Source organism: Silene latifolia, chromosome 7 (genome assembly GCF_048544455.1).
Source record: "Silene latifolia isolate original U9 population chromosome 7, ASM4854445v1, whole genome shotgun sequence".
NCBI classification, from domain to species: Eukaryota; Viridiplantae; Streptophyta; class Magnoliopsida; order Caryophyllales; family Caryophyllaceae; genus Silene; species Silene latifolia.
The window spans coordinates 93,789,865-93,858,328 of record NC_133532.1 but is presented as its reverse complement, the minus strand read 5'-3'; the positions used below and the strand labels follow the sequence as shown (position 1 = coordinate 93,858,328).

The window sequence follows — 68,464 nt, the reverse complement described above, 5'->3', positions numbered from 1 at the left end:
GACATCCTTACCAAAAAGAAGTCGATCCAGGAAGCTTGAAACTATCGCCTTCACTAAGGTGAGTAGTGAAATCCTTCAAGGGAGTTCACCTCCGAAACTTAAAGACCCGGGAGGCTTCTCAATACCGTGTACCATTGGCGACACCACGATCAACAAGACTTTGTGTGATCTAGGAGCAAGCGTGAGTGTTATGCCGTATTCGGTTAGTAAAAGGCTAGGGATGGGAGAGCTTAAATGTACCAACATCACACTCCAAATGGCCGATAGATCGACGAAGACACCGTTAGGGATATGGGAAGATGTTCCCGTGAGAATCGGCAAATTCTTCATCCCGGTGGACTTTGTCATTGTTGACATGGAAGAAGACTCCAATATTCCGATCATCCTTGGTAGACCTTTCTTTCACACCGCGGGTGCGGTGATATATGTGAAGCACGGAGAGCTTACTCTAGAAGTGGGAGACGAGACCATAACTTTCAATCTTGACAAGACCATGAGAGCTCCCCATTTGCATGAACCATGCTTTATGGTTGATCGTTATAGCCGGAAGGATGATACGAAGAAGTCGGAATTCCAATGGAAAAATAAAGTTGATAATGCTCCATCAAAAGAGCAAGGAAATAGCAACAAAGAGAGCTTGAAAAGCTCACCCATGACAAGTAAAGAGGATGGCCTCATTGGCCAAAACAAGAAAGAAGGAGAGTTGTCTCTATCAACTCAAGTTATTTTTAATGATCAAGTAGACGAAGTTTGCGGTGTTTGGGATGATGAGTTCGAAGGGATATGCAATCCCTACATTGGTAATGCTATGAACCAAGACCATCACGGAGAACAACAAGTGCAAAAATCTATTGAGGACCTTTATCATGACAATGAACAAGCTTTCGACTACTTCTTCAAGGTGTTGAGTAACATCAACAACACCTTGAACATGCCCCCTTGACATCTCATATTGGATGAGAGTTTGGTGGAGTCCTCCCTAAACCACCATTTGTAAATATTCTAACTCCCTAACTTGCATTTCAATTTTTACATTGCATTTTTGTCATTTTTGGACTTATATTTTTGTGCCTTGATCAAGATATTCATCATTTTTGAGAGAAGTGAGGGAGGGACTTATGATTTTATTGATGGGTAGTGCTTTGACTTAGTGTGGGGATAGCAATTGCCTAGGCTATTCATGCCTTTGTAGTGCCCCTACAATGAAGAACACGAGAATTGAAGAATGAAAATGTTACGGGTTATGCAGTACCCACGGATGGACCTGAATCCGTGTGGTCAAGGAAGAATCCGAGCGGCCAAAAGGTGAATCCGCTCGTCGTCAAGGAATCTGAGCGTCCAAGATACAATCCGCTCGTCTGGCAGAGTTGTAGAATTCAAAAAATTGGTCTGACACAGAATCCGAGCGTCCCAATTAAGAATCCGCTCGTCTGATTCTGGACGCTCGTCTTACAGAGAAGACGCTCGTCTTTCTGCTGTTGAATTTTAAAGCTTCTCCTTGTAACAGAATCCGAGCGTCCGTCCAGGAAGACGCTCGTCTCAAATTGAAAAATCCGCTCGTCTTTGCTGAAAGACACTCGTCCTGTGGCGTCATTTTCTGAGGCAAAACACGAAGAATCCAAGCGTCCCAGCCCTTGGTCCGCTCGTCCCCTGCTGCTGTTTCAAAAATAACAGGTCTTTTAAACCCTTTTTCCCTCATTCATTTTCATTTCTTCTACATTCAAACACTAACCACTACCCAAAACCCCCAAAAACCATCATCCTCTACATCAACAAAACCAAATTTCCTCAACCAAATTCAACAAAATCAAATCCAAACTTCCTCACAACAAGAATTAATCACTCCTTTTACAACAACAATTGATTTAAACACCAAAATCATCAACTTTTGAGTCGATTTTTAAGATACAAACCAACATTCTTTCATCTTAAATCGATTTGGGCATAACTAAAAATTGGAGATTTCAATCTTTCTTTGGTGTAATCAATAATGGCAAGAACTAAAGGAGGTAACAAGGCACCCCCAAAGAAGACACTTTCAAAAAGGCAACAATCTCTTTAAGCAAAACAATTGTCAAAGGCATTGGTAGTCCATGAGGCAAGGTTAGAGGTTCAACAAGGTCCCCCTATGGAAGCTACAACATTAACAACTCTGGTCATTGAGCAATTATCCAATTATCCGGAGGTAATTTTCACTTCCGACTCTCATAGGGATAAATTTGTTCTCTTTGATAAGAAGACCATTATGCCTACAAAATTTATTTGTGAAGATGTTTTGACAAAGTTGGGTGTTCTTGAGCAAACCAAAACCTTCTTTGAGGCTATGGTATTGGGTAAATTGTTTACCATGAAAGAATTGACATACCCCTCCCTCACCTTAGAATTTTTGAGTTCCTTGAAAGTCACAAGGGTGGAGACTAGAACCCACGTCGAGTTTCGTCTTGCAAATGTTGATACACGCATCACTTAAGGCGAATTGAGTAAGATTTTAGGCCTTGGCGATACCCCGAAATATACAAAGATCCCCGACAAGTATGACCCCGCTCCTCTTTGGGAGGCAATTTCCGGAAAGAAATTTTTGCGCTTTCATGATTGGCGTGCTCTATTAGTCCACCATCCGGGCATTAGAGTGTGGCATAAGGTCATTGGGAATACTTTGATAGCAAGAAATGGCACTAATCATCTTACCAAGCTCGATTGTGTTCTTCTTGAGTCGGCCTTGAACATAGGAAGGGAATATACTAAGCCATATAATGCTCTAAGACTTTTGGTTGAACGATGGCTTAATGTCGATTGTGGTAAATAGGGCACTGCTTTCATTGTGAATGGAGGACTAATTACCCATTTGGCCAAGCACTTTAACCCAAACTTCAACAAAGACAACGCTTATGTGGCGGTTAAAGGAGGTCATCTCATTGACATGGACACCATGATTCACAAGTTTAAGTGGGTCAAGCATGATTCTCTTGACACCAAATATGGGTGGTTAACCAATGAAGCTAGATCCATCACCTTGCCTTCAAAGATTTGCCGATTGAGTGTTCACCGACCAAACTACCTTCTTCCACTCTCCGAGGAGACCGAGTACATTATTCAACAACAAAGAGGCGAGATTGACGAGCCCTCCTCCTCCATTGTCACACCACCCTACCCATTTGAGTATCACGAGTTCAAAACCAAGGATGTCGAGTTAGGAAATGATTACATGACTCTACTCATGAGGGAAATACACAAGCAAGCTTACAATGATAGAGTGGATGCTTACAAGGCCCAATATCCGCCCCTCCTACATCTAGCTAGGCAAGGACTTCTTGATCCATCATGTCCTTTGCCTAGTTGGGCGGATAGGAAAGTTTTCTTTCCTAGCACCTCTAGTGGTGGAAGACCGGGTGGAGAGGAGAATGTTGATGGTGAGGGTGTTGATGAAGAAGGTGAAGAATAAGAGGTTCAACAAAGTGTTCAAGAAGAAGAAGCTCAAGAACAGGAAGAAGAAAGTGAGGAAGAGCAAGGAAGTGAAAGTGGGAGTGGAGATGATTCCACATCTATGGAGATAGATGATGATAATGATGATATGATGGAGGATTAGCAAACCTTGGAGGCTCCTACATTCTTTCACCTCTCTTATGGTTTGTCTACTTCTTTTGTTTTCTTTATTTTAATTTGATCATTTGTTTGTGGAGTCCTAGCAACATGGAGGACTAACACATTGGCTTCATTAAGGTGTTCTTTTCATTGTTCCCAACCTGTAAAATCCAAAATGACAATTTTTAGTGTCATGCATTGCATTCGATGTGCATGAACTACCCCGAAATTCAAAACGTTAGAAATAATGTCTATTTTGGTTTGGGGAAGTCCATGCATATGCATCGGGAGCTAATTTAAATTATGCTCTCCGCCATAACAAAAACACATGCATCATGTAGTGTAGCTTAGTATAGTTTGCATTTAGTTTAGAAATCATGCATCATGCTTGCATAATTTCCTATCGTATTGGCCATTGAGGACAATGCCCATACTAGTGTGGGGATGGGAAATTCTAACTTGACTTTTATTCAAAAATCCAAAAAAATCAAAAATTTCGAAAAATCCAAAAAAATTGAAAAATTGAAAAAAATCAAAAACATGTTCATTTCCTTTTTAGTGTAATCATGTATATATTGTTGTATATATTGTCTTTGTTCATCCTTATTCACATTGATTGACTACGCCACATCCGAGACATGAGGATATTGAAGACCGCATGGTATGATCTTTCCAATCTCCTTTTTCCTCTTTATGTTAATGACTATGTGGCTTTATTTTGATTGATGCGGTAAAAACAATGTGAATTTAGGATTGCATTTAGATTATTTGGCATAATAGTTGGTAGAAGCATATGCATTAGGATGTATATATATGTTAGTTGCATCATGGCATGTAGTTTTCATGTTAGCAAAATTTTGTGAAACCGTCTACTTGGGATGCTTGACAAGTGTATATAGGCCCTAGTAGATGCTTTTTCTTCTTAAGACTTTGCTTGTTAGAATACTTGTAAAACACCCTAGGATGTGTCATGCTAGTATCCTTTGACCCATAGATTAAGGCCTAGTCAAGAGTACCTTTTGGTGTGATAACTCCTTGGCTACCGTTTATTCCAAGGTGACCCTTGAAACCATGCAACCATCATTCATCCATGTTCTACCATACATTTTGTCATCAAAGGGAATGGGTACAAAAACAAATTGTTCAAATTTGAGTTCAAGAAATGAAAAGAAAAGAAAAGAAAAAGTTTGCAAAATGCATCAAAAGAAAAGAGGAGTAACAAAAATGAAAACTCCTATGCTTCAAATATAAGGCACCCTCGTTACTAATTGGGGTGACTTTGAAAATATTCAAAAGAAAATGCAAAAAGTTGAAAAATTGTCAAGTATTGAAATGCTAAAAATCAAAAGAAATGGCAACAAATTGTTCTCAAATGTCAAATACCACAAGAAATTGGGGGGAAAAACAAACAACAAAAGCAAACTCCCAAATGAAACTCAAATTCTATCGATCCCTTTATCCATCGTATCCACTTTTGTGCATGGTAGAGAGGGGACGACCCTTCTTCTTGTCTAGGCAAGAAGGGGAATTCCGCGATCCTCCAGTGTTTCTAACGCTATAGGGAGCCTATTCTTGACAAAAGCATTTAACGATTGAGGACAAAGGTACCCTAGCTTGACACAACTTGGAGGTGATTTATTGGTATCCTTCTAGGCTTAGTAGTTTGAAGAAATTGCATCTATGAAGGAGTGTGTACCCTTGAATTGCTTCCCCTTTAGATAATTTACGCCACTTAGATGAGGAAAGTGGCTATTCCTTTGTAGATGCATCCATTACTTGATTTTATGTGCTTTAATGCTTGGATGTGTCGCCATTTTGGCAAGACCCACCTTGCCTTGCAAGAAGGCATCCTACCTCATGGTTGTCTTGTTGTGAGTTGAAGGGACGGAGTGAGACCCGCTAATTGTCTCATGTCGGCTATATTAGTAGGATAGTTTAAATAAGGGTCCTAGTTTTGTCACCTCTTTACTCACGACGAGCAAAGGTTCGGTTTGGGGATATTTGATGTGACCATTATTTGAGCATATTTAGTCCCCGAATTAGCCTCGTTCCTATGCTTTTTAGTGCATATTTGGGTCATTTACTATCTTTAGTCCTTTGTTTTGCATATTTTTTGAGGTTTTGTTTCCTTGGTAGGAGAGGAGTGCAAACCTTGCATTTTCATGGCAAAATAGAGCTGAATTGATCGAATCTAATGACCAAGCATCAAATAGAAGACAAGACTAGAAGGCCTTTGTACATATTATAGTAGATGGGCAATGATGAAGAAATCCTTGCATCCCTGACTAAGTCCCGGAGGATTATCGGAAGAAGAGAGGAAGAAAAGAAGAAAAGAAAGGCTGGGACGACATCCGCTCGTCCAACCATAAAGACGCCCGCCCAAGACTGCAAAGATCCGAGCGTCTTTGCCATAGGGACGCCCGTCCTACCACGCACCAATCCGCTCGTCCAAGCACCAATCCGCCCGTCCAGCCACCCCATAATCCGCTCGTCCCGACCCTTGGACGCTCGGATTGTCTTACATGCCCATACGTCCTCTTCTTGCTCCATGAAAGATGCGCATATTTTTGTAAGACCGGCAAAAAGGAGACCCGCATCTTTTTCTGAGAGGAGCGATTCCTAAAGGACTTAATCGTCATTTAAGCCCTTAGTAAACCCTAATTTGTGTACCTAATCCCCACTATAAATACCCCATTAGTCTAATTAGATGAATTATGTTCTTCTTATCAATCTTTAGTGTAGTTTATATCATTCTAATCTCTTCTTAATCTTGTAATCAACTTCTAATCAAATATTAATACAAATCTCATTTCCGTAATTGCTCTTTTGTTCATCTTTTATTTTGGGTAATTGAAGATTATTTGGGTTATTATTGGGAGATTGACAACCTTCCAATCATTCATCAAGTACTTCTATTATTCTTTGCTTTATTTTGGAATCATTATTAGGTATAATTCTCTTAATCCCTTTTTAATTATTGTTAATCATCTTCATTTATTCATCATGTTTTGCTTTGTTAATATGATTAACAACCTTGTTAACATGCTAAACTTGATAATGAGTGAGTAGTTTCCTTAACTAGGGTTAATGGGTAATTAGGGGAAACCAACATGGGGGATGATTCATGCTTAATTTAATATGTTTTCATAATTTATTTGCTTGCTTGTTGTGATCTCAACTTATGCACATGTTATGTTTGATGAAATGCAAGCCTATGAATCCTTGCATTTTTTACCCATCACTTACCTTTTCAATGAGACTTGTAAGACATAAACCAACTCGAGTCTCATTAGACCATGCATATAGTTGAGTAGGGATGATTAAGTCGACTTGTAGATGTTGTACAATCTAATCGATTCGGCAACGGGACCCAAACATTACTAGGATTGTAAGATATAAACCAACTCAATCCATCACAACAATAATTGCTTGCTTATAATTTGAGAATATGTTTGTATGATTGTTTTAGCCGGAATTCGCCTGAAAGGATCCGGCCTGAAGATTTAGTAGTGTAGGTATCTAGTTCTAATATTGATGGAAAGATGTGAAATTATAGATGGAATAATTTATAAGAGAATAATAATGTTTATGTTGCTGGATCAATAGACCGATAATAACGAAAGTAAGAACACAGTGGAATAAGAATAACAAACTTGATTGTATAAGATTTTTTGTGTATTGTTTGGTGTCCCTTACAAATATTTCTCCCATCTATTTATAGTCTCTTTGTTCTAACGTTTACATTTGATCTTTACACTCCTCCTAGCCGTTAGAAACCACTTCCTAGTTATTAGGGCACATTCCCTATTAATCCGGTTGACCCATTCTTGTTTAATAACTTCCCCTTCTTCCTTTTTGCACGTTGCAGTATGTGGAGATGTTCACGTTCTTGTAGTTGGATTTGGTCTTCCGTAGAAATAGGGCTTGTGCATAATTGTCTTGTTGATTAGCTGATTGATTAGCCTGTAAGAGATTTCTTCCAGCCCTTTTGAGTAGCTTTCCTGTCAAATAACAACTGTAATTGTCCGGCCTCTGGTTGCCCCAATCAGCCTAATTAAGTCAGGCTAGACTGAAGTCAGACCAGGCTAAATGGGGCCTAACAATTGCCCCTTGACATTTTACCCGTGCTGGATCAGGGCAGGGGTGAGATGTCAATTTACCGGGCTCAAAAAATAAAAAAGAATCACAGTTGCTCAATGACTCTTAGACTTCTAGTGACCGTTAAACACTGCAATGGCTTGCTACGTGATGTCATGCTGACAGTTTTGCGTTTTCTAGGGTTTTTGCACCGTTATTCTTCCCCTATAAATACGGTAATGATGATGAGTTTATTCTTTACCAAAATTCTTCTACTTCTCTTGCTATATTCTCTCTAAAATTCTTTCCTATTTCCCAGGAATTTTAGTCTGCTACTTGTAATTCTTCAATTAATTTTATTAATCTACCACAAAAATTAATAAAACAATAAAGGATATGGGAGCAAAAAACGTCCTGCTTCACAGAAGGCTGCGGCTGAACCTGAACCAACAGACACCCTTGAGGAGGAGGTGGTTTAGATTGACCCTCTTGCTCGTGCTATAGTGTTTAAGTACCAGGATTCTGTTTTCTCTGCTCTGCGATCTCTTGAATCTTCTTTCCCTGAAGAAAATCTATTGAAAACGAACTATGACGGGGTTTTAAGGGAAAAAAAATTGATCCCTGATTCACTGAAGTTTGGATCCTCGAATCTTGTCGATCGAGCTAACTGGGTGTCACCTGGTTGGTTCTGCATCTATGAGTGGGCGTTCAAGGCTGGTTGTAAGTTGCCTTTTACTCCTTTAATGATTGATACTATTCGTGCCATGGAAGTATCACCTTTCCAAATTATGCCAATGGTTTGGAAACTTGTCCATTCTATTGAAAATTTATGTGTTAAACATAATCTTGTGATTACTGTTAATGACATCAAGGCAGTGTATCATCTGAAAAATCCCTCTACTGGTCGTTTTAATTTGAGAATTAAGTCAAAAATGTCTCCATTAATTACTAACCTGGATTCTGGAGATGATAAAGGTTGGGCGAAGACTTATCTGTTTATCCGGACTGACACTCTAGGGTCGGGTCTGGATTATCTGAGATATCCCCCTCTGGAGAGTGGTAGGTTTCTTGTATTCCCAATTTGCATTTTACATTGTACGAATTTGGAATATTTAAGTTTTACTTGTGTATTTTGTGGATGTTTGCAGCTCCTGACTGGAACTTTGATCCTCTTGATGAGGAATCCGTTTCAAGGATACAGGCCTTTCTTGCTCTTCCTGAGGAAGAGAGGACTTGGCCTGGTAGTCTGGGCAGGGATTTGTTGCCCCGGTATATAAAGCCTAAGCTGAGTGTAGTCAGAGTACCTAAAGGCAAGCCTAGCTCCACTACTCTTTCCTGTATGTCTTCTTTATGTTTTTGTGCTGACTGCCATCTTTCTGCTATTTCTTTCCTGATACTTATTTATATAGATCTTCTGCTAGATTGGCTAGCTTCAGTGCTGCCGACTTGAAGGCTGGGGTTGCTAGGCTTGCTGAGCAGTCCAAGAGTCAAGAGGCTACTGATAGTGGGAGCGACAAGACTCTTGATATTTTGGTTTCTGATGTTCAGCCTCACAAGGAGCCGCCCAAGCTTGTGTCCCCAGAGGTTGTTCAGCCTTCCAAGAGGAGAAGAGAAGCTGTCATTCCTGAGGAAGAGGGGAAAGAGAAAGAGCCTATTCAGGCCCAGCCAATCGGGAGCGTCGGGGAAGTTCCTACTCGGTTGGATGATATGGATCTTTGCTCGGGCACGGATAAATGATTTTTCTGCCAATATGGGCGGCCAGCTCTTGTCTGACAATGCCCTTGAGTCTTCTACTAAAGTCGTGTCTCTCTTGTCTTCTCTTGTGACAAAGGCTGCCGCTCTTGCTTCTCAAGCTAAGGAGGTTAGTTGCAAAGGGTTTTTTTTATTATTATGTATTCTTGTATTACCTTTTTTCCCTTGGGTTTGGTTAATTGGTTTCCTTTCATTATTCTATAGGGCTTGGATGCTGGGTTGGTTACTGCTTGTCAGCTTAAGGACGCCCGGGCTAGAATTACTGGCTTGGAAGACAAATTGGATAAGGTTAACCATGATTTACACACGTCCAGGGGTAATGAGGTAGTACGTCAGTCTCAGCTGGGGTCGGTCAGGGAGGCATCTAGGGCTGCTTTGGTTTGCGAGGTGGCTGCAAAAAATGCTGAGAAAGTAGCCAAGCAAGAACTCGAAGCTGTAAGGGAAGAGCTTGAAGCCGTCAAGAGAGAATTGGCTGCCGAGAAGCAGGCAATGCAGGATCAGCTGAGGAAAAATGAAGATCTTGGTGCTGAGAAGGAGCTGGTGGAGGCGCGGCTTGCTGATGGTGCTCAGTACTTCTTTGGGAAAGGTCGTGTTGATGCTATGAGGGATCCAGAATCTGACCGGGCTAAGTGGGATCCGGATAGGTATGAGGCAGCTCTGGACACCTAGTATCCTGATTTGGCCAATATAGGTCATGAAGAAGAAGTGGATTCTCCTCCTTCCAAGGAGAAATCTGCTGATCAGGAGATGGTGGAAGGTTGTGGGTCGGTTTCTGATTCAAAACCTGTTTAGACTTGTGTTTTTGTTTTTTGTTTTGGCCCATCCAGGGGGGATGTTCCTGGAATGGATACTTGTTACTTTTTAGGTGTGTGGTTTGTAGGGCTGGTATTTTTGGGATGAACATCTTGTCTCGGTTTTCAAATAATTGATCTTTGATGGTTTCTCTTTATGTTTTGATAAGGCATATTTGTAGTGTTAGATGTGTACTGGATCTGGCCAGTTATTCGACTGGATCGGGCCAGGTTTCCTTTCGCTGGATCTGGCCAGTTCTTTGTGTCATGGGTGGGGTTATTGCCTGTCTGGAGGGCTTATGTCCCATGCCTGTCTGGAGGGCTTATGACCCATTTATGACATACAATCCAGGAAAAGTTTTTCTAAGTTTGTATATTTAAATTGAGCTCAATATTTTAAGGCCTATTTTTGCAACTGAAAGTTGGATATTTTTTGTACATGAGTAGTTTGTTTATTAGTGGAGTGGCCCTCAATCTTAAAAATTTGTTTTAAGTAAGGTACATTATTTTAAACAAATATTGAAGATTCTACTTAGTAAAGAGAAAGACGAGAATATTAGCAAGTATTTAGGCACATAATGAAATGAATCATATAAGACATTTATTCATATAATGGCAAGTATCATACATTTAGTGCATATCAGGTCAGGCAGAAAGTGGTAAGGTAAAGATTATACCTGGGCTGGGGGATATATTTTATATGTGAGATAATTTTAAATGTGCAACATTCCAAGCTCCGGGGATCATTTCGCCATCCAGGGTTTGTAGCCTGTAAGCGCCCTGACCGACTATTGAGTCAATCAGGTTGGGACCTTCCTAGGTTGGGGCCAATTTGCCTGCGTTTTTCTCCTTTTTGAAAAACTTTTCTGAGGACGAGGTCTCCTATCCTGAATACTCTGGCTTTAACAGTCTTGTTGTAGCTTTTGGCCACTATTTGCTGATAGGCTGCCATTCTAATGCTAGCTGCATCTCTCAGTTCTTCTGTTAAGTCCAGGCTATCCTCCATTAGAGGTGTATTGCTTGTTGTTGTATTCAGGCTGCACCTGGCTGATGGGATGTCGACCTCTGCTGGGATTACTGCTTCACACCCATAGACCAAGGAGTAGGGGGTTTGGCCTGTGGATGTTTTAGGCGTGGTCCGGTCAGCCCAAAGGACCAAGGGAAGTTCTTCAGCCCATCTACCTTTCCTTTTTTCTAGCTTCTTCTTCAGGCAACTGATTATTACTTTGTTGCTGGATTCTTCCTGGCCGTTGGCTTTAGGATAACCTGGTGTGGAGGTCACCAGGTTGATGTTCCATTGAGCACAAAAAGCTGTTGTTCTTTTTCCCACGAATTGCGTGCCGTTGCCACATACTATTTCAGAGGGTATGCCATATCTGCATATGATGTTACGTTTGATGAATGATATGACATCCTTTTCTTTGACTTGTCTGTATGAATCAGCTTCTATCCATTTGGAGAAGTAGTCAGTCATTGCTAACATGAAAACTTTTTGCCCGGGTGCTTGAGGTAGTTTTCCTACTATATCCATGCCTCATTTCATAAATGGCCAGGAAGCGGATATGGAATGTAGCTCCTCAGATGGTTGGTGGATATATGGTCCATGAATTTGGCAGGCTTCACATTTAGAGCTGAATTCCAAGCAATCGGCCCTCAGGGTAGGCCAGAAGTAGCCTGTTCTGAGTACTTTGCTTGCCAGGCTCCTTCCGCCTTTATGATTTCCACAGTATCCTCCATGGATTTCTGATAGTATCTGTTCAGCTTCTTGTGGTTCCAGGCATCTGAGGTATGGTCCAGCCTGCGATTTCTTGAAAAGCACATTGTTAATTATAGTATATGAAGCAGCTTTGATCTTAAGTGCTCTAGCATCTTGTTTATTCAGGGGAAGGATTCCCTGTTGGAACCAATCATAGTAAGGTTTTGTCCATGAATAGGCAATATATATTGGGAAGCTTTCATCTTGTTTATTTATTGCAGGTTCTAATTGTTCCGGGTGTAATTCCAGAGCAAGTATCGTTACCGCCCGTGGCTTGTAGAATAATGTCTTGGGTTGAACCCTTCTTGCTTCTATCGTCCCTCTCGGCCTCTCCTGCAACAATGAACGAACTGAGGGCTTGGCTTTATGCCAAGCGTACTCACTCCGACGCCCAAGTCAGTAAACTTAAAGGATTAAGCTGTGTTGCTTGGCTAGATATGTATTGTAGAGAGATAAGGGAGATATTACCAGATGAATAGTATCTTTTGGTTAAGTTGTGGGATCCTTTCCTCAAAGAAGGTTGAGGAGTATTTATAGGCTTTCACCTTTTGTCACGTAGTGGCCAAGTGGCCAAGTGGCTTATCAGGTGGAAAGACCGTTCTACCCTCGGCCGATGGACCTATGGCAGGCCGGCAGAGGGTCTTGGATGTGAGTACGCGGATATGTGCCCCGGCTGGCGGGTTGTCAGGCCGTGACCCAGGTGACAGGCCGATGGGCTGCATCGGCTAGACTGTCTAAGTCGTTGACTTGTTGTGGATATCTCTGACCTTGTTCAATATGTTGACTTGGTCAGCGGTGCAGAATATGCCCCATCAATTTGCCCCCAGCGTAGTCTATGCCGTGGTATGGGCTCCGATGTATGCTGAGCCTATATTCTGCACTAAGTAGATTTCGCAGATTTTCTGTATCGGTGTTTTCTTGTGTATCGGCGTGGCTCTTGTTAGGCCGTACCATATACCATATCCCCCCTCCACATGGATGCGTAAAGGGTGTCCGATGTGGAAAAGAACATGACGCTGGCCGAGACCAGGGCTGAGAGTGCCGGTTGACTTTGATTGCCCCCGGCCGGTGCTTCCTGGCTTGGTTGATCGGTAGCCGGCGGAGACTAGATGCCTAGGAATTTGTTTGAGATGAACAGTCGTAGAGATGTGAATAGGCGTGTTGAAGACGCTTGGTCACTGTTGCATCGATTGACATTCAACTGTTGCAACGATTGACATCCCGCGGTTGCATGCTTGACACGTGTGTGTTCGCTGATTGGTTGACGCTTCATGGGCTGTGCCCTGATTGGTCCTTCTCCATGGGCTTTTCTCTATAAATAGGGCAGTTATTCCGTGATTTTGGCCTCCATTTTATTTTCGAAAATTTTCTCTAAAATCTTCATCTCTCCAAACTTTCAAGGGTTTTCTTCTTCTTAATCTTCGGAGTATTTGATCCGGCGAGTGTTTTTCTTTAAGGTAAACAAGCAAACTTTTTATTTATTTTTCTTGCTAGTGGTCTGTTGTGAATCATGTCCTCTGATGCCGGGATCGGTACTTCTGCGCCGGGGGGTTCCCCGTCGCGTCTTGATGAGGAGGAGGGACTGGAGGCCATCCCGCTAAGGTTTGGGGGCCCTAGGTCTCCTTCTCCCGTAGCTGATATGCCCCTCCTGGAGGAGTTGGAAGATGAGGACGATGATGAGGGGGCTCCCGGTGATGGTGGGAGGATTACTACTCCGGATCGTGGTGAGGGGGCTCCCGTTGGTGGTGGGAGGATGACTATTCCAGACCATGGTGAGGCCTGCACGACTGGCCTCGACCGTGTTTGGACAAATAAATTCGCAAGCAGCTCCGGAGAAACTCTTTTCGGAGATCACTTCTTCCTTGGTGAGGGGTATAAAATTGTTTTCCCTCGGGAGGGTCAGGCGGTCTGCTGTCCTCCCCCGGGTCATATCGGCGTGTACATCAGGCATTTGGAGTACGGGCTCCGGTTTCCTTTGAACGAACACGTCGTGGCCATCATCAGAGCTATGAATCTTGCCGTGGCCCAACTGCATCCGTTGGCCATGAGGACGATTATCGGCTTTGTGTGGCTCTGTCTCTTTAAAGGGGAGGTCCCTACGGTCAACTTATTCCGCCGACTTCATAGTCTTCGGCCGTCATTCGCCGGAAGGGTGGGGTGGTACAGCGTGCAGACGGAGCCGGGATATGTCTCCGTAAACAAGCTTACTTCCTGCAAAGACTGGCAAGAGCGATGGGTGTACGTCCAAGTGCCGGAGGACTACCCGTTGCCTCGGTCTTTTCAGGGCCCCGTTCACTTACGGTGTGAGACCCGGGAAGAGTATAACAAATACGTCTCTCGGGGTAGCAAGGTTAAGATGGACGCTTCTTTTGTCCCTCTTACTGCGGATGAGAAGCGGGCAATGCAGCTATTTGATGCTGAGGAGGGATGGCTGCCCCCGACTCAGATTATTCTTCAGGACGAGCTGCTATGCCGCGTCGGCCTCATACCGGCCCTCAACTGGGGTGAGTGGGGTCGGTGTGAGGCCCACCTTTGCTCGTTATGTTCCTTTTTCTGAGCTTTGTTTTTACTTCTTTTATGTAACTCTTGTTCGGTTTCTTGCAGATCGGTTTGGTCGGGATCTGTCTGAGAAGGACCTGAAGAGGCTGGGGCTTGATAAGGACGGGAAGGTTCTTATCCGTCATCCTACGGCTGAAACGAAGGATCGCCGACTATCCCCTAACGAACTCATGGACAAACAGACGAGGGCGTTGGATCAGGAGACGGCTCGGCACGGGTTCTTGGCGGCGTGCGTCAAGAGATCAAAGAGGGCAGCGTCCAAGTCGGAGGTCAGATCAATGGCAACTCCCTCTTCGACCCCGGTGGTAAAAGGTTCATGTGGAGGTGATCAACATTTCGAGGGGAGGTGATCGTTGCTAAGGTCCCTTCTCCGAAGAAGAGGAAAGACCCACCGTCTCGCTTCCACCGTTCGGGGAGGAGCTGCTTCCACCAAAGACTCCAACTAAGAGGGTTCGAACGGTACGGATTTAACTTGTGGTTCGGATTTAGCCGGCTCGTTGGGCATTCCCGACGACAAAGCTTTCGACGTGTCAACGCAAGGTGACATGGATGCTCGTGTAAATTTTTGTAGATCCACCACAAGCATTTGCCGCTTTCACCGAACGGCAAGTAGGGAAGCGCGACGAGAAGGCGATCGAGAAGGCCGGTGGCCGAACGTCGTCGTGGACTCCTCTCCCCAGAAGGTTACTCCCACCGAGCTCGTGGCGGAGGGCGAGAAAATATATAAGAGGCTGGGGAGATGGAGTCGTCTGGCCGCGTCCCTCATCATGGAGCAAGAAAAGGCCACGGCCCAATCTGGGCCGCTGATTGCAAGGCTCAAGCTTGATCTCTCCGCTGCAAGGGGGGAAGCCGGGAAGGCTCAGCTGGATCTTCGTGCTGCTGTGAGGCGTGCGGAGGAGCCTGAGAAGCTGCTGAGGGCCGAGAGGGCTAAAGTTGAGGATGCTGATGGCGCCACGGCCAAGATGATGGAGGAGCGGGATAGGTATAAAGGCGCCTACGACGCTGTGGTTGCCAAGAGGGACGAGTGGGAGGATCGGTTCCACAAGCAGGCGGAGGTGCTCAGCGACACGCAGGCTATCCTTGCTCAAAAAGAGAAGGATATTGAAATGCTCCAAGATGATCTCCTCCCTAAAATGTGCGTCCAGTTCCGGGACCAGGCTGAGGAGGCGGCCAGGGAGGCAATCAGAAGGGTTGTCCCCGACGGCTCCTTCCCGTGGGGAAAATTCGACCAGCACCTTGATGAGATGGCCGATGCTGCAGAAGCAGCGGCTGCAGCGAAGGCGGAGGCAGCGAAGGCGGCTCAGACAGCTGAGGCCAAGGAGTTGCTTGGAGATGGTCAGCCTTCCTCAACGCCGGCCATCGAAGATGTTGTTGCTACTGATGGAGGGCAACAACAGGCATAGGGAGACGGGCGGTCGTCACCGGACTCACCCGGCGTCTCGGATAGCTTCAGCTGTTCGGGGGCCAATTATTGAGCCTTCTCTCCCTGCCATCCTTTTGGCGCTTCAAATCCCAAGTCTGTAATCTTTTGCTTTTCTTTTTTGTTTCTTCGCTTTTTGTAACGCTTTGGTAGGTAGAGTTTAGGCTACCCCCACGGGGACGGCCGTCGTTTGTACTCTCCTTGCGATCATCCTTAATAAAGTTATTTTGTCGGCCTTTGGCTTGGCCGGGGCTTCGATCACAGTTTCCTCGTTTGTCCTTTCGCGTTACTGATTGAGTGCGTTCGTTTTTACACTCGGCATGACCGAGGTAGTTTGAATGCATGTCTCAACCGTGTTCAACGTCTTTAGCGTTCGTAACTGTGTAGGCATATTGACCGCTAGATTGGCGTCTCAATTGCGCAGAGTATACGTTTCTCTTTTAGCGTATCGGCCGTCGTGTTCCCCGTCGCTCTCGGCTTTGACCGAGGTAATCGGGGTTGCGGCTTCGATAGCGTTCGTAACTGTGTAGGCATATTGACCGCTAGATTGGCGTCTCAATTGCGCTGAGTATACGTTTTTTTTTTTTTTTTTTTTTTTAGCGTATCGGCCGTCGTGTTCCCCGTCGCTCTCGGCTTTGACCGAGGTAATCGGGGTTGCGGCTTCGATAGCGCCAGAATCGTAGGCATATTGACCGCTAGATTGGCGTCTCAATTGCGCGGAGTATACGTTTTTCTTTTAGCGTATCGGCCGTCGTGTTCCCGTCGCTCTCGGCTTTGACCGAGGTAATCGGGGTTGCGGCTTCGATAGCGTTCAGAATCGTAGGCATATTGACCGCTAGATTGGCGTCTCAATTGCGCTGAGTATACGTTGTTTTTTTTTTTTTTTTTTAGCGTATCGGCCGTCGTGTTCCCCGTCGCTCTCGGCTTTGACCGAGGTAATCGGGGTTGCGGCTTCGATAGCGTCAGAATCGTGTAGGCATATTGACCGCTAGATTGGCGTCTCAATTGCGCTGAGTATACGTTTTTCTTTTAGCGTATCGGCCGTCGTGTTCCCCGTCGCTCTCGGCTTTGACCGAGGTAATCGGGGTTGCGGCTTCGATAGCGATTCTTCCCTTTGAGTTTTCGCCTGGTGGCAAATTTTGGAGGGGACAGGACACTTTGATGGAGAAACCGGGCGTTTCATTTATATGTTATGATTGTGCGTTTGGGGTGCCACAATGGGTTTGGATACCTCCGCCGCTATACAAAGTATTTTCTCAAGTTGTCGGTGTTCCAATGGCTCATCAAAGGCACGCCTCCCATGTCTGTCGGCCCGGTATGTACCCGGCCTCATCTCTCGACCACTCAGGGACCTTCCCAGTTGGCCGTCAGTTTGCCATGAATATTTCCTTTGTTGGTGGCAGCCGACTTCCTTAGGACTAGGTCTCCTATTTTTAAGTCCCTTTTGTGGACTCTTCGGTTGTAGGCTCTCTTCATCCGGGTTCGATATACGGCCAAGTTCAGGCGTGCCGTGTCTCGGCTCTCTTCGACCAGGTCTAGGGAAGCCCTTAGGCCCTCCTCGTTTTCAACTGGGTCAAAAGTGGTCGTTCTAAATGTCGGCACCGTCGCTTCGACCGGCAGGACCGCTTCGGAGCCGTAGACTAGGTGGAAGGGGGTGTATCCCGTTGCTTCTTTCTCCGTGGTTCGAAGGGACCATAGGACGCCGGGTAGTTCATCGGCCCACCTTCCCTTAAGGTCTTCAACTGTCTTCTTCAAGCCGTTGAGGATGGTTTTGTTGGCCGCCTCCGCGCCGCCGTTACTCGCGGGTGTGGTGGGACGGAGGAATACGCAAACTTGATGCCAAGCTCCTCTAACCAGTTCATTATCAGGTCGCTCCAAAACTCTCGGCCGTGGTCAAATACCATAACTTGGGGCAATCCGAAGCGGGTTATAACGTTTTCCCAGATTACCTTTCGGATTGCTTTGTGGTCTTCATTGCATCGCTACGGCCTCAACCCATTTGGTGAAGTAGTCAACGGCGACGATTAAGAACTTCCTTCCTCCCGGAGGTCTGTTGGGAATGGCCCTAGCATGTCCATCCCCCATTGCGCGAAGGGAAGGGGACTAAGCACCGGTTGTAGGTCTCTGGAGGGAGCGTGAATCACCGGGCGTGCATCCGACGTTCGTGCACTTCTTGGTCTTCGTTCTGGAATCTTGAAGCATGGTGGGGGCAGTAGCCAGCTCGGAGAGCTTTGTGGGCTAGTTTTCTTGCCCCCATGTGATGTCCACAGATGCCTTCGTGAATTTCACAAGATCGATGCTCGATTCTGCGTCGGCGGACCGACACACTTCAAGAGTGGTCTTATTACGGATCTTCTGTACGGTTCCCCTTCGAATACCAGGTACTGGGCGGCGATCCTTTTATTTTGGCCGAGGGATTGCGGCCCTCCGGCACTCGCCCGTAAGCTTGTATCTCATTATCGGAGTCATCCACGTTGTCTCGGTCTCTATGTTACCCACCATGCCGACGGTCTCAGTGATGCTTTTCGCATTCTCGATATCTACCAAAGACGGTTCGGTGACATTCTTGATGGTTGAGTGGCCGGCTTAGAGAGAGCGTCGGCCGGTTGTTCTCGGATATGGGGACGACCTTTGGATTTGGAAGGATTTCAATTTTGCTACGTCGGCTTTTACCCTCTCCAGGTACCTTACCATTCCGTCGTCCCGAGCCTCATACTCCCCTCTGATTTGGTTGGTAACCAACAAAGTGAGTCTGTCTTCAACACAATGTGTTCGCTCCGGCACTCTAGCTAGCTCGACTCGGTTATCACCGCCTCGTATTCGGACTCATTGTTCGAGGCCGAGAAGGTGAATTTCATGGCGTACTCAAACTCGTCCCCGTTTGGGCTGATGATAAGGATGCCGGCTCCCGAGCTGTTCGTCGTGGAGGAGCCGTCGGTGTAGACCTCCCATATGCCTGGGTTTGGCTCTTCCCGATACGTGCATTCGGGAAATCGCAAGCGCTTGCCCCTTTATCGAAGGCCTTGGTTTTGTCTTGAATGCCGAAACCGAGAGAGTTCCACCGCCCATTTGATGAGCTCCGGATTGCTCGAATTTTTCCAAAGCTTTCTCCGGGCCTGATCGGTTAGGACCGTCACGGGGTGTGCATCGAAATAGGGTTTTAACTTCCTTGTGGCAACGACAACGGCGAAGGCTGCTTTCTCAATTAGTGGGTAATTTCTCTCGGCGCAACAACGGTGTATGGTGACGAAGTAGATTGGGTGTTCTTTGTTTGTCTTCTTCCCCGATGATCACGGGCGACCGTGGCCGAGGTAACTGCTATGTATAGGTATAGCGTCTCCCCCAGTATCGGCCTGGACAAAGTTGGGAGAGTCTGAAGGTGAGCTTTTAGTTGTTTGAAAGCCGTGCTCTGTTCCTCCCCCCAGCTGAAGTCCTTATTTCCTTTCAACACCTTGAAGAATGGGGTGCTTTTGTCGGCTGACCGAGAGATGAAACGAGCGAGAGCCGCCATTCTCCCGGTCAGCATCATAACCTCTTTTCGATTCCTTGGTTCCGGCAGGTCTAGGATTGCTCGGACCTTGTCTGGATTGGCATCTATGCCCCTGGCACTGACAAGTACGCCTAGGAATTTACCTGCCCGGACACCGAAGTTGCATTTCATTGGGTTGAGCTTCATCTTGTATTTCCTTAGTGAACAAAATGTTTCGTGTAAATCGGCAAGATGCTCGCTGTCGGACTTGCTTTTTACAATAGCATCGTCGACGTAAGCCTCAATGTTTCGCCCTTTTTGGTTTTGGAACACTTTGTCCACCAGCCTCGTGTACGTTGCTCCGGCGTTCTTCAAACCAAACGGCATCATTTTGTACATGTATGTGCCGTTGGCGGTGATAAATGCGCATTTAGGCATGTCTTCTTCGGCCATGAACACTTGGTGATACCCCGAGAAGGCGTCCAGCAGGCTCAGCATGGTGTAGCCCGCCGTGGCGTCGATCAAACTATCTATTCGAGGCAAGGGATAGCAATCTTTGGGGCATGCTTTATTAAGGTTGGTAAAGTCTACACACATTCTCCATGCCCCCGATGACTTCTTCACCATTACGACATTGGCTAACCATTCAGGATAAGTACAAGGCATGATGAAGCCCGCCGCTAGTAATTTGTCTACTTCGGCTTTGATGGCGTCGTCCTTCTCGGCGGAGGAGTTCCTCATTCTCTGCTTGACTGGGCGAGCGGTGGTGAGTACGTTCAGCTTGTGAACAATCACCTCCCGGCTCACGCCTGGCATCTCGGCCGCTGAGTATGCGAAAACATCTTTATTCTTCCTCAGCAGATCCAGGAGGTCGGCTCTGAATTTTGGTTCCAGGTTGACACCGATGGTCACGGTGCGGCCCGGGTCAATCTCTACCTCCTCGGTCTCTGCTCCTTCGACCATGCCGATGGTCCGACCGTTTCCGGATCTGGGGGTGTACTGTACCCGGAAGGATTTTAGTTCTGAAGCGACGGCTCTCACCCTCACTAGATACCTTATCGTCCCGTAGTCCTGGGCTTCGCACTCGCCTTTGATCTGGTTGGTTGCTAAGAGTGAGTCCGTCGTCACCATGATATGCTCTGCTCCGGCGGCTTTAGCTAGCTCAACTCCGGTTATTACCGCCTCGTATTTGGATTCATTGTTTGAGGCCAATGAGGTAAGCTTTAAGGCGTGCTCAAACACGTCTCCGTTTGGGCTGATAATAACGATGTCGGCCTTCGAGCTATTCGTCGTGGAGGGGCCATTAGCGTAAACCTCCCATAAATCGGGATCCTCCTCGTTCTTCGAGGTGAGCTTCTGCGCCTCCCCCCGGTCCGAGACATATATCAGTGTCAGGGCCCTGATGGATATCACAGCGTCGATTTCGCTCAAAGTGACCCGGCCTACGAGAACGTTGTGGGCAGACATGCCGTCGATGACTATGAATTCAGACATAACACTCTTGGCCGCATTCCCCTCGCCGAACCTCACCGGCAATCTAACCGACCCTAGGGGTACCAGGCCGTCCCCAGAAAAGCTGTACAACGGGTCGGTGCAGGGGCTCAAATCTTCGATCCTCAGTCCGAGGCCGAGAAAACATTCTCTGTACATAACATTTGTGTAGGCGCCTGTGTCAATCAGGCACCTCTTCACCAAGTGGTTGGCTATGTCCAGGCGGACTGTAAGTGGGTCGCTATGAAAAGCGACGACTCCATCGTAGTCCTCTTGTCCGATGGTCATGTCTGGGGTGCTGGGAGCGGGGGTTGCTGTGTTGGGCACAAAGTTGATGGCCGGATAAGGCTCATCCTGGGGCCGTTTGTGCTCATGAGCGGACCCACTGCTCTCGTTGTCCCTGATGACGACATTGACTACTCCTAGCCGCACAGCGGCGGGCTTGCTGTTCGATCCGCCGGCATCTGGTTTTTGGCCTCTGGCAACATATTTGCCGAGGCTCCCCTTTCGGATTAGTTCTTCAATGGCATCCTTCAGGTGTCGGCAATCGTTGGTCAGGTGTCCGGTGTGGCCGTGGTACTTGCAGTACTGGCTCGTGTCACCGTCACTCCTCGGCCTGGGGGGTCTTTCCCATTTCTGGCCCTCGTTCTTGCTCAAAGCGAAAACTTCGGCGGCCGATACGACCAGGGGGGTGTGATCTTCGTACCGTTTTTTGTAGTACGTTCCCGAGCTCCCCCGGGTATCCGCCGGGCTTTGTTTCCAGGCAAGCTTGTCTGGCCGCGACCTATCATTCTTACGGCGTCTTCCATCGGACCGCGAGCCGTTGTTGTCGCGGCGTCCTTCGTCCTGACTGTCCTGCTTGTGACTCTTCTTTTCTGAGTGCTCGGCTTCGCGGGGATCTTCCCAGGTCTTGTGGTAGTCTTCCACCTTGATGGCTTGGTCGGCCAACTTTCTGGCGGCGTCCAGGCCCAGACCTCCGCTCTTGATGAGCTCGTTTTTTAAGGCTCCCCTTGGGAGGCCCTTCATTAGCGCGAAGGCCGCCAGCTCGGGATTAATTTCTCGAATCTGCTGGACCTTTCCATCAAACCTCTTCACATAGCTCCGGAGAGACTCGCCCCCCTCCTGTCTGATAGTCAGGAGGTCAGATGTCTCTACGGCCCTTCTCTTATTGCAGGAGTACTGGGCTAGGAAAGCGCCTTTCAGGTCGGCGTAATAGTACACCGAGCCGTCGGGAAGCCCTTTGTACCAGCTCTGAGCCATCCCATGCAAAGTTGTTGGGAAAATTCGGCACCAGACCTCATCGGGCTGCTCCCATACCGACATGTAAGACTCGAAAGCCTCAGCGTGGTCGGCTGGATCGCTATCTCCCTTGTATGACAGAGGTGGCAACTTGAGCTTATTCGGCACCGGGACTTCTAGGACGTAGGCGTTGAGGGGCTGCCTAACCACGTGTCGAACGACACGCGGCGATCGGCTCCTTGCGTCCCTAACCTGGCTCCTTCCCCCGTGACGGGAGGGGCTCCTTCTTCGACTCGGACTTCTTCTCCAACTCTGCTGAGTCGGACTCCTCTGGCTCCTTCGGGGTGAGCCTCGTTCGTGTGGCGGGGACGCTGTCCTCCCACGAGTGCGGGAAGGACTTAGGTCTACCGCGCCCACTTTGGGCTCCCCCGGCGTCTTGACTGGGTCGGCTTCTCCTAGTGCTCCGTTCAAATTTCTCGGAGTCACGTTTTGGGCCCTGTTCTCCCGGACGATTTCCGCCGCTCTTGTCGGCGTGACAGTGTGAGCGGGCGACATCGATTAGGTCCGGGGAGCATTTTCAGCTTTGCTACGTCAACCACATGTCCCATGATGGTGACCTGGTTGGCTGGCACCGGCGTGTCGGGTATTATCGGCATCCCGAACTCTGGTTGGATTACCCCGCCGGTGGAGGGTTGCTCGACTCCAGATTTGTGGACGGCATCATCTTGGTAGAATTCGGTTTCGTCCGTCACGAATACCTCATGTTGCTTCGACATCTTCTTAGCTTTTTGGGTGGGTTTTTTGTGTGTATATTTTATTTGGGAATGAATGTGACTAGCTTCTAGTGTCTTTCCCCACAGACGGCGCCAATTGTTCCGGGTGTAATTCCAGAGCAAGTATCGTTACCACCCGTGGCTTGTAGAATAATGTCTTGGGTTGAACCCTTCTTGCTTCTATCGTCCCTCTCGGCCTCTCCTGCAACAATGAACGAACTGAGGGCTTGGCTTTATGCCAAGCGTACTCACTCCGACGCCCAAGTCAGTAAACTTAAAGGATTAAGCTGTGTTGCTTGGCTAGATATGTATTGTAGAGAGATAAGGGAGATATTACCAGATGAATAGTATCTTTTGGTTAAGTTGTGGGATCCTTTCCTCAAAGAAGGTTGAGGAGTATTTATAGGCTTTCACCTTTTGTCACGTAGTGGCCAAGTGGCCAAGTGGCTTATCAGGTGGAAAGACCGTTCTACCCTCGGCCGATGGACCTATGGCAGGCCGGCAGAGGGTCTTGGATGTGAGTACGCGGATATGTGCCCCGGCTGGCGGGTTGTCAGGCCGTGACCCAGGTGACAGGCCGATGGGCTGCATCGGCTAGACTGTCTAAGTCGTTGACTTGTTGTGGATATCTCTGACCTTGTTCAATATGTTGACTTGGTCAGCGGTGCAGAATATGCCCCATCACTAATAAATGTGCAATGGGGATCTTATCAAAATCAGGGGGGCTGAAGTCCCTAGGTATTTGATCAATATTAAAATTAAGAAATTTTCCTTTTAGATTTTGGACAACTTCTAAATAGAGCATCATTTTTGAGTCTTTTGCAGTATAGACTCCATTTACTTGGTTTGCAATAAGAAGGGAATCAGTGTGTACCTTTAATTTTTGTACACCAAGGTCAATACATACCTTTAATCCAGCTATTAGGGCTTCATATTATGCCTCATTGTTGGTAGCTTCGAATGCAAAACTTATAGCCTGTACTATCTTATCCCCATGTGGCGATTTTAGTACTACCCCTAGGCCGGTTCCCCTCATATTGGCTGCACCGTCGACGAACAGGGTCCATTCTAGGTATGTCTGGTTATTGGTCAGTCTGTTTACCTCTTTTAACAGGTCGGGTTCTAGGGCTGGACTAAAAGCAGCCACAAAGTCTGCTAGTGCTTGTGACTTAATTGTTGTTCTTCGTTCAAAGGTTATGTTGTAGGTGCTTAGCTGGACTGACCATTTGCACATTAGTCCGGATAGTTCAGGTTTCCTGAGTACAGATTCGAAGTACGGTCTTACCTTGGTACAACTCATAATTAAAGCTAAAACGTATTTTTCAAGTAGGCCATACCTGATTTCTGCATCTAGTAGACTTTTACTTACGTAATAGACAGGGTGTTGTTGTCCGTCTACTTCTTTGACCAAGATGACGACAGTCTCCGTGATCGACAATTATCTTTGTCGGGGTTAAATCTTTTTTGGTTTTGCCAACAAGGGTGGAGAGGATAGGTATGCTTTCAAATCTTCAAAGGCAGCTTGGTGGTCAGGGGTCCATTGGAAGTCTTTATTCTTCCTGAGCAGGTTGTAAAATGATTTGCACCTCTCCGATGACCTTGAAATGAACCTGTTCAGGGCTGCTATTCTTCCTGTCAGCTTTTGTATGTCTTTGACCGTTTTTTGTGGTTCTAGCTCCAGGATGGCTTTGATCTGTTCAGGGCTGACTTCTATTCCTCTTTTTGTCACCATGTAGCCCAAGAATTTGCCTGCTGAGACTCCGAAATGGCATTTTTGCGGATTTGGCTTCATGTTGAATTTCTCCAGTATTTGGAATGCTACTTCCAGGTCTTTGATGTGATCTTCTGCTTTTTTTTACTTGACTACCATGTCGTCGATGTAGACTTCCATGGTGTCTCCAATTTGATCTTTGAACATCATGTTGACTAATCTTTGATAGGTTGCACCTGCATTTTTTAATCCAAAGGGCATGGCAGTATAACAATATACTCCTCTTTCAGTAATGAAGGCTGTGCTTTCCTGATCCGCGGGGTGCATCTTTATTTGGTTGAATCCACAGGAGGCATCCATGAATGTTAACATCTCGTGGCCTGCAGTGGCATCCACCATTGCATCAATATGTGGCAAGGGGAATGGATCTTTTGGGCAGGCCTTGTTCAGGTCGGTGTAGTCCACACAGACTCTCCACTTTCCATTCTTCTTCTGGACAACTACTACATTTGCAAGCAAGTCGGGGTACATCACTTCCCTGATCATTCCCATGTCCAATAGCTTGTCGGCTTCTTGATTGATAATCTTATTTCTTTCTGCAGCAAATTTCCTCCTCTTTTACTGTACAGGCTTAAAAGATTTATCAATATTTAACTTATGGGTTATAATATCAGCATCTATACCAGTCATATCAAAATGTCACCAAGCAAAACAAGACATTTTAGTTTTGAGGAAGCTGACCAGATTGGGCCTGACCGAGTCAGGTGCGTCTGACCCTACAAGTACCTTCCTGTCAGGGAATTCTGGGTCCAGAATGACCTCTCCTGTTTCCATTTGTGATTGTGCAATATATTCTTTCCTGACAGGGGACTTTAATTGCTATGCAAGGGACTTACCTGACTTTGAGGGTTTCAAAGCTTGAGTGTAACATTCCTGGGCCGTCTTCTGTTCTCCCCTGATGGTGGTTATCCCCCATTCAGTTGGTATCTTCACACATTGATGATATGTTTACGGGATTGCTTTGACGTTGTGGATCCATGGTCTGCCCAGGATTACGTTATACGAGGATAGGCAATCTATTACACCAAATCTTTCATAGGAAGCTACTCCTTCCACATAGGTTGGCAGGCTAATCTCTCCCAGGGTGTTCTTTGTTTCTCTGCTGAATCCGACTAGGACACTGGATTTCTTGATGATTTTCTTTTCATCTATCTTCATAGCTTTGAGGACGTCGAGCATCACCAAGTTGATTGAACTGCCTCCGTCTATCAGGATTCTTGATACCTTAGCCATTCCAATTTATATGGTAATTACCAGGCTATCATGGTGTAGGTCTGATATTCCCTGCAAGTCTGAGTCATCAAAAGTAACGGCAAGAAATGACTTAGACCTGGAAGGGGGTTGAAGTTTAGACTCCCAGGAGATTTTTTTGGCAGCCGAGCTGGTTAAGCCACATATTTCTGAGCCTCCGTTTATGAACTTGACTTCATAGATGGGGGGAGGAGGAGGAGGATCTGTGTTGTTTCTTGGATCTCTCTTGCCCGGTCCTTCTTCTTTGTTCTTGGGCTGCTGGATTCAGTTTTTCAGATAGCCCTTCTTTAGGAGGTACGCCACTTGTTTCCTGAGTTGAATGCATTCTTCTGTGGTGTGTCCGATATCCTGATAAAAGTCACACCATCTTGTTGGGTCTTTCCTGGGGTTGTCAGATTTCTTGGGCCATCTAACCGTATCTCCCAGGCTTTCCAGGCGTTTGATCAATCCTGCAGTATTTATAGAAAAGTTATATTCAAGAATAGTTGGTAGGCTAGAAAGGTTACCTTTATGTTCCTGTGCCATGTTGACTTGGATCGTTCGGACACTGGAAAGGGGTCGATCTGGGGTTGCCTCCTTTCTGGTAGGAGCTTTTCCTGTTAGTGTGTCCGTAGCTTTGCTTTCCTCCGGATGAGTTTGTTCTGAAGTTGAGATCTTCTTCCAGTCTGACATGTTCTAAGGCGATGGATTGAACAGTGGCAAAGGTTGGACAAGCTTTTTTGGTTAAGTCTGCGTAGATGTCACTGTCAAGCAGGACTCCTTGTCTGAAAGCTTCTACCACTGTCTCTTCGTCACACCTGGGAATGGCCACCTTCTCTTTGACAAATCTGGCCAGGAATTCTTTGAGAGATTCTTCAGGGAGCTGTTTTACTCTGAACAAGTTACTAGGTCTCTTAGCCATGTCTCTGCTGCTTGCAAATTGTTGATTAAAGGCATTGACCAGGTCTGCAAAGTTCTTGATACTTCCATTTGGGATATTGATGAACCATTGCAACGCTGCTCTAGTCAGGGTTGTACCGAAACCTTTACACATGCAAACCTGCCTGAGTTCACTGGGTATTGAGGCGGCTAACATCTTCTGTTTGAATATAGCAACGTGGTTTTGTGAATCAGAGGTTCCATCATAAGTTCTCATGGATGGGACGGTGAATTTCTTGGGGAGATCAATCTTTGCAATTTCATCTGCAAAGGGTGAGTAAGCGAAGCTGTCAATTTCCACCTCAGCCACAGGATCTGGCACTCCGGTTATATTTTCTATCTTGTTATGGAGTTTCTGAATTTTCTGAAGCATAGCCATCATTATTGCTGCCTCAGTTTTATTTGGTTCTTTGTCAGGAATGATCTGTGGACCGGATGAGGTGTCCTTCTCCGGAGTTCCAAAATTGGAGAAGTCAATGTGCTTGATGATGGAAGATAATGGGGTTCCTGGCTCGAATTTGGTTTTGGAGCCTGAAGCCTGACTTTCCAATTTCTTTCTCGGGTTAGACTCAGATTCTTTAAGCCTTGTGATCTCAGCCTCTGCTTGAGCCGCCTGCTCTTGAATTGTTTCCAATTCTTTGATCTTAGCCAAGGCGGCTGCCAACTGTTGTTCTGAAGTAAGTTCTACCATTTTTATGTGTAAGTATTCAATGAAAAAGTGATGAGGAAGATTTTTTGATTAATGAACTAGATGCCCCACGGTGGGCGCCAATTGTTTTAGCCTGAATTCGCCTGAAAGGATCCGGCCTGAAGATTTAGTAGTGTAGGTATCTAGTTCTAATATTGATGGAAATATGTAAAATTATAGATGGAATAATTTATAAGAGAATAATAATGTTTATGTTGCTGGATCAATAGACTGATAATATTGAAAGTAAGAACACAGTGGAATAAGAATAACAAACTTGATTGTATAAGATTTTTTGTATATTGTTTCGTGTCCCTTACAAATATTTCTCCCATCTATTTATAGTCTCTTTGTTCTAACGTTTACATTTGATCTTTACACTCCTCCTAGCCGTTAGAAACCACTTCCTAGTTATTAGGGCACATTCCCTATTAATCCGGTTGACCCATTCTTGTTTAACAACTTCCCCTTCTTCCTTTTTGCACGTTGCAGTATGTGGAGATGTTCACGTTCTTGTAGTTGGATTTGGTCTTCCGCAGAAATAGGGCTTGTGCATAATTGTCTTGTTGATTTGCTGATTGATTAGCCTGTAAGAGATTTCTTCCAGCCCTTTTGAGTAGCTTTCCTGTCAAATAATAACTGTAATTGTCCGGCCTCTGGTTGCCCCAATCAGCCTAATTAAGTCAGGCTAGACTGAAGTCAGACCAGGCTAAATTGGGCCTAACAATGATCAATTCCCATGAATCCCCTATGACCCCATGACACCCTAGTGCTTTTAATCAATTGTTTACATCTCATTTTAATCATCTTGCTTGTTTACTTTTATTGCTATTTAGTTTAGTGATCTTCTTATCGCAACCCAAATTGTGACACCCCTAGACACCGCTACTTGCAATTGAAAATCCTACATCAATACCCGTCCCTTGTGATCCGACCTTTACTTGCCTCTTTACTAATAGTAGAGTTGTTTGTGAAGTTATAAATATTGTTTTGGTCTAGGTGCTCCTAACAACAAGTAACCGAAAATTAAGCTCCAAGCGAGTCCGACCAACTGACCCAGAGAAAGCTACGCAAGGCTGGAGGAAAACTGTCAAGTGGACCGATCGTCAGGGCTGCATTCTCAAGATCACAACCGGAGAAGGCCCTATGTTCAAGGAGGGCAGTGAAGAAGAATCTGAGTCCGAGTCTGTTTTAGCTCCTAGCACTCCTGATGCCCCAGTTAAGGTCCCCTTCCCACTGTTTTATCACAAACTTGTGGCTGCTTCAGAGGCTGAGTCAACTAGGGTCATCCCCACTCCCATGGAAGGTGACAACCTGGAGCTTGTTCTAGGGGCCACCTCCTATGTTGTGTCGCCTCTGACTGCCCATGAGATGTTTGTCCTAAGCGAGCTTTTCGCTCGAGTCAACCTAATGAACGCTAAGTTTGCTTATGACTTGTATCAATTTAACTGCAATGCAATTCTGAATGACTATGAGGAATTTGACTTGAGTGACTACCCACCTCACCTAGCCAAAGAACTTGATAAGCGGGAAACTAGGACCCCCATCATTGAGGAGACCGAACCTATTAACGTAGGAACCGACAACACACCTCAAGAACTTAGGATAGAGACCACCCTTGACCCCTCGGAAAGACAGCAGTTCATTGACCTTCTGCACGAATACAAGGACGTATTTGCTTGGTCCTACAGAGACATGCCTGGGATCGACAGGGAAATTGGGGAGCGCAGGATACCCATTAAACCCGGAGCTAAACCTGTAAAGCAGAAATTGTGCCGAATGCGTCCTGAATTGGCCCTGAAAATCAAGGAAGAAGTGGATAAACAGCTCAAGGCTGGGTTCATCAAAGTGTCCGAATACTCTGACTGGGTGGCTAACATCGTGCCTGTACCTAAGAAAGACAGAAGAATTCGGCTTTGCATCGAATTCAGGGATCTGAACAAAGCAAGTCCAAAGGACGACTTACCTTTGCCACATGTTGACATTCTGGTGGACAATACCGCCGAGCATGCTCTCCTATCATTCATGGACGGGTATGCTGGATACAACCAGATCAAAATGGCTGGGGAAGACATGCAGAAGACTGCATTCACTACACAGTGGGGTATATATTGCTACACTCTCATGCCCTTCGGTCTCATCAACGCCGGAGCAACCTATCAAAGAACCGCTACCACTCTCCTACATGATATGATGCACAAGGAGGTAGAGGTATATGTCGATGACATGATCGTCAAATCAAAAGAACGAGACGGCCACATCAACGCCCTTCGAAAATTCTTCGCTCGTCTGCAGAAATACAACATGAGACTAAATCCTCAGAAGTGTGCATTCGGGGTCACCTCCGGGAAATCTCTTGGGACATGTCGTGAGCAAAAGAGGCGTTGAGATTGATCCAACCAAAATTAAAGCCCTTCAACAAATGCCTCGGCCTAAGAACGAGAAGGAGATTCGGGGATTTCTCGGTCAGGTTCAATACATCAGCCGCTTCATAGCCAAACTCACCATGATTTGTGAACCAATCTTCAAGAAGCTTCGCACCTCCGATCACACCGATTGGGATGAAGACTGTCAAAAGGCCTTCGACAGGATAAAGGAAATCCTATCAAAACCACCTGTCCTCATGCCACCTCAACAAGGAATTCCCTTATCCCTGTACCTGACTGTTACCGACACAGCCATGGGAGCAATGCTAGCACAAACAGTCGACGGCGAAGAACGAGCCATCTACTACATCAACAAAAAGTTCATTGAGTATATGAGACAAGGTACACTCAACTGGAAAAGACATGCCTTGCCCTAGTATGGTCAGCAAAGAAGTTGCGGTAGTACATGCTCAGCTACATGGTTCACATCTACTCCAAGATGGACCCGGTCAAATACATCTTCGAAAAACCCGTACTAAACGGAAGGCTGTCTAGATGGACACTCATGATGTCCGAATTTGATCTCAAGTTCGTACCCCTCAAGGTTATCAAGGGAATGGCAGTCGTCGATTTTTTAGCAGAAAATCCCGTCAAGGAGGATCAAACGACCGACACATGGTCACTTCCTGACGAAGACATTCTTTGGGCCGACTCCGACGCATGAGACCTATACTTCGATGGTGCATCCATCTGAGAGGTTTCGGGGTAAGAATCCTTCTAATATCACCAGAGGGAGAACTTGTTCCGATCTCATTCAAACTAGACTTCGCCGTCACCAACAATGCCGCCGAATATGAAGCATGCCTCATCGGCTTACAAGCAGCCATAACACTTGGTATCATGAGACTGAGGGTTCACGGCGATTCCTCGCTCATCATCAATCAGGTGCCTGGATCATGGAAAATACGAAGCGACGGCTTAGCTCCCTACCGAGCGAAAATCAATCAAGAGGCCGAGTTCTTCAACCAAGTCGACTACTTTCACTTTCCACGAGAGGAAAATCAATTTGCTGATGCCCTGGAAAAACTTGCCGCGCTCGTCAACATACCTGACGACATGACATCGATGCCCCTATGTGTCGAGAGAAGGAGCGAGCCAGCTCACATTTGTGCCGTCAACAACGACGAGGAAAACCATGACGAACCTTGGTACCAAGCCATCCTTAACTACAAAACCAAAAACGAATTCCCTCCCAACTCTGATCAAAGAGGACAAAGAGCCATCCGTTTGCTTGCATCACACTTCGTGATAAACCAAGAACAATTATACAAAAGAACACCCCAAGGGATTCTCCTCCTTTGCATCGACCATCACAAAGCCAAAAAACTCACGGGAGAGGTCCACGACGGAGAATGTGGCCCTCACATGAGCGCAATGTTGTTGACCTGAAAAATCAACGAAGCGGTAGAGGCAGCCAACAAAACTCTTGTCACCATTATCAAGAAGATGTAAGATAACTACCGCGATTGGCCAAACAAACTCCCATTCGCGCTCTAGGGATACCGAACCTCCATTCGAACACCGACAGGCGCCACACCCTTCTATCTAGCATACGATATGGAGGCAGTTCAGCCGGTAGAGTTAAAGGTCCCTTCTCTACGCATCCTACTGGAAAGTCAAGTTCCTGAGGCGGAATGGACCCGTCGAAGGTACGAGCAACTCACACTTCTAGACAAACGGCGGCTCAACGCCCTGCACAACGTCCAGCTATACCAATGACGTATACAACGGGCATTCAACAAAAAAGGTTAAACCCAGGAACATCAAGGAAGGCGACTTGGTCCTCAAGTCGGTTCGAGCACCATTACCCGTCGATCCGAGGGGGAAATTCAAACCCAATTGGGCCGGGCCATACCTGGTCAAGAAAATACTTTCGGGGGGCGCAGTGAGACTGAGTGACCTAGATGGGGAGCATTTTACAAACCCGACCAACCTAGACCAACTCAAGAAATACTACCCTTGAACCTTAGTAACCAACAACATCGCCCTAGCTTTACGACTAGCGACCACCTCAACCCCTTCAAGTCAAGTTCCTCAACCCGTTCTGATTTGAAATTACATATTTTATCGAGTCTAAGTTGCGGCACCTTGCCCATTTCAAATGCCCTTTGATCTGACAAAGGCAACATCCTTTTGCACTCATACAAAACCCACCTAAACTACGAGCATGGTTTGATTTCACCTTTTCTGGTGGATACGTAGGCAGTCCTTTCTTATACAAGAGGGATACAACCACAAAACCCAAAAACTTTCTCAAAACATTCCGAACTACGATCATGGTTTGATTTCACCTTTTCAGGTGGATATGTAGGCAGTCCTTTCTTACACAAAGAAGGATACAACCATCCCCATAATCAAAAAACAACTTGTTAAAGCTAAGGTGTCGACTAAGACACCTCACCTAGTAAAACTAGTACAAAATACACAATACATTGCTAGTACAACATAATGATACAATGGGTAATGGAGATCTTCATTCTTCCATTCTACCCTTACCTTTTCCCTCGGGGTACATCTTCCCCTTGTTCTTCTTGTTGGCCCGCCTAGCATGAACTTCCTCTTCGGAACGGATCCTCAACGGATCTACAACGGCGAAGGCCTCCGGTCTCTTACATGACCCCATACTCGGCCCAAGACGAGCCCATACGCGGCCCACTACATCTTTGGGACCCGAGCTTCTCCTCTTTGGTGGCCTCATCACATCCGGGCTAGCTCCATCAACAAAATCATCAAAGAAGGCACGGTTGGCCTTGCCAACCTCTCTATACTTTCAAGTCAACAACCTCGTCCTTACGAGATTTGGACCTTTCTTCCGAGGTTTGAGCTCTTGACCACTTGACATAAGCGGGAGTCACCCATGTCGTGGCAACGGGGTTCGGTACCTCCCAAAGCGGCCGAGTGTCCCACCATATTTCGAAGACCTCCACAAGCTCAGATTTTCGAAAAACACTCTCTTGGACGAGAGTATCTTGAGCGGGCACCTTTTGTTGACGCCCCATTTGCCTTATGAGCCTTTCGGGATAAATGAAGGAAGCAACCTTCAACCCACCGCCATCAAAGAGCAAGAACTAGTAACCGGAGCGGGCAACCCCGTGAAAGACCTCAAGTCTCACAATGGCACCACCCACCGGATGTGAGGACCGCCCTGGTCCACCAATCATGCGGCCCAATAGGCCTCGGTGGATGCAAAACTATCCGAGTACAATTTCTTCCTCATAGTAAGGTGACAGAAGAAATAAGAAGAAGAATCGGCCGGAGGCTCTACATACCTTAGCCTATCCAATAGCCACACTTCGAGGATTCTTGGAGATACAAACGAGGGAGCCTCTCCACAAGAGCCCTTCTTGTCCAAAGCTTGGATGATCTTGCCAAGAACCAACCATGATGGATCTCTACCATGCTCCATTTGCTCTACCACGTGCACAAGGCTCATGCTACCATAGCATTTTGGCCCCTCCTTCTTCAAAGCATCAACAAAGAGGTACGCATGGACTAGGCAAAAGGCAAGAGCCCTTCTCCTACCCACCTCCGAGACATTGACATCCAACCGGTTTGAGAAAATGTTGATAAGAGCCAACATATCCACACCATGAGGAGCAAGGAGAAAATTGACTTGACTTGTTGACAAGACCAACATCGAACGAAAATTTTCCTTGTAACACAACCGAGTCGGAGGAAGCACCGGAACACAACCCGGCCACCCACCAATGGCTCCTACTTCATTGGTAAGAGCACAAATTTCGCCTTTCGGGAAAATGAAAACATGATGTTTCGAATCCCAAAACCGAGAGCATGCTTCAAGAAATGAGGATTGCACCTTGACTTGACGAAGCACCAACAATTGACCAACTCCCATGCAAGTGAGTTGATACATCTCGGGAGGTGACAAATCCCTACACCAATGCCGCAACCTATTTTCGAAAGCATCCATGAATAATTTTGTGGAAGAAGAAAAAAGGGTTTTGTAGAGATGTTTTTCGTGTTTCAGATGATGAAATATTGAAGCACAAACGTCCCTATTTATACAAAATAATCAGCGCCATTTTTCCGAAAAAAGGGGAGGTCGGCTTCTATCGCCAGTTGGCTCGCGCCTCTTTGGGCTGTTCCTCAGGATTCCCACCTTGAATTGTCTCTTTCAAGTTGTGTTTCCTCCTGACACCTCAAACCTCCCGCCGCATGGCTCGCGCCTCTTCGGGCCAATCCAGGATGTTTTGTGTTTTCTCACACTCACATTTCCTTGTTTTCGCGTTTTACGAAATCCGACACGGTTTCCATGACGCAACTTTAAACATACGGGTTTTTTTCTCTTTCTTTTAAGGGGGAAGGGCTAGCCGCCCCGATCCGCGACGGATTGTTTCCATGTCAGTCGAAATTCCGAAATTTTTTCGCTTTTTCGCATTTTCCACAAAAATCAAAAATTGATAAACACAACGTCAGTTTTCTTTAAAATATCAAGCTCTCGCAAATCCGAGTCTTGATCTCACAAAAATCAATCAAATACGCTCGCGAAAGTCTATTTTTAAATTCACCCATGGCGGTTTGAGTTTGAATTCCTCGAGTTACAAAACAATTTCGATGCGATTTAATTCAAAACACGAGCTAATTGCTCAATTTTCAAATTAATCCTTTTTTAGAAATCCAAACGTGACAACTTGTCGCGGAATTTTCAAAATATCTTTACAAATTTCAATTTGAACTTCGAGTCATCGTGGCTAATTTTGTTATTTTCGATCAAATGCTTTTTACGTGTTCACATTTTGCATATGTGCTACCTGTTGTATGTTTTCTACACTTACGATGCAGGAACTAGTACGGAGCAAAGGGGAACTGACAGCCGACAGCGCTTCTCCGAAACACAACACAAAAAAAGCCAAAATCACAAATAAATCACAATCCAAAAACACATATATACAAAACGCCTAACGCAAAATGTAAATATGTACAAGCAAGAGTCCAAGACACGGACCGACAACTACGACTACTCAGTGCCTCCCGTCGGACCAATCCCGGTCTCACGAGGAGTGGCAGCCAAGGCAGACACCACCTCCTGCTCGGGTCCCCTCTCCGGAGAACTCTCCAACGTCTCGTACTCCATCGTGACGCGGAGCTCCTCCGTCGCAGCCAACTGGACCATGAGGGAAGCAATCTCCACATCTCGGCTCCGCAACCCGTCCTCGCGACGCCTCAACTCCTGGTCTCGACTGGTGATCACCAACCCCTGCGCCTCAATCGTCGACCTGGCTGTGTCCAACTCAGCACGGACCCGAGCAAGCTCCGCCGGATCCGCAGTACCCTGCAAAACACAATACAGATATTTGAGGTCTAACAACGTGAAATGCAACATAAAAATACACAAAAAAAAACCTACAAAAAGTACCTGTACGAGCCTAGACTCCCTCGCAGCCAGGTCACCAGCAAGTGCCCTACACCGGTTCGCCATCTGCCACAAAGCCCGATGACTAGCGGTCGACACCTACAACCAAGAAGATCCTTCAATACAATGCAAGGCAAAACATAAATGAGGAAGAGCTTTCAAATCAGGAACTCACCCTCAGAACAGTCAACCTCCACTCCATGCCAGCATCGGTCACCTCAGCGACCGCAGGCGTTGGCAGGTGCAACTGCAGCTCCTTCCCCCTGGCCCCTGAAAGGTGGTCTCTGCCGTGAAAACTGGGGCCTGGATTCTCATCAGCGCATCGACCCCCCTACAATTTGGGTCCACATCAAGGATAACGAACCCTTCTATCAAAAGAAACTGAGAAAACAGAGAACAGAGAAAACATACCTCGATCGAGTACCAGGCAAGCCTCGACAACCGAAAGGTGTCGTAGTCGGCCTCCCGCAACAATAGCTCCTCACCTCCCTGACCGTAAAGGTGTTCCTCAACCTCGTCGGGTGTCGACTCCTAGAACAACATCCTAGGCGGGTCGACCGGTACCACGAAAGTCACAGTAAAGCACTGACGAGCTAAACGCTCGCCCAAGTACCAAACCGGCTCGCTCGCCGTCTCGAGGTACAAACGTTGGGAACTGCGAGGTCGCAAACGCTCCCTGACAACGGCCGTCACGTCTCTCTAGTGCTCCTTAGGCCACCCGACAAACTGCATTCGAACAAGAGCCAATCAACTAACTGGGGGCTTTCTAAGCTACCTAGTCATCGTATCTCTATCTGATTCTACAAAACAAAAGGGGTAAGAGAGAACAACTTACGTCAGCAACTCGAATGGCGTTCACGCGACGCCTACAGTCCTCGTAAGTCGACTTCTTCCGAGCCACCGTCCAGGCCCTCACAGCAGGGTAGGTCGAAGGGACGCCACCGTAGTCCCCGGGCGCAGAGGGATGAAGTAAGCATACAACCAAGCCTGTAACCGAACACAGTAAATACAAATCAGCCAATTTTTCAAAAATTGCCAAAATCAAAACCACAAATCAAAATCAAAATCCAACTCAACAAAAACAACAAAAAACGCTCGTACCTCCAAGATGAGGCCGGGACCAACCAAAGCAGGGGCACTACCATCCCCCACTGCCTCCGGACGAACCGCAGCATGCAAGTACCGGGTAAAACTCACCAAAAGCCAGCGTAACCCAGTCAAACTGACCCAAAGTGTCGAGGTCAGCAAGAAGAGGAAGTATCTAGGTCGACAAGCGCTCACCCTTGTCACCAAAGTACGTGGTACCCAAGAAGTACCACAACCACAACCGCGCCTCTTGCGCGTCAGCTCTAGCCTCTGCCTGCGGACTAGCCAACGGCGCCGGAGCATAGCCCACCGCTCTCCCCCTAAAGTAATTCCTCACATATGAGCTCGCGATCAAGTAAGGAGTGATGTCGGAAGGCTCGGGCAAAGCACTGCCGATCAAACGGGTAACCGCAGGAGAAGACACCCTCTCCGGTGTCTCCGTGAACTCAACGGGCGTCTCGCCACAGGGGAGGCCCGATATCATGGCAAACTCCTCTAAGGTCACACCGACCTCCCTGAACTCCATGTGGAACGACGATGTCGTATCCCAGTAACGATCTAACATGGCACGGATTAGACACAGTTTCGACCTAATCGAAGACCTGTGAATATCCCGCCACGCAGCCACCAATAGCCCCAAAGCCGACCTCTCTATAAACGCCCTCGTACCGGCTCGGAGAACGTCGTAGAAACCCATACAAGTGGAGAAGCCTGAGAAAGTCCTCATGGTACCAATCTTCTGAAATCAAAACAAACAACGTCAGAACACCTATTCAGGTCCGACATGTCAAAAAACGAGAAAATTCGACAAAACGGTACAACTTACCAAGCCCTCGTGTGCACGGTAGGATATGTGCCTGTCTAGCCGAAGCAACAACTGGCTACCGTCAAAACCCTCGGCCCAAGTAGGCGCCGCCCGCAGGTTCAGCCCCCGCGGAGCTGTAACCCGTCTAGCCTCCCAACCCGCGACGTGAGCATCGTCCTCAACCGTCTCCGCTCTCCGCCTCTTCTGCCCACGAGACTCCACATGACGAATATGAGGCCTCTCAACGACCCTAGCGACATTCCGCAACTCCCGTCTGGTCGGTCGAGGAGCCCTCCTCCTAGCGACCCTCCTCCCGGAGGTGCCAGCCTTAGACCCTGGCTGAGCTCTCTTAACTCGAGCAGCCTCAACAACGGGCTCCTCCCGAGCCCCAACGGCTCCTCCAGCACCAGCAGCCCCAATAACGGGCCCCTCACGGACCTCAACGGATCCCTTAGCCTTGACAGCCTCCTCAGTGGGCCCCTCCTCCTTAAAAGCGTCCTCTACTACCACCGCAGGTGCACTAGCCGGAGTATTAACCGGCCCAGACCCAAACAGGTTCTCCAAAGTCTCGGCGATGGACCCGGTAGGCCCCGAACACTCCCCTGCAATCAAAGAGCAAACAGGTATGTCAGCCGAAATTTCGGCATTACGACGGCACGAAATGGACAAATCCAAAAAATAAACCTGCAAAATAAACCAAGGGAAATCCCGCCCAAACCCAACCAAACAAAACAATCCACAAAAAACCGCACAAAAAAAAAAACGACTCGCCCTTCTTTTCAAGCAAAAGACGAGTCAAAAACAACAACAACAACAAAAACGGCACCTCATGACCCACACAAGGTCCGCCAACAATCAAATAAATATTCCCGACGCAATAGGGTATTTTCCACGGTTCAAAAAGGCGATTTTACGCCGATTTGAGCGCAAACAGGTTAAAATTTCAAAACACGACCACGACGAGATAACGTGATTTTATCGCGTCTCAAAGCGACCTAAATTACCAATAAGGCCCATTTCAAAACAAACTGACTCAATTTAAGCTCAAACAGATGCTTACTCTGTCAGACATAAGACCGCTTCAAAAGCGAAAATTGCAATTTTGCCCACAATACCCCAACAAAGGTCCAATATGCCAAACTCAGTCTTCCCCGACTACAATACAACCTAGTGGGTCCCACAACTCAAGCAAACAAACTTGACATTGTGAAATGAGACGGTTTCCTCGTCTCATTCACGTTTTTCGAGCATAGGGAGCGGAAACGGGGACCAAAATGCAAACTTAAAGCACCCCTATACTCCTAAACAGGTTTCTAACCTAAGGCAATCATCAATTTCACTCAAAAATGACTCAATCAAAAACGCCCAATTTGATTTTTCGAAACTTAGGGTTTCCCCCTAATTCAATCAACAAAACAACAAACAAATTCAAATGGATTCAAGAGGAATTACATACCTTGAGATGACATTTCGACAAAGGCACGAAGACAAGCAAGGAAGCAAAGAAAAAATGGCGATTTTTTTTCGGTTTTTTGAGTTTGTTTGAAGAAGACGAAGTGAATGGGAACGTCCTTATCCTCGCGTCTTTTTACGGAAAAAAGGGAAGCTCCCTTCCTTCGCCGAGTAGCTCGCGCCTCATTGAGGCGTCCCTATTTCATTCAGCGGAATTTTGGGCTTTGACCCAGTTCCACACACATTTTCTCAAATTTCAACGACGGCAATTAAAAACCGTCATTTCAAAAATAATAGTGAAAATTCAAAATTCACTATTTATTCAAATTTCAACGACGGCAATTAAAACCGCCATTTCAAAAATTATAGTGAAATTCAAAATTCACTATTTCTTCAAATTTCAAACGACGGTAATTAAAACCGTCATTCCAAAAATAATAGTGAAAATTCAAAATTCACTATTTCTTCAAATGTCAAGCGACGGCAATTAAAACCGTCATTTCAAAAAATGATAGTGAAATTCAAAATTCACTATTTCTTCATGTTTCAACGACGGCAATTAAAAACCGTCATTTCAAAAAATGATAGTGAAATTCAAAATTCCCTATTTCTTAAAATTTCAAACGATAGTAATTAAAACCGCCATTTCAAAAAATAATAGTGAAATTCAATATTCACTATTTCTTCAAGTTTCAACGACGGTAATTAAAACCGTCATTTCAAAAGTTATAGTGAAATTCAGAATTCACTATTTCTTCAAATTTCAAGCGACGGCAATTAAAACCGTCATTTTCCAAAAATAATGGTGAAATTCAGAACTCACTATTTCTTCAAATTCTCACGGCGGCATTCAAAAACCCCCATCTGTCAAAGACAAAATCAATGGCATATCTCAAACCCGCTATTCTCACAAACATTCATCACATCTCAAATTGTGGAAAGATGAAATTGAAATCGTCCTCCTCAAACACACATCGAACGACAGAGCACGCGTCTGTGTCTTTTCTACAAAACCAACGGTAATAAAAACCGCCATCTCTCATCGAGATTCAAAAATCGCTGCCAACCCTGGGGGCTAGGCTCACAAACCTATCCCTTTCCGGCACCACAAACAAACACCGAGATTCCCCAACAGGATATCGGAGGCTTCCTCACGAAGCCCGCCAATTCAAACAAACTTCTCAAAACAAGCCCAAACGGCTATTTCCCACGGTCGATCAATCGACCTTCGACATAGCTGGCGGGCCTGACAAACGCATATGGCTGGCGGGCCTTACAAATGCATATGGCTCGCGAGCCTTATAAACGCACGTGGCTGGCGAGCCTTATAACGCATATGGCTGGCAAGCCTTACCACGCACCGCGGCTGGCGAGCCCCTTCATATCCGCATCACAAGTTGCGAGACTTTGTCCGCAAACAAGATACAACTCAAAGACGTATCCCGAAGATGCCTCTGGTACGACTTCCTATCACACCTGGTGAGCCTTTGTCCGCAAGAACGCGCAAGGACATATCCCGAAGATGCCTCATGTATGACTCCTTGTTATGGCTGGCGAGCCTTTATACGTAGTCTAACGGACTTTAAACGACCCGTACTGACAGTCGACAGACTCTAAACTGTTCCCGACGGCAGGTCCTTGGCTCGCACCTTCGAGTCACCTTGGCGTCGCCCTTCCCGACGGCAGGTCCTTGGCCCGAATCCTTTCGAGCTGCCTCGACGTCGCTTCGGTCTCCAGGTTGTAATCTTCGATTGACCTGGGGGCTCAACTTTGACTTTCGCCCTGTTGAAGCCTCAGTCAAAGTGGGGGCTCTGTAGATACCCAGTATCTGTCGAGTCTCCAACAACCACCCGATGATTATCGGACTACAACATGCTTAGGAATCGCAGCGTTTGATCGACAGTTTGTGTACAACTTTACGTCGGAAAAAACGATTTTGAAAACAAACATTTCAAAACTTTTCAAAAGTACCTGGAGTTTTTAATACATGACGACGGGGTCGCAATGACACTAACTAGAGTCAAAACCGACACCGGACCAAAAACCGACTCAAAATTCAAATCCCGACTCCAACAACGTGTCAAACCGAGTCAAACACAAAAAATAAACCATTCAAATGCTTCTATGTTAAGGTTTCCCGGAATCTTACATAGTCAAGTACCAAACATGTTCATCCAAATCCTAGGATAGAACAAATGATGATTTCCTCGTGTGATAGTGACAAGACACCTCGAAGACGTGCGACATGGCTCGCGCCTCTTTGAGCAGCCCATGCAGCCACGTCGCTCTAAACTCACACAACCACTGATTTTCATATAAATACCTCTCAAATGCCACCATTTGAAGGTTACGCGAGTGTCCGCCCCCTCTTTTCTCCCTTAAAATTCTAGACTCGACTCCTTAAGTCACAATCCGACACGTGTTTACGACCACCGATCGTAAACACAAGCCTTACACATTGTTTGGTACCGTCATCGTGCATTAAATCACTTGACCGACCATCTCGACCACTACACCATCACTAAAGTTAACAAAACACTCTTTTACTTACTAAAACGGTTTTTAAACCGAGTTTTCCGGCCAAACGAGTTGATATACTTACGTCGGTTTCTCGCCACAAGCCTAGCATGTAAGTATGAGGGTGTAAAAATCTTCTTTTATCATGTTTTTATTTGTTTCATGACTATAACATGCTAAATCATGCATAACATGGTCCAAAACATGGGAAGAATGAGCCAAAACCGGATTTTTGGTTGAGGCAAAGCTACTTACGTAGCAGACAGGCTCGCGCCTAAAGCAGCTGCCCAACCTAAATCCAAACAGTGTTTGGTCTCTTCATCTCCTTCATTTTTGTTTCATATTTGTAATCGGTTTTTACCATTTCAAGTATTTTCAAACCATTTTTCTTTATGACAAGTTTTTAACCATAAAACATTTTTCACCCTTGGTTCCTAATACCATGACGGTTAAATCCGTGTTTCGGTGATAATATTTGGTTAATTACATTTTAAAAGGTATTTTAAAGCCTTTAATTTCATTTCTTTACATTTTGAAGGGTATTTCAAAGCCTTTCCTCATTTCTTTGCATTTTCAAAGCAAATGTATTAGTCACCAACACAAAGTCATCCTTGGTTCTACATACCATGTCGGATTTTAACCCGATTACGATGATGAATGTTGACTAATTATATACAAATGAACTTAAAACAATTAGTTCATAGTCATTTTCAAAACTATTCATGTCAAGCTTGCAAAATCAAACCCGACATCGAATATTGTCAAAACGATGACGATTATTCAAGTCTCGTTCTTCAAATCAACACAAAAGCGGCCTAAACGGCCTTTTTAAATCAAGACGGGTTTAAACACCCATTTTTCAATACATTTTTACAAACCCTTTCAATGGTCAGTAGACGTTTTCCATCGTCTGTTGACCCGCGCCTAAACAGGCCACTCTTTTTTCTATTTTCAAACCAGGGGAAGCCCCTTTGCATCGCCAGCAGGCTCGCGCCTCTTATGGTGGTCTGATGCAGACCAGGGCAGACCTATTAGCATCGCCAATAGGCTCGCGCCTCTTGTGGCTGCCTCATGCAGGTTCTGTTCCCCTTCCAGCATTTGCCCAGGACGATTCTGACTTTGGTTAACCCGAATACAGGACGGATCAGACGACGAATCTGCCCATTCAACATTATATCTGCAAAATGCCTTACTAAGACAAATAGATCATGTTATTCACCATAAACCTAATTCGGTAAATGGATGTTTAATTTCCGTCGTACATGCAAATCAACAATAAATCCAACTTGACATCTTATGCTTGATACTTGGATTAAACAAAACGACATAGAAAGCTCACATGCTAGATTCAAACTAGTGGATGCGCATTCATGCATTTACCCATTTTATCAATTTTTGCATTTAACCAACCAAGATCGATCAGTAGAGGCCGCTACCGCGGGCGGGATTGAGTGTTTGTTTAAAGGGCTTCCCAATACGTACCTTCACCTCTTACTCAGAAACTTTGGATAGTGGACGACCTTATCCAGGGCGTACGAGAGTCATTCTAGAGATAGGATGATAAAGAGGGACGATTCCTTATCTTTAGTGCCTATGTCAAACACTGCTTTATGCTTCGTTTGACCGAGGTATAAAGTGGATTCGAACGGGTTCCAAGCATCCCATAAATGCTTGGTGGCGACTCCGAACATCTCTTACATCGTTTCGAGACCCTTGCCGAGACGAAACCGACCTATCTAAAATGATCCGGTTGAAAGCATTCTTACGCCGCCGAGCTTGGCTTTCAAAAAGACCGCTGTCGTTGTCCACAGATCGGCTAGGCATACGCAGATGGGCCCATGTCCACAGAAAGCGTGAGGTTTTGGCCGACTACCTAGAAGTCTAGATCATTTAGATTAGTTAATCACTTTATTTATTTCCGCTGCGAGTTGTATCAAATTTTATATTATGTCTAGTTTGGATAAGTTGGAATTATATGTAATCGCTAAGTTTTAATTAAAGTACTTTGGTATTGTTGTACTTTGTTATTCACTAACTCGGGAAACCGAGATGGTAACAGTCCTATTTATTTGGGAATCTCTAGCTAAAGGCTCCTGAATAAATGGGGTGTTATAGATAAATTGGGAGACCCTCTAGAAACCGGAGAAGGGAACCAGGAGAAAAAAGAAAGGAGAATAGGTCTACTACAGTCAAGTGTAAGAAATGTAATTGTTTTGGACACAACACAAGGACATGTAGAGGAGGGTACACCGCAAAGGAGAGAAGGAAGATGATATGTACTACTACCAACTCAACTTCTACAAGTATGAAAATTTGCATCCAAGCCTCTACATCAAGAAAGGGGAGAAAAGGAAGACACCGACTTAAAAGGAAGAACATTGAATCTTTTTTTTTTTTTTTTGCGTAATACCTCATTCCTTTTTTTTGCTTATGTTATTACCTAGTATCTTGCCTTATTGGCATAGATATGGGAGAACATTGTAATGAAATATTGCTACTACTCTTTAACTTCAGTTTGGAAATGGTGAAGCATGAAAGATGTATGCTTGTACTTACATGTTTTACTGTGTTTTCTAAAAAAGTACTCCGTATTATGCTTCATCTAAATGGTTATTTTGGAAATCCTCTTTTGCTTTATGCCAAAGATTGACTATGGCAGTCTAGTCTAAGGCGACTTTTAACATACCTGCGACTATGTTGGTAACTAATGTATATGTAGTTAATTGGTTGCAGAGTGTAGTTCATAGCCAAATATTTGCCAGGTATTAATATTTTTCAGGTATTAATCCTCTTTTGCTAGATATTGAGAGAATGTAAGAAGTGCAAATAGGATGGTAAAAGATAAATGTATATGTAGTAGTGGGGATTGGGGAAGAATGGTAGAAGATGAATTTTGAGAATGAAGTAAAGAAGATGAAGTGAGTTTATATAAAAAGGAATTTGGAGGAAAAAAATGATGTTTGTTGGGAGGGAAACAAGTATTTGTCAGGTATTAAAAGTCTACTATCAACGTGTGACTTAACGTCAACAATTAACGGTGTAATGCTTAATTAGCTTAATGGTCATAAATGGTGTGTAATTAGAGAGTTAGAGGGTATGAGTGGGCTTTGCTGGAAATTAGGGGCGGATAGCCCATACCTAAAGGGTATAAGTGAGAATACCCCCAAAAATAAAATAAATAAAACTATACACAAGGCCGTATTTTATACTTTAGTATCTGGTAATTCTCTCGTAGAACAGCCTATACACTATAGTAATTGGAAAAAACAATACTCCGTAATAGAGCAACTCATGAATTATACCACCAATTGTACCAGTTGTACGATGTAGAATCCGAGCTCTGTAATAAAGAATCCAAGTTCTATTATAAAGAATACGAGCTTTATTAGATAGTATCTGATTTCATCCATTTACAAAATAAAAATATAACTTTGAATAAGTTCAGAAAAAATACACCTAAGCTCGATTTGTTTTACCTTGGTTGTACCATGCTCATATACAAAAGGGATGTATAATCATATTTGTGGTAATAGAGTAGAGTTTTGTTTCATCATCGAAGCCTTTGATAGCCCTCCGAGAAATCAACTTAGACCCGAAATCGAGTTAAATTATGGGTAGAGGCGGCGGTGGCACATCAAATAGGTTTCCCGCTGTAAGAGGTTATTAATCCTCTCTTAATATCCCCTTAATAGGCTCAATCCCTTTTGTATTTATAACTTAATCAATTAAGACGTTGAAAAGCTATTTAATTATGGTTATAGTTTAGGGACGTTACATAGACACGCAATTCAGGTCGTTTCTGGCGACGAAACCAACTTTTATAGTTAGAGATCATAGATTATAAATAATAATTAAATTTTCCGAGGCAACCGTCCCAACTAAGCCCTTAATTAAGCCACGGGCTTCAACCAGGCGTGGTCGCCTCCGAACCCTGACAAATTTTAATTTTAAGGTTAATATTTTGAAACTTGGACACTAATATTGAAAGGACGATGATAGGGCGCCACCAGGTGGTACAAATCTCAGTACCACCCAATTATAATAATAATTTAAATTACCACTTTAAAAATTTATCTAGTATAATTAATGCAAAATTTTAAGGGGTAAAAATGTAAACATATGTGACATAGTTATCTAATTTTTTTTTTTTTTGGGAAAATGTAAGTATATTAATTTAATCTTCCAAACAGCATTACATCATTCCTCCTATTTCCCGGGCATTCTTACCCAGAATTACATAAACTTTCCACCCAACTACTAGCTCTGTGTGACAGTTGCCTGACCCTTAGCAATTTTAGGCGCATACATATACTAGCTCTAATCATTTTAGCAACTACAACAGGCCTAGGTACAACATTCTCTAACCTGCACTTGTTTCTAACTAACCAGATCTCATAAATGAGATTCGCAAGACAAGCTGCTATTACTTGTTTCTTGACCAAAGACCTGCTTTTAAACCGCAACCACCAGCTGATAACCTCCTGAGAAGGCAATCTGATCTTTAGCCATTCAGCTACTAGCTTCAAGCATTCTTGACTGTATGGGCACAAAAAGAACAGGTGATTTAAATGCTCCGCAGCATTCCCACATAGCCTGCAGCAATTAACCTGAATGATCTCCATTTTCAGCAGTCTATCCTGAGTTAAAAGCCTTTTATGAGCAATCAACCAGATGAAGAACCCATGCTTAGGGAGGATAATTTTATTCTTTAGCCAAGGATGCCAAGGTACCACCTCCTCATTCCCCATTAACCATGTATAACCAGTCTGAATAGCATAATCCTGTCCTGATTGGCAACATTGATCATTAAGGATCAAAGGCTTAACTTGATTCTTGACCCAGCATATCCTTTTCCATGCCCAGCTAGCCCCAAGTGTAGGTTCATAGTCATCCCATCTGTTCTGCTTTATGTAGATGGCATGAACCCATCTTACCCATAAATGGTCAGCTTTTTGATCAATCCACCACACGTATTTTGCAAGGGAGGCAACATTCCATCTATGCGGATTCTTAAAACCCAGCCCACCATATTTCTGATCCTTACAAACCTGTTTCCAAGAAACAAGAGCAGGGCTCTCACTATTATCACTATCATGCCATAGAAAAGATCTGCAGGCAGCCTCAATCTTATTCAACACTGTCTTGGGTAAGATGAAAATGCGAGCCCAATAAGAATGTAAAGTGCTCAGTACAGACTTAATGAGGATAGCCCTACCAGCATATGACAGCTTCCTGGCAGCAAGGCTCATGATCCTTTCAATAACTCTGTCCACTAAGCATTGGCAGTCCAACACTCCCAATCTTTTAGGAACAATGCTGACCCCTGGATATTTAAATGGGAGGGCTCCTCTCTTTATCCCAAAGGACTCTTCAATGTTCTTTACCAGTGATTCAGGGTCCCCATTACAGTACAGATTGGATTTGCCATTGCTCATCCTGAGTCCAGAAGCAGCAGAGAACTTTCCAAAAGCCCTAAGTAAAAGAGAAAAGGAACGAAGGTCACCTCTACAAAACAATAGCAAATCATCTGCAAAACAAAGATGGGTCAAACCCACTCTAGCACACAAAGGATGATATCTAAACCCCCTGAACTTTTTGAGATTATCTAGCAACCTGCTCAAATACTCCAAACAAATTGTAAACAATATGGGAGATAAGGGATCTCCTTGTCTCAGCCAACGTTTACCCTTGAAAAAACCAAAAATTTCACCATTTAGTGCCAGTGAATAGGAAGGAGAAGAGACACACTCCATAATAAGAGAAATGCTCTGTTGAGGAAAGCCCAGGGCAGCCAGCATGTCCTTGAGAAAGCTCCACTCAATAGAGTCATAGGCCTTATGGAGGTCAATCTTCATCATTAATCTAGGTAAGCAGGTTCTTCTTTTATACAACTTAATAAGGTCCTGGCAGATTAGGATATTGCCTACAATGTCCCTTCCAGGAATAAATGCACTTTGAGTGGGACTAATAATATCAGGCAAAATCCTATTCAATCTATTACAAATCACCTTTGCAAGACACTTATAGACTGTGTTGCAGCAGGCAATGGGCCTAAACTGCAATACAGTTTCAGGAACATCCACCTTAGGCACAAGGGTAATAATGGTATTGTTGGATGCTTTAAGGACATTCCCAGTGACAAAAGCATCCCTAACAGCTAAGCACACATCCTTCCCTACCACAGTCCAAGCATCTTTGAAAAATTGACTGCCATAACCGTCAGGGCCTGGTGATTTATTGCTATCAATTGAAAACATTGCTTGTTTAATTTCCTCATCAGTAACAGGTGCAGTCATAATCATCTTATGCTCCTCAGAACAACACTTTCCAGTCCTTACAATACCACAATGGACTGGTTCAACAAGATTTGAAGTGCCCAGCAATTCACTGTAGTATTGTTCAAAGGCTTCTTCACTGCATCAGGAGAAGTACATAAATTATTGCTGTGATCCTTAATCTGAAACACTCTATTTCTCATTCTTCTTCTTTTAATGCTTGAGTGAAAGAAAGCAGTATTAGAATCACCTTCTATGACCCAATTCTCTTTAGCTTTCTGAGCTAGATACATGTCTCTAGCTTTCATCAATTCAATCAACTCAGTGGAGCAATCCCTATCAGCCTGACACCATTCAGAGTTCAGAGGATCTTTCATTAACTTCTCCTGGTAATGTTTCAAAGCCATTTCAGTGACTTGAGTAAGATTCTCAATATCACTGAAGTGCTCTCTATTAAGTTGCTTCAACCTGTGTTTCAACCCCTTCAATTTCTACACAATCCTGAACATGGGAGATCCCTGAATCTCCTCCTGCCACCCCTCCTTAACCAACTCACCAAACCCCTCAGCAAGGGACCACATATTAAAGTATTTAAAGGCTGGCTTACTCTTAAACCTGGCCACTATTGTATTTATAACACAAGGACAGTGGTCAAAAAGACCTTCAGGAAGGAAATTTGCCACTGCATCAAGAAGTACTTGCAGCCACTCCTCATTTACAAGAACTCTATCAAGTTTGCTATATACTTTGGAACTTGCTTCATGTTTATTGTTCCAAGTATAATAGGATCCATTTACTTTCAGTTCTTGTAATTGGTAGAACTCAACTGCATTCCTCATAGGAGCCATTTTAGCTCTAGTCAAAGCAGAACCACCAATCCTCTCACCTACATTCATAATGCTGTTAAAATCCCCACAAACCATCCAAGGCCCATTCACACAAGAGAAATAACCCCTAAGGTCCTCCCACAAAGGCTCCCTCTCATGAGCTCCATTAAAACCATAGACCATAGATAGCCAAAAGAACATCTGATTCACTTTATTCACCACTCTAGAGTGAATACATTGAGCAGAGATGTGTAAAACCTCAACATCATACAATTTAGGGTCCCATAACAACCAAACTCTACCTCCCCTATGGAAGCTATTATTAGTGCATATGGACCAGTCCACACACACATATTATTCCTAGCTTTAATCCAGTTACACCCCTTTATTTTAGTTTCTAACAATCCAAATAGCCCTACATTATTCTGGTGCATAAACCCCCTTATTTCTTTTTGTTTATTATGGCTATTCAGACCTCTAACATTCCAAAATCCTAAACTACCCATTCTCAGGTTGAATTAAGGACTTCACCAATTTCTGCTGACATTCAACTCTGGTCTTCCTGATAGACATAGATAAGGCATCCATAAAAGATAACCCCTTGGGTGTAAAAATCCTGGTCTCACCTGCTTCATTCCTTAACATTCTAGTTATAAACCTCCTAGGCAATGATTTCTCTCCCTTCCCAGCCACACTCTTAGTGCCAGGTGACATCCTGCCTGGAACCTTAGTGGGTGCCCTCTCAACTGTTGGGGTAACCAGTTGGACCACAGGTGTCACTGGTTTAGGCTGCTGAATAGAAGTCTTACCAGGGTTAGAGGAAGACTATGGTTTAGCTTTGGGTCTCCAGACTTTCTTTACTTTGGGTGCTAAACCTTTCCTGCAATGTTCTCCCACATGGCTCATTCCCTTGCATCTCTCACACGTGAGGGGTAGCCAGTCATATACCACCCTCACCTTATGAGTAATGCCAAGTTCATCCATGAAGACAACTTCAGTAGGAAAGGCCTGTCCAATTTTAACTTCCACCATAATTCTCGCATACCCCAGGAACGCCTTAGAGTTGGTGATGTCATCACAACGAATAAAATCACCAACAAGCCCACTGATTTTCCTCAAACTATTAGTTCCCTAGAATTTGACATCAAGGCCATATAATTTCATCCAAATTGGAACTAAAGTAACATCATGTTTAATTAATTCCGCATTTGGAGTCCATTCCTTCACAATTACTGGCTTGTTATCAAACATTAAGTGGCCATTATTAACAACTTCCATTTGTTTCGCCTTAGTTTGAAATCGTACCAGAAAAATACCATTCGGCATAAACGAAATACGATCAACACCAAAACTCTGCCACACACGCTTAACAAAACCAGAAATCACATTGCTAGGAGGATTCGCACCTAAAACATAGCAGTATACCGCCGTAGACCAATACTCAATCTCACCTGCAACGTCATCATGAGTCAATTGGAGAGGCGGTGAAACTGTAGCATCGATAGGTGCATCCACTGGTTCGTCCTCCATCTCGGATTCAACATCTTCAACAATTACGTCCAGTTCCGCATCGAATTCTCTCTGCGATAATTGAAGATCAATCCGTCGAGCAGAATTCGATGAACGAGAATTACTCCTACTAGTACTAGCAACAGAAAAATCAACTTGTTTTTGGTTTTTTTTGGTGATTTAGATTAGAAGATTATTAGGGTTTTTATTTTTCTTTGCCATTGCTTAAGGAAAAAGAAACCTGATTATTAGAGGCTTTTTATAGTTATCTAATTACTGCTCCCAGTTCCAAATATTGACGTCAGAGATTGAAGTTCATCTATAATTTTGTCCATGATTCAACCCACAAAACATTAGCAAAATTCTCAACAAATTGTTGTTCTAACTACCAATTACATCTGCATTTTCTAACAATTTTGTATACAAATTTCGCTTTGTGTTATCTGTTTAATTATTCGAACTATAGTTGAAGACGATGATCCGCCGTTCGGCCCCATCATGATCGACCCACTTATACTTTGTTGAAGATCTCCTCACGAATCCTTACTCTTGATATTTCTACCCAGAAAAAAAATTATTACTATGATGAACAATGAATGAGAAAACTAAACTTCCAAATTTAGAAAATTAGAAAATTTGATAAATATATCCTCTGTGGCGCTCAATTTTTTTAGCGACACCCACTACCGCTATTTCATTTTCCAAGATAAAATAGCCTAAATTTTAATGAAATAATTTACTCATATCAAACAAATAAATAGGAACATTTGTGTGTAGCTATATTAATTGAAGAAGGCCATCTTTCTGACAAGTCAACCCATGATTTGGCCAAGCCAATGTTGTACGGGACTCGTTGACCTTGTAAACCCAATGGTTGTAAATTGGTACTTGACTTTTTGATCCAAATGTCAACTCAGTTTCCATTGTCTTACCATTAAGTTGCATCCCTACAAGGTTTGGCTCCCTTTGTAAATATCATTTTTAATCGGTTTCTCCCTTCTTTGTATATCACAATTTGGTCATGCTCATTAATTGCCCATCCCATGTTCTTGTCATATGTATACAATTGAGGGAAGAGAGGGGCTTCACCTCAATGATCAAATAATATTCCGTTCTCTCATTTTGTAAGATTACATAAATAAAAATAGAGTAAATTAAAAATTACTCTCTTTTAGAATTATGTTTTCTAAAATTACTCCCTTATAAATTTTTTTTCTAAAATTAATCCCTTAATATACACTTTTATCAAAAACTTCTTCAAAACTACTCCCTCCGTCCCGGTCAATTGTTGTCATTTGGTTTTGGCACAAAGACCAAGAAAAGAGGAAAAGGCCAATAACTAAATGACAAGTGTAACAAATTGAATGAGAATGATCAAATTACTCATCAAGTTCATTCTTAAAATAGAAAGGACAACAAATGACTGAGATACCCCAAAATGGAAAAGGACAACAAATGACCGGGACAAAGGGAGTACAATTTAGATGACTTATTACGTCTGTTTTTGAACTTATTTTCTATTGTTATATGTTTCAAATTATAAATTAGCTAAGACACAAACGAAATAAGTTCATAAAATGAAAGAATAAGTAAGTTAAGTTGGTGGTTTGAAACAATTTTTGATAAAACTGCATTTTTGATATAATTTTTAAGAAAAAATGTTTTCTCACTTAAATCTCGAGGGATTATTTTGTAATTTTAAGTGAAAATATTACCAAAAATAGTAATATGATAAAAAAAAATGGCATATTAATTAAAATAGCACAGTGTAGAGTATAAGATTTCGTTTGGCTCATTCAGTTTAAATTGCATTAAGTTTATTATATTGCTGATTTGATTTATTGGTTAATACTCTGTATGAAACTTCTATATCACCATTAATGATGAAGGGTGAACATTGAACGATAGTTAACCTTTATCCATTCACTTAAATCATATGGTAAATGATTGATTTAGTACATTTGAGGTCTCAAGATCGATTTTCTTTGCTCAACGTCAAAACTCAATGGCGGAAGCTTTGCATCCACCTTGCTTGGAAGTTAGAAATGAACAAAAAGCGTTTAAAAAAAATGTATTGTTGTTTCATGGAAAAAGAAACAAAAAATTGAAGAACAACTATTCTGTCTTAATCCAACATCATGATGAATATAATCCCATTAAAGTTATATGAATCCAGAATTAATTTGATGAATAGTTCTAGGTTTCGGCTGCGCTAGATAATTTGAAAAGGGGGGGCAAATGTTACTACACAGAAGCTACGAACAGCATTTTAGTTTACAATAATACAAATTAAAATTTAAGCGACTATCTATATGGTTACAAAGCTGGAGTAATATTGGAACATCAAAGAGAATGAAATAAATAAGAGAATTGAATTAACATCAAATAATATCTGTGTTGGCATGTATAAATGTAAATATTTGTTGAACAGAGTTGGCTATATCCTCTGCTGTAAAACTTGCTTCACTCCCAACCTACAAAATCATTCAAGTGAATTAACATCATTTTTGAGAGCTTTATTATAATTCAGATTATTTCCCTAATTTTTGACAACGAAAATCATGATATTTAAATTACGAAGAATATACCTTGACATTAAAAGAATAGAGAACAGTTTGCTCAATAGTAGTGATATTGGTATGAAGAATGGTTAACCGCAAATCCTCAAGAGCAGCAATGGCCCTAAGGAGTTGGCCTGGCCGTCTTCGAGACAATATCTTAATCAATGCATCAAACCCTAAGACCTTTACCTCCACATCTGCTATGCACGATTTGCTCTCTGCACTTTCTTCTTGTAGCATTAAACCTCCTGTAGGATCCATGGGGGCCACACCACCCCCCGGGTTTAGTTCATCATCTTGTGGAAATCCAAGTGGAATTTGTTGAGGTTGCTGGACTAGTCCCATTGCTGATGGTGAAGTCGCTTCTCCTCCTGGTGGTCGCGGTGGGCCTGGTGGTTGATCCCCGTAAAGTCTCCTCCTCTTTTGTGACTCTAGGCATTGTAGTAGCTGCTCTAGCTCTCTTACAAACTCTATTGCCCCACCAATTATTGATGCTTGATCTCCCTACACATGCATGCATATTTAAATATGAGTATGTTGTAGATTTTGACAGATGACAAGTGATGAGAGAATATAGGAGAAAGAAAGAATACCCTTTGCACATAAGAGCTAGGCATGAGAGACCTTAAAACTCTAAGATGCTCATTCATTTGCTTCCTTCGATTCCTCTCAACAGCAATATGAGTCATCCTTTGGCTCTCCACTTCCTCGGTCGTCTTGATGGTTCGAGGCCTTTTCCTCTTGCTACTACTCCCACTTTTACCGCCTCCTCCTAACTCTACATTCTTATCTCCTCCACTTATCTCAATTCCATTATTCTCATCAGTATTATTATTGTTATTGGTGGTAGTATTGTTTGTATCATTACCAAGAAACTCAAGTTGAACCGGATTATCGTAATCACCGTCTTCTTCTTGTTGGTTGAAGCTAAACCCAGCATTAAAAGCAGTATCAAAATTATTAGTAGCAGCAGCATTAATGTTATTACTGAGGACCGGAAACTTGAGGAAATAAACAGGATCAACTCCTGTGCTATTTTCATCTCTGTTGACAATTTCTGTAGAAACATTTTGATTATGATTATGATTTTGTGGATAATCATGTTGAGAATTGTGAAGGGCCAACTTTGGGCCGAAATCTGCAAACTGCATGACATCTGCAAAGCTTAAGGTCCTGTCAACTGCTGCCATTTCTGAAGTCATTATCACATCGCTGGTTTCAAACATCAACTGTTGCTGTTGCTGTTGCTGTTGTTGTTGTTGCCACTTTTGTTCCTATTCAAATACCAGACTTACACCATTAGTAAAATGTATCATGTATGTATGTGTGTATTTTACAATTTTACATCTAATTATCATAAAATGATGTGATCACCTGGTCATATGATTCAGAATGCCTGGCATGATGAAATACGGGATTATTTTGAGAAGAACAGTTAAAATTGGTTGCGAAAGTTCTTGCTGCTGTTTCTGGCACTTCCTGCACACCAAGCAGAGGACACACAGAGTACCCAATGAACAACATGATATTCAACCGTCCCAACCAACCCCAAAATAATAAAAAGTTAAAGAAAATGGTGAAAAGAAATGTGAGGAAACTAATATGTACAAGCAAAATAAACTTAGTTTATAACATAAACATACTGAGTAGTTCTCTTCATTCTCCATCTGACTTTATATATACTTCCAATACTAATAATAAAATCCTTCAATTTTGTGTTCAACTTTTGTTTGGTACAATAACTTTAATCGTAGAAACAACTCTTTGCTAAAACTCCTCAAATAAAGACAATTTTATGACATGCACCAATGTTTTTCATGTCTGCATGTCTTTATTGTACGTCCATCTCTTCTCCTACCTTGCCTTGTGCAAAATACCAACTTTTGTTTGATATTTTAAGTTAAAATTATGGTTTTGTCTTAATTTACACAAATATATATCAATTTGCATGATTTCGGATATAGATATAAAGTTTTTTGTTTATGAAGTAATAATCATAATAATTTTACACAAGCGAGATATAAGCCACCAACAATTTGCATGGTGCCATGTTTTGTTTTTCTTTTAAGATTGTTGAAGATTATTATAAAAAAAAAAGCCCTTATAAATAAGAAAAGAATATTTGTACGAAAAAGTTGAATTAAATGACGGAAGCTTAAAATAAATTTATGAAGATGATGAGCAAATGAAGAGAGGAGCCATGCATAGGTGAGTGTAACAATTCATGTCAAATAGTATAAGTAAAATCACATGCAAGGTTTTGCTTTACTACCGCAACTTTTATTATTTTGTTTAATTAATGAATATCACAGGCCAACAACGCTCTTGCATATCCTTTTAAACAAGGGTTGCTTTTTCATGATCCTAATTAAAGATTGTAAACGACGCTGTTCTTGATGACTTATAGCTGCTGCCTCATTCTTCTATTCAAACTTTGCCTCTTATGAATTTATTACTTACGTGACATGGCTTATTATTTGTTATATTTGAATTTCTGGGTTTTGCTTTTGGACCTAGATCATGATATCCGTGACATTTACAAAATCTTCTATGGTACTATCCACCACTTTAATCCCAAAGCCTTTTCTAGATTTTGTGGCCGATCCAAAATGTATGTCGGGGGTTGGCAGGTTCAAACCTCATCTGATATGACGAAATTTTATTGTATAAATTCCCATTATATGAAGGCACACGTTGAATCAAGAATAAGAATGATTAGTTATAAGACTACATAACAAAATCACGCAAAAAATAAAAAAAAAACCAACGAAAAGGCCTCAAAAGAAGATGAGTCGGGCCACGCGGCGGAGCAGCCTAGTCTAGCTACCCCCCCCCCTCCCCGCGACAGTGGCCGCCCGAAGCTGCTGTTGTCTTACCTAAACTGGTTTCGCCTCGTCACATGACCATTTCCGCGCATAGCGACCCTGCCTAGATCAATATATCAAGCCTATATCTGACATCTCTTATCCTCTTCACTCGTTTCATCGCATTTCATTTACAAGGGTGTGTATCCCCGATCCACACCTTCAAACCTTTTTTAACAGCCCTACTCAACGTCACTTCCAAAAACTCCGACTACACTTAAATTCGTACGTGTTTTAATAACTCAAACACCACCGATCCTCCCCTATTTAAGTTTGATCCTTAGTTCAAACAAATTAAACAAAGCAGCAAACCAAACAAGTACATAAATGAAAATGTCTTGATGATTGAATTTCCACCTTAATGACATTACAAATTCCATACATTCTAGAATTGGGGTGTCCTAAAGATTAACCCTTCAACTCATTTGAACATTTGAAGATAATACACATACAAGTTCAACTACTACTCTAAATGTTATTTCCAACACTATAAAGGTCATGTCTCCATATCCATTCATGAGCGCATACAAAAGCCAGACCCGAACTTCTTAACTCGGTTGCACTTCGCACTCACATAAATAGATCCTTTTAGTCATACACATATAAATGCACTTTATAAAAAAAGAGCTATATTAAGAAGTTATAAATGTACATAACTTATGGGTTAGGGTTCTCCACGCCAAATACTGCAATGGAAGGTGTGATGTCGATATGTTTAAGCCTAAACCTAATATATCGAATGTCTGGGCCGGTATATCAGCTCAAGATAATGTCATTCGCGAGGGCACCAGCTATATCGTGGGTAATGGGCGTACAACATTATTTTGGGACCACTCTTGGGTCGAGGGAGGATGTCTTTCCGACATGGCCATAGCTGATATTTGGGATACTATGCTAGGGACTACGGTAAGCCATATGTGGGACGAAGAATTGAGTTGGAAGTGGGACTTATTTGCGAGTTATTTACCAAATAAGAGTCTCCTGCAAATTGCCTCTTGCTCTCTCTCTCGCCGTCGATGTACCTAAGTCTTGAGTATGCGCTCTTCTGGAACGATACTTCTCATGGGAAAGTTTCTATCAATTCGGCTTTGAGTTTCATCAAAGCACCAGACCCCTTACCAGAACATAATCCAACTCAATGACGTGTTATTTGGAAACTTCCCGTTCAACAACGTATTAGATAGTTCATTAGGTTGTCGGCCCATGGTAGGTTAATGTGTAATGTGAATAGGGTGCGACAGAATCTGTCTGATGACCCTCTTTGTCCCCGTTGTCTCGTTGCCAAGGAGAGTACCGACCATCTTCTGTGTCATTGTTCCACTTCTTGTGCAATATGGAACTTGGTTGGTGATCTTGTTACTTGTCCGTCTTTCTTTTCGATCCAATTTTTGGACTGGATATCAAATAATGCTAGTAACATCATCACCTTAACTTCGTTTGATTTGTTATGAAATTCGCTATCACTTGTTGGTAGTTTTAGAGATGGAGGAATAGAGAGACAAATAATCCCATTTATATGCTTCAATTTTTACAGCTTCGATTCGAGAACTCCAAAGCTGCCTTTGACAAGTTCTCGCTCTTGAATACTGACACGATTGGTCTCGAAAAGCTGCCTTTGACAAGCTCCTCCTCATGATTGGTTTCTCCTGAATAGTGACAATTCTTCTAAGGGCAATCCGGGTCGAGCAGGTTGCGGAAGGATCATTAGGGATGATACTGGTAATTTCTTATCTGCGTATTTTTTCTCTTGTGGTTATTGCTCTTTGATCAGGGCTGAATTACTAGCCTTGCTCGTCGGTCTCTAAAAAGAAAAAGGTTCTTCGTATAAGGTGTCTCCTAGTTCATATGGATATGAGCCTTGTGTTAATCTAATTTCAAATGACCAATTGGTAAGCAATGGGTTACGCCAAATTGTCCAGCGATGCAAGGAGTTGATTTGTGATGATAATTGGAGCGTCCAAGTGCAACATGTCTAGAAAAAACCTAATCGGGCTACCGATTGGCTAACGAATCTAAGTGTCATTTTGACTACAAGCATCACCTATCTAGATGTTCTTACTCCTCCTCTTCGATCAATCTTACGCGAAGACCTTTTAGGGGTAGTTTTGCCTCGAATTATTTCTAGTTAGTTTCGCGATTCTTCCCTCTTATTGTATTCAAAAAAATGTTATACTTCTTGTGGACATGCCACCCGCACGTATCCGGGAGCGGCGGTCAACAAAAATTATGACATGATCATTTTAGCTTAGTCGATTTGTCTTGATGAAGATCGCTAATTAAGCAAATTATGATTGATGGAGTCACTACCAAACAATTATACAGTGCTTGGACCATTCGAATCAACTATATCCCTTGGTCAAACAAAACACAAAGAAAAGATGACATATATACTAAAGATAAAGATTCGTTAGCATTCATGTCAAAAATGACTCTCTTATCAATACTATATATTAATTCCAGAAACCAAGGGACTTCAATGTAATGAAAGAAATTTATACAAATTAAATATACTATATAGTTTTAAAACGATAGCACCGTGTGATGGACCTGATAAAGGGACCTCAATGTAAATATTATATAGTTTTGGTTAAAAGTATAATATAAACATGCCTTGATGAAGCATATTTATGGAAACTACATTAAATTAAAGTAATTAATTTAGAAAACACAATAATATAGTGATTTTCCTTAAAATTAACATGCCCCACTTATGGAATTAATTAGTATCTTCATAGAATTATAAATTAAGTTAAATGTAGTAAAAGTAATAGTAACAACAACGAGATTAATAAAATTAACGGTATTAATGTGGGAGTAGTAACAGTTATAATAATGACAGTGAGAGTAATGAATGTAACATTGAATGTAGTGAAAATAACAGTGGTAACAATGAGAAAAAGTATGAACAATTAAATAACCAATCGACTCAAGGAAATATTTAATTTATTTAAATATAGGCCGGATAAAATTAACGGGAATAATGAATTTAACAAAAAAAATAGAGGAATTAGTAAAAGAAACAATAGTAACCACGGGAGTAGTGAACGTAATGATATTAACAAAAAAATGTCGTGAAAGTAATGATATTAATAGCGGGGTAGTGAACGTGTCTCATAATTTGAAAATAAATTTTACATTTCATTATAATTACAAGATATGTCATAGAAAAAATATACTACTAATAGTAAACGTGTGAGTTAGACAACCCCAAGTAGTTTATTTCATTGAAAATAAAATTTAACGGTAAATAGAGGTAGCCCGGGCGAAGCCGGGCACCAAACCTAGTTCCATTGATAAAGACAACCACCACTACGCTAATTCTGAGCTTTATGAACGAACATATAACAACGATTTACTACATATAATAACGGAACATAGATCACCGTTGCCCAAAAAGTGACGAAAACCTCAAGCGCGCAATTTAGAGAAACGGTTTTCAGAGAAACTGTTATTAAATTAGTTTTACAATGGTTCCGCGTAGGTCCATTTTCTATTATTCTCAACGGTTTTAGCAATAACCGTTATAGATTATACTTGTCAACGGTTGGTTGGCAACCGTTATATTATTTTGTGTAATACCCCGTAATTTAATGGAATTTATATTTACATTTCGAACATTTTTAATAATTAATTATGACGTTTATAATTGATAATTGTGAATAAGACGGAATGATATAATAAAATAATAAATAATAAAATAATGAGACGGGATGACAATTAGGTAATAATAATATACGATAATTCATATAATAATAATAAACGATAATTATGTTATAATAATAAGGGTAATTTCATAACTTATACATTAAATAAGTCACTTTTTTAACTTTCTTTTAAATCTTATACCTAAAATAAAATTTTCTTCCAAACTTGATACCAAATCTAAAAAAAAGGATTGAATTAACCGAAGATGTCTTAGTCTAGTGGTTAAGACGGAGGTATTGTGGACAATAGGTCCCAGGTTCGATCCCCCCCTCCCCTCAATTGTAATGCGACTAACTGCGCGCTTCGTTGGACAAAAAAAAAAACTATTAACACATACATCCACGATCACCACCACTAAAAACCATCAAATTAGTAAGGGCAAAATCGTTAATTTAGGAATTTTTTTAAGATTTGGTATCAAGTTTAGAAGAAAATGTTATTTTAGGTGTAAGTTTTAAAGAAAAATATCTTAGGTGTAAGATTTGAAAAAGTGAGTTATTCAAGGTATAAGTTATCAAATAATAATAATGTTATAAATATGGTAATTAGTAATTTACTAATAGTTTCCTAAAGACGACCATTTTACTAGTATAAAAGCAAGACATTACCTACATAATATGTTTTATTCACATATTTTACACATAAAGAGAGATCTAGGGAAGAAAGAAAGGTGAACTTAGCTTTTATTATCGTCTCAAGGTAAGACCGTCATAAAATAATCAACTTGTATTTCTGTTCGTTTTAATCAACCGTGTGACCACCATTGACCACGACTTTGACCACTAGGTCACCTAAGGACCACCGTGACCTGGCTTGACCTAGCTAGGACCGTCGACGACCTCTGAGGGTGGTTAATTGGGGTGTTGATTGTGGTGGTGTAGGGTTTTGTCGCTGGTATAAACAAGGAATTCGAACCCTTAAACACAACCGACTTGACCTGGGTTTGTTGGGCTGGGTTCTTCGTGGTAATTCGACTAGGGTGGAGGTGTTGGGGTGGCTAAAGGCGGCGACCTGGGTGGCTGCTGGTGCCAGGTGGTGGTTGTAAGATGGTTATGTCATATGTTGTTGTTGTGGGTGCCGTGAGTAGGGTAACTTGGGCGTGGTGGTTGGCCGTGACTGGTTGTGTTGGGTCGTGAGTGTCGTGGCTAGGGAGTCAGGGAGGGTTGCAGGTGGTGGTCAGTAGTGGCGTGAGGTGGTGTTACACGGGTTATGTGGGTTGTTTTCGTGTGCTGTGTTGTTGTTGATATTGAGGGTGGTGTTGCTGGGACGTGAGATGGTGGTCGTGTCAAGTGGTTAGGGCAGGTGTTTTGGACCGTGGTTGGGCTACTGGCGGTGGTGGTCGAGTTGGGTTGTGGTGGTGTCAAACCATGTAGCTAGGTTCCGAGTTCAGATTGTTGGGTTGTTTTTTTGAAGATTGTTGGTGTTGCGGTTTGGGAGCCGATTGTGGTGGTGCAGCTAACCTTTGGTGTGAGGCTGGGTAGATGATGACAGTGGCTCACGGTGGAGCGTGAGGAAGAGTAGGATGTCGTGGCTAGGTGGGTGGTTTTGGGCGTGTTGTCATGAGTGTTGGTGAGGATGTGTTTTGGTGTGGGTGTTTGTCATTATACGTGACTTTTAACACATTATTATATTGTGGTGTATGACGTGGCCAGTGAGTGTTATTGGGTGTTTGTACTGGGATAGCACGGGTTTGTACATGGTTTGGTTTTAAGACGAGTTTTAATTACTAGTTTACGTAATAATTAATATAATTAATAATTAATTAATTCAATTGTTTTATAATTTATATAATTAGAATAATTGGTAATTATAGTTATTATATTTTTTAGGTGACGGTTTCGTTGAAGGAATTCTTTTAAATAGGATTTAGCTGCGTTAATTGGATTTGCTGAAAAGGTAGGATAGCTACTCAACTTATCTTACTATTTAATTGATAAGAGGAATTGTGGAACTGTGTGGTTAATTGCCGTTGGATGAATTATCAAATGTGAGTTATATGTCATTGGATTATACTTTTGTTGGTTGTTTATTCATATCATAATTATTGCATACCTCAGACTCGTTCTGGGATGATTTTTGTTATCGACATGACATTTGCATTGGATACCTCAGTTTTATACTGGGATGGTGAATACCTCAACTTCGGTTGGGATGTTGAATACCTCAACTTCGGTTGGGATGATATATACCCCGGGCCAGGCGAAATTCTTCCTCCTTTTTCTCGCACAAAGAGCAGTTGGGTAGAGATCCGGGCAGTTGGTCAGATCTAGTATGGACTCAAAATCTCGTGCTAAAGAGCGTGGAGGAGTACCCTCCTTTTTATTTTGAGCTACTGAAAGCTTTTTTTAGGTCGTGTAAGAGGTGTAAGCCTCGAAAGCCTTTGAGGGTTTCTTCAAACAACAAGGGGCTGGCATAAAGGAGTCTAGTTTACGCCACTCGTGTGCCACTGGCCAAGAAAGTTGTACTACTCTCCTATTTTCATGAGGTAAATAAGCATGTTAATAGGAGGTAACCCGATCAAGAAAGCGCATCATCTAACTTCACTGCTGAAAACCTTTCTTGAATTGGCGAGATGAATGGGTGTTTCGGGTGATGAGCTAAGTTGTATTTGCATTATATATCATATCATTTCACATTGTATTGTTGTTGGTTATTCTTACTCAACCTCGTGGTTGACAGTGTATTCGTGAACACCTGTGATGAACCGTAACTTGGGAGCAGACTTGACAGGTACTTGAGTTAGCTGACTTAGGAGCTTATAGGGATGCGTGAGGACTTCGGACAGTCTACCTAGAAGTCTAGATCATATAGTTAATTACTCACTTTATTTAATTCTGCTGTGAGTTGTTAATATTGAGTTTTTAGTTAGACTAAATTGTAATAAAACTTTAATCGCTAAATTTTATCTAAAGTACTTTGGTTTGTCATACTTTGTTATTCACTAATTCGGGAACCGAGATGGTAACACTCTCATTTACTTGGGATGTCTTGCTAAAGGCTCCTAAATAAATGGGGGTGTTACACTTTGTCAACGGTTTTGCTCAAACCGTTATTAAATTTAAGACAAGTAAGAACGGTTTTTCTCCAACCGTTGTTACATATTTGAAGAATTGCTCAAACCGTTATTCAATTTAAGACAAGAACAATTTTTCTCCAGCCGTTGTTACATATTTGAAGAACGGTTATACTACAAACATTGTCATTTTATTTTGAAAATCAGTTCGATGAACCGTTGTCATAATTTGAACCACTATTTTATTAGCCAACTCTATTATATTTGACCATTGCTTGTAAAAAGATATAACTTTATCAGTATAGCATGCATTATATCTTTTATTCAGAACTTTAATAGAGTATATGTAGCTAGGCATGTAGCAGGCATGCGCTATTGTGATACCCGGATTCTTTGGGACCCGCAAACGTACCTTGGGATGCATGAGGAGACCTCAGTGTTAGTGGGAACTACTCGGAAGTAAGAGATGATCATACACTAGACCCAGTGTGACCTAGACTAGACCTAGTGAAGCTGCAGTAGAGCCAGTAGGGCGCTTGCTTGATCGAGTGGCTCACAGTTGGTCGATTGGGCGAGCACTCGACCGAGTGCCACTGTACAGCACCCGATAAACACCGATTTCGTGATTACGCCTTATCTTATCCAAATTATTTCTGCAGTGTCAAACCCCAGGCCTGACACAAAGACCGAGACTTTAAATTTGACTAACTGTTCTGGTGTTTTTAAGATGCAATGAACTTTCAGAATTGGATTAAAAATACCAAATGGACTGCTAAAATCATGAAATTTGTTGAGAAATTAGTTGAAGGATTAAACAAACTCTGATTAAAGTTTCAAGAATTTTGATGCAATCTAAGTATTTTTGGACGCTTAAATAAAGTTGCCTGACAGAAGGAATCTGACAATTTGACACAGGAACAAAGTTTGAGACTGAACAAGGACAAAGGGATATAATTATCAACTCAAATCCTACAGAATACTCACAGGGAAGTAAGCTAACAATTTGGACAACTTAAACTGGAATTTATCACTGCCAGGCACAGATAAATACCAACTCAAGCCAACAGCAAAGCCAAACAACCCACAGTCTGAGCATAGGATTGAATGAACCTCACTAACTGACCTTGTTCAACACCAAGACTAAGCACAAGATGTTAACAGGCCTAACTCTTAACTAAAGACTAAGCACAAGTTATAGAGATTTAAATTTGAGAGAAAACTCGGGTTTAATATTCATCAAAAGCTGCCTCAATGCAGTTGGGGGAGAGGTCCTTATATAGGCCTCCCTCTTGGAAATTTGTTACAAATCTTAACCTAGAAATCTCATCCAAGGACCAGGATTAGTTCTTAGGACATAAACAAGGTGCTGGAAATATTTTACAATTATGACAAAATGATTTAAAGGAAACAGCAATAAAAACAACAGAAAACTACAACTGAAAGTGAAAGGTTGCTTCCTTGGCTGTTGTGTTGCTTTGACTGGGAGTATAAGGACGAATGGGTGCAGTAGGTGCCTTGACTTCAGCTCTTAGGTGATATCTGAAATATGGAGAGACAAGCAAAAGCACCCCAGCATCAGCTCCTTCTTTGTTTAGCCAGAAATGGCAATATGCTTTATGCTTTATGTCCCTTTCAGCAACTTGACTTTCAGTTTGATTTTCTCTTGGTTGCAGTGTGAATTTGTCCTGGCTCCTTAGGACTTTTCTGACCTTAGTTGATCAAGGTTTTAGTTGGCCAAGGTGGCAGCTGGTGGTTGAGCTTGAACTGGTACTTGTGGCCTCCCAAAGCAGGCCTGGCAATGGTTGTTGATAGGGTAGTGTGCTTGGGATTGTTGCCTGCTCCCTGATCAGTGTTGTCCTAGTTCCTGGCTCCTGCTGCAGCCTCCTCTGGTTGAACAGGGCTTGTCCTCAAGCCTGTAGCCTCCTCATCACCTGTGTCATAGTAAGGACTGAGATCTCCCACATTGAAAGTACCATGTACTCCATAGTCACCTGGTAAATCCACCTTGTAGGCATTTGATCCAATTCTTTCAACAATTTCAAATGGGCCATCAGCTCTTGGCATTAGTGATACGGTCGTCAGGTACCAAAAACAAATACCTAAGTACAACTATCAGAAGCTAGCGGTAAGTAGGTTCGATCTCCACAGGGAGGCTAAGTATCTATCTGCTAAGTACGTCTGTCGGGTCACAATTGGGGGGTTTTAACTTTGTTTTCTAAACTACTGAAGATGTGAGGTAAGAGAAATAAAGACAAGAGCGATATAGGTAGGAAAAAGCTAAGATGTGATCAGATAAGGAGAGATATGTCAGGATCAGGACTTCGATTCACCATGGTAGTTTACTAACTCAGTCATAAATAGTCTAGACAATCTACTGTGAGAAGGGCATGGGAAAGGTCCTTCCGGTCTGCTATGCACCCTAGATTACTACTAACTTAACTTCCGTTCTCATTAGGGTAGTCTACTGTTCATAGCAGGTTTGTTCATTCCAATATTCCGATCTAGGAGCGAATTTAACCAGATTAAAGTGGTTTAGAAGCGTGCACTCAACTAAACATGTTACAGTTATATGGCTATGGTCACAGATTCTCACAATTAATCATCTAGCCTATTCACAACATCGTCACTTTACTACCATGGCCCCCCTAACCCTAACATAAAAGGATTTAGCTACTCATGCTTTTGAAATTAATAACAATAACAATAATCATGAATATACTAAGGGAAGACATATTAAAGAGATTATAAGGAAGAAGCATATACTAATAATGATAACAATAAAGTAAGAATTATAGAACAAGGAATTAAAGTAGAGAAACAAAGATTAGATTGAAGTTAAGAGTAAAGAGAGATTACAAAAGAGCGAATCCGGCAATAAGAACAAGGTAGCAGCATAGATTAAGAGAGAATACAATGATTAAGAGTAAAAACAGTATGATAAGATATTTTTAACCTAATCCCGACTTCCTTTATATAGGGAAGTGATTATTAACATAAATTAAACCTAACACGGAATAAAAATCCCGAGTATATAAGCTAGTCACTCGATCGAGCAACTTTATATCACTCGATCGAACAAATCCAAGCTAAAACCTCTCGATCAAGGACTTTAGGTACTCGATCGAACATTTATCAAAAGGCACCATTCGATCGAGAAGAAAAAAGACTCGATCGAACAAGATAGTACTCGATCGAGTACTTTCCAGCGCACAATTCCTGCTTCGCGCACTGAACTTCAAACGACCGTCATTTCTTCGTTACTTGGGCAAACAGAGCGTTTCCAGTGGCGTTGGAAAGGTAAGAAGACAAGTTTCATATCCAATTGGAATCACATGAAAATCAGTTGTAGAACTCGAGACATGGCTCTTCAAATTAGGCACTAGTATTTTGAAGTTCTTCCTTTGCTCGCCTAGCTTCCTTACTTCTATGCGCATCACAATATAGTAGTTTCCAAGCTCCGACTCAACTCATCTCCTAAATGCATGCATAGGAACATGTTTTAGGCTTGATTATGCTCATCTTTGGTTCATTCCTGCAAATAAGACAAGAGAAACCAAAGTAGACAGTTCGGGGGACATTTGTAGCTAAACACTACTAAATATGCATAAAGATGCGTGCAAATATGGTACAAAAAGTCTATATAAAATGCACACATCAATTAGCTTGTTCTTTCTCCTATCTGGGAACCTTTATTTCCTTAGATGAATCCAGACCAGATCCCATGGCATGAACTCCTTCTTGCTTTGACGGACTTTAGACTGCTTCCTGTACCTTTAATTGGCCTTTTCAATCTGCTTCTTGACTGATTAATGAAGTTTTAGCATTTGTTCAGCTTTGGCCTTAGCATCAAAGTTCATCTCCCCTCTTGGAATACTGGACAAGTCTAAGGGCATGAGTGGATTAACCCCATAGACTATCTCAAATGGACTATGACCAGTTGCACCAGATGGTGCCCTGTTGAATGCAAACTCAGCTTGTGTCAGTTTCAAATCCCAATCCTTCAAGGACTTGCTAACTATACATCTCAGTATCCTCCCCAATGTCTTGTTGGTGACTTCAGTTTGGCCATCAGTTTGAGGATGGTGAGATGTACTGAACAACAACTTTGTTTTCAGAAGCCTCCATAGGGTTTTCCAAAAATAACTCATGAATTTGGTGTCCCTGTCAGACACTATGGTCTTTGGTACCCCATGTAGCTTCACAATTTCCTGTAAATAGAGCTCAGCAACACTGGCAACATCCTCAGTCTTCTTGCATGCCACAAAATGAGCCATCTTGCTGATTCTATCAACAACTACCATCACAGAATCCTTGCCCCTCTGAGTCCTGGGTATGGCAACAATAAAATCCATCCTTACATCTTCCCATGGCTTATCAGGCACTGGTAGAAGAGTATATGGACCAGCCTGGAAAGAGCTCTTGGCTTGTTGACAGACTGAACATCTTCTAAGGATGACCCGGACATCTCCCATCATCCTAGGCCAGTAGAATTTATCCTGAAGAATGTCTAATGTTTTCTGGACCCCAAAGTGACCTCCTAAGCCTCCTGAGTGAACTTCCCTTATCAATAGATCCCTGTAAGAACCTCTGGGCACACACAGCTTATTGCCCTGGAAAAAGAATCCTTCCTGCAAGAGATACTTGCTCCCTGGGACTTTCTATCACTTAGTTTGAGTTATCCATTCTTCTGAAAAGTCAGGATCTTCCTTGTACATCTCTTTCATAAATTCAAACCCAAAGAATTTGTTTCCCATGACTGACAGTAAGGAGTGCCTCCTTGACAATGCACCTGCCACTACACTATGCCTTCCCTCCTTGTATTTGCTGGAAAAAGTGAATGGCTGCAAGAACTCCACCCACTTAGCATGCCCGTGGCTCAATTTATGTTGACATTGATGTATTTCAGGGCCTTATGGTCTGAATGCAACACAAATGGTTAAGGCTTCAGATAATGATTCCAATGCATCCGGGCTCTGATGATAGCATAAAACTCCTTATCATAGGTAGAGTATTTCAATTTAGCTCCATTTAGCTTCTCACTGAAATAGGCCACTGGCTTCTGAGCCTGAATTAAAACTGCTCTAATGCCAACTTCACTGGCATCACACTCCACTTCAACTAGCTGATCAAAATCTAGCAGCTTCAGGATATGGGTTTCACACATTAATTTCTTAATTCTTTCAAAGGACTACTGAGCATTGTCATTCCAATGAAACTCTCCCTTCTTCATGTACTCAGTGATTGGTGCTACAACTGAGCTGAAGTTTTTAATGAACCTTCTGTAAAAAGAAGCCAATCCATGGAATCCCCTAACTTCAGTAATTGTTTTAGGGACTGGCCATGACTGAATTGCTGAGATTTTCTCCTGGTCTACCGATATTCCCTTTCCATATACAATGTAACCTAGAAAGGTCACCTCTTCAACCATGAAGGTGCACTTTTCTAGCTTGCCAAACAGCTTCTACTCCCTGAGAATCTTAAAAACCACTTCAAGATGTATGATATGATCTTCCCTGCTGCTGATGTACACCAGTATGTCATCAAAGTACACCACATCAAACTGACCTAAGCATGGCCTCAACACCTCAGTCATCAACCTCATGAAAGTGCTGGGTGCATTTAAAGGCCAAATGGCATCACAAGCCACTCATATAACCCATGTTTTATCTTGAAGGCAGTCTTCCATTCATCTCCTTCTCTGATTCTCACCTGATGGTACCCTTGCCTGAGATCAATCTTGGAATTTTTTTTGGCACCACTCAGTTCATCAAGCATATCATCTAGCATTGGAATTGGGAATCTATACTTGACAGTAATATTGTTAATGGCTCTACTGTCAAGACACATTCTCCATGTTCCATCTTTGTTAGGAACAAGCAATGTAGAGACTGCACAAGGACTTAGGGATTCCCCGACAAAGCCCTTTCTCATAAGCTCCTCAATTTAGTGTTGTAATTCGTTGGTGGCTGCTGGATCACTCCTGTAAGCCGGTCTGTTAGGCAGCACAGCACCTGGTACAAGATCAATATGGTGCTCAATTCCCCTCAAGGGTGGCAGTCCACTAGGCAGTTATTTTGGAAACACATCCCTGAACTTATGGATCAACCGTTCAATTTCTGCAGGCAACTCTGAACCCTCTCTTTCAATCACTTCCTTGGACAACATGATCAATACAGGTTGCTCCTGTTTCATTTCCTGGATCATGGCAGCCTTAGACAAGAACAACACACCACTGATATCTTTTGGCATGTTTGGACTCCCATAGTTTCTTTGTTTTGGTAGTAAGGGGGTCAGGGTGACCTTCTTACGTTCATGTTTGAAGCTGTAAATATTCTCCTTCCCCAGGTGAGTTGTATTCCTGTCAAACTCCCATGGCCTCCTTAACAGTAGGTGGCAAGCATCCATGGGTACAACATCACACTTTACCTCCTCCTTGTACACTTTCCCAACAGAGAATGGGACTAGACATTGTTTGTCAACCTTAACCCCTGCTCCTTTGTTTAACCATCTGAG

At 43.1% G+C, this 68,464-nt stretch overlaps 2 protein-coding genes across 3 annotated transcripts; both read right to left on the bottom strand.

Moving 5' to 3' along the window:
* Positions 1-27,747: 27,747 nt before the first annotated feature.
* Positions 27,748-47,493, bottom strand: LOC141590365 (uncharacterized). The gene is made up of 5 exons (XM_074410962.1): positions 45,504-47,493; positions 37,370-37,830; positions 35,555-35,668; positions 35,341-35,436; positions 27,748-27,768 (listed from the first exon to the last, which is right to left on the bottom strand). The coding sequence occupies exons 1-5, from the start codon at positions 47,491-47,493 to the stop codon at positions 27,748-27,750; spliced, it is 2,682 nt and encodes an 893-aa protein (XP_074267063.1).
* Positions 47,494-51,933: 4,440 nt separating this feature from the next.
* On the bottom strand, positions 51,934-54,571 carry LOC141592369 (transcription factor FAMA). Of its 2 annotated transcripts, XM_074413000.1 has the most exons (5): positions 54,013-54,571; positions 53,744-53,848; positions 52,963-53,643; positions 52,397-52,873; positions 51,934-52,282 (listed from the first exon to the last, which is right to left on the bottom strand). In XM_074413000.1, the coding sequence occupies exons 1-5, from the start codon at positions 54,034-54,036 to the stop codon at positions 52,190-52,192; spliced, it is 1,380 nt and encodes a 459-aa protein (XP_074269101.1). In that variant the 5' UTR covers positions 54,037-54,571; the 3' UTR covers positions 51,934-52,189. The 2 variants fall into 2 exon arrangements, with proteins under 2 accessions (XP_074269101.1, XP_074269099.1); XM_074412998.1 differs by lacking the exon at positions 54,013-54,571 and having other exon boundaries at positions 53,744-53,971.
* Positions 54,572-68,464: the final 13,893 nt, after the last annotated feature.

What these genes read in the sequence shown, in the direction of transcription:
- LOC141590365 (XM_074410962.1), bottom strand. Translation starts at nt 47,493, where the DNA reads ATGACTGCACCTGTTACTGATGAGGAAATTAAACAAGCAATGTTTTCA. An exon ending in CGGGTTGGGAGGCTAGACGG is followed by an intron (nt 35,669 to 37,369) that starts GTTACAGCTCCG and finishes CCCAAATTGTAG; the next exon opens with GGGGGTCGATGCGCTGATGA. An exon ending in GGGAGTCTAGGCTCGTACAG is followed by an intron (nt 27,769 to 35,340) that starts GTACTTTTTGTA and finishes CAATATTATCAG; the next exon opens with TCTATTGATCCAGCAACATA.
- LOC141592369 (XM_074412998.1), bottom strand. Translation starts at nt 53,893, where the DNA reads ATGTTGTTCATTGGGTACTCTGTGTGTCCTCTGCTTGGTGTGCAGGAA. An exon ending in ATTCTGAATCATATGACCAG is followed by an intron (nt 53,644 to 53,743) that starts GTGATCACATCA and finishes GTATTTGAATAG; the next exon opens with GAACAAAAGTGGCAACAACA. An exon ending in TCTATTCTTTTAATGTCAAG is followed by an intron (nt 52,283 to 52,396) that starts GTATATTCTTCG and finishes ATGATTTTGTAG; the next exon opens with GTTGGGAGTGAAGCAAGTTT.